The sequence below is a fragment of the Panicum virgatum genome, chromosome 6N (assembly GCF_016808335.1).
Source record: "Panicum virgatum strain AP13 chromosome 6N, P.virgatum_v5, whole genome shotgun sequence".
NCBI classification, from domain to species: Eukaryota; Viridiplantae; Streptophyta; class Magnoliopsida; order Poales; family Poaceae; genus Panicum; species Panicum virgatum.
In genome coordinates, this window is record NC_053150.1 from 30000462 (window position 1) to 30072263 (window position 71802).

Genomic DNA, 71802 nt, shown 5'->3' on the forward strand with positions numbered 1-71802 from the left:
TTTTCTTATCTCTACCTCTACCCCCGCTACCCTTGGAAGGTTATCCTCGTAGACACCTTCCATCCCTTTGGGATGAGTCTTTAGAGCCATCCTCTCTGGACTTAGTTCCTCATCCGGCTACAAGATTCACACTCACGCCTTACCGATCAAATCGAGTGAAATAAATTCACATTCATATCCTCGATTATCGATCGATGCCAATCAAATCAAGTGAATCAAAGTTCACATCTTATTCCTTGATTTTGATTGATGCCCAATAGAAGTGATGTTCACGCTTCATGAACTTCTATTGGAAGCTTAGGATGGATTGCTTTGCCACCACGTTCATCTTTGATGAAATGTGAGGCTTTCCACCTAAGGAGGGGATGAGTTGAAAGAAATTCATTTCCCTCATGACCTGAACTTGGAATTGTTCATTTGGCCCATAGAGTTACACATCCTCTTTCACTATGGGGCCATGAACATTCCTGAGTTTCTCTATCCGGAGATCAAGCTACTCACTCCATGAGCATGAAGTTTCTGCACAAAAGTTATGCTCATCCTTGACATCTCCGAGATCTTTTGTCTTTGCACCAAGTCACTACGAGTCTTACAATCTTCGTAGGGTTTCCAATCATAGACACCCTTTATGATGGTTGTAGATGGTTTTGCTTATCATAATATCTTTGTAGGGCTCGTAGTTGTATTTGTGCACTAACCTTGCAGCTTGAACGACGATAAATCAATAAATGGTGGTGAAGCTGGGAACTGCATCACCAGTGATAGCTGCAGGATGAACCCCCATGGTCGAGCCTGCAACCATAAACAAAGCACTACCAGGAGATAGCCCAGATTATCTTCTCCTAAACAATAAAAGCAAGAACATGTTTTTAAGCATAGTATGCACCTTCGGGTATTCTTGGTCCTAACCATTTCAGGGGACATACGATGTCTGAGAACATAAGGACTGCATCAGCTGAACACTTTGATGCTCTTTCGAGTGGAAATACACTCAAAAGGAGACCCTGACATTGCACACTTGACTTTCACACAAAAGTCCAGGTGTGGGGGAAATCGCATAGCGTCACGCTTCAAATTCCAGCCATCCAAAGGAGTATCCTTGTTTTAAGAAGGTGTCAGCCCTGGCTTGCTTGAAAAAAAGAGAGGTGAAAAAAAGGGAGAGATATAAAAAAATAAAAAAATAAAAAAGAAAAAAAATAAAGAGAGAGAAAACGAAAGAGAGAAAGGAAGAAGGAAAGAGTGGGAGAGAGCCGGCAACCTTCACATAAAACTCCATCCGGTCCTGGCTCCACACACTCAAGCAGCTCACGCACGCATACAATCAAGAAAATGCCTCGCTTCCTTTCCAGGCCTTTGCTGCCCCACTCAACACGCCATAACCGCAGCAATTCCCAGACATCCATCGTATATGCTGACGGTAAGTATACTCGGGTAAGCAAAGGTAAGATTCACCAATCCCTTACTCATATTTATCTCCATAGAGCTTGATCATGCAAAAGTCTTGCTTCCTTGCCTACGTTCGTATGCTCTAGTTTGGATGCATTGGCGCAATACATCCATAAGCTTTTTAAATTAAGCATGGTGCTTAGGTTAAAAATCCTTCTTTAATCAAATTCGGCATGGTGTTGAATTTTCGTTAATGAACTTTGGAGTAATACTACCATAAACTTTGGATGCATATTTTTTGTGGACTAACCCCTGCAAGAAAACTTTTCAAATTTGTTGGGTAAAGTCCTCAAGTTCATGCTGAAGATAAGGCAAGGCCCGCTCCGCGCTTCGAATAATTAAATTTGCATAACAAGCAAGGGAGGCATAAATCACATTTCATTGTACACCATGTCAAATGCCCCTTTGTTTTGTTCATGCAATTTTTTATCCTAGCCTTGCTTGAGTCTAGATGAAAAGGTAAAATTGATGAATCAAAGGGACAAAAAAAATTCTGATAAAGGAATCTCTCTCTCTCTCTCAAAAAAAAGGAGAAATTTGATGAAATAAATTTATGGCAAGCATTTTGGGATCCATACTAGCTTAATCTTTTGAACCTCATTTTCCTTGAAGCATGGATGTGTACAACAAATCTAAAAAAATCATTTCATAATTCTTTATACATTCCTAGAATATTTGTTGTCCACTAACATTTTGCAGGAAGGCAAATGAACAACCAAGGAGCAACGTACAGTAACTCCATCATCCATACAACGCTCCTTTATCCCATGGAAAGATAGATGCATGAGAAACCAAGCTGAACAAATGCAAAGCTTTGATTCATGTATATGAAGCTTAACTCTTGCATTTTTGTTCCACGCTAGGTGAGTTCTTAAGTTTAGTATCCTGCACACCTCATGTATCCTCATTCATGTCTCCATCCTGCTAAGTTACCCATCATGTCCACTTTGCCATCCCAAGAATACAAAAAAATATAAATAAATAAATAATAATAATAATAATAATAATAAATATAAAAAAATTGGTGCTTTAAGCAGTTCTCTTTTTTTCATTAAATAAAGTGTAGACTCCCTGGTGTTCGAAACCGGTAGAGTCGTTGTTTGTTTCCACTTTTTGATGATTAAAATAGGTACAAGAATAAGTGTGGGGGAGAACTATCAAGCTCAACAACCACTCGTTCGAGATCTCCCCCAACATGTTACACAAATTCAAATGGCACAAAGCACTAAAGAACAGGATGGATGAGATTCAGGGAGGGATGATTGAACCTCAGGTTCAGCCAAACCACCTCCGAATCACATCCCTCTTCTTCCTCTACAAACGAAGGTTTGTGTAACACTACCCTCAAACTCCCTCTTTCTTGAGTTTAAACAAATTGCATGTTGATCACTAAAATTAAACTCAATGAATCTTGCCAATCCACTTGTGCACTCCATGCGCTTCCATGAATAAACTTGCATACTCTTTATTCCTCGCATTCTTACCAGTTCTTGTGAACATATATATCTTCATAAGGACCCCATGCTATCTAAGTAATTGACTAATGTGATATGATTGGATGAATGGAACCATGCTCTTCCTTGCAAAGTACTTGGGATTTCTTTTCAAAAAATAATCAATAGCTTGTCTCCTCAAATTAATGAAATCCTACCAAAGCCAAAGTTAGATGTTCATGCTCAAACCTTCTTATGCAGTTTGACTTTGCTTTGAGTTTTGTCAAATACTTTGACCCTTGTTAGAGACTTGTCATACTCTCATGATCAAGTTCACGTACACGTCCAGTCACATGCTATTCTTCTACAATAGAAGATAGCAAATATTATCATCCACCCACATAATAAAACTCCATGACATACCATGAATCTTTCTCTCTAAAGTGACTATCAAGGATGTGGGCTATGCAAAAAGAAATAAAAGATGCATACCCAAAGAAGGTATGCCACATGCTCAAAAGGCATGTTAGAAAAAAAGATAAAAAAGAAGATGCATACCCAAAGAAGGTATGCCGCATACCCACAAGGCATGTAAAAAAGAAAAAAAAGAGAAAGATAGTCCACATCCATGGAAAATAAAGAAGAGAGAGGGATCATGCAAAGGAGTTCATCCACCCTTGACCAAAAAAATTCCCACACACTTGCACATCTTGATCAGATTGTATGACTCATTTCTGCTTGGATCTTGTTTTTGACTTAACAATATAAGCAAAGCAAACATGTCTCTTTACTCCTACCCTGAGCTCCACATAAGCCTGATTAGATGATAGGAGAAAAGAAGGCAACAACTTTGCCTTGGTGAGGATCCAAAACAAAAGGAGTGATTCGAGAGAATAATTTGAGGAGCAAGTCTATTCTTTTATTTCAAAAATATAAAACCCAAGTTTCCATGCAGGAAGAGTTAGGAACCTGAATTCTGCAGCGTTCCATTCTTCAATTACCCAAGAAAGCATAGTAGCCACTCAAAAGTTCACAGAATTTGGAAGAAGCTTGTAATAACTTGTATGCAGGTTTCATAAATAGGAGTTGCATCCACATTAGTCCTTCAACCTTTACTCGAGGATGAGCAAAGGACTAAGTGTGGGGGTGTTGTTGACGGTCCTTAAGTGTCATATCTGACCATCAACTCTGGCAAAGAACAATACCAAAACAAACACCAAACTAGAGATAGGAGTTTAATACTAATCATTTCCACAAGTTTTGGTGAATCATTGTTTTCAGGAGACCGTGTCTGCATACGGAGGGAAACCATGCTCAAATGAAGCCAAAAATACATTTCAGAGCATGCTACACGAGCATGAGAATTAGAGGGCCCACATCCAGAAGCAAATCAGCTCAAGCCCAAGAGAAAACACACTTCCGACAAAACCAGAAGTAGACACAAGGATCCAAGGGCCAAATGACAAGCTTAACTCACTTAACTTTCGGGGAACACCCACAAGCCAACACAGGGAGCCCATAGGGAGTCCACATGTCGAAGATGGGGCCTGGCAGCCTCAGAAAGGGGTCGGCCGAACAAATGGGTCGCCCGACCCCTTACTGGGCTCAATCAGGCCCAAGTTTCTCCTGTAGTTCCCTTGCGCATCCCCTACGCCGATGCCGGATGGTACCACCCCAAAAGCTGATGCGAAGACCCACCCTTAGAGGGCTATATAAGGAGGAGGAGAGCCCCCCATTCAACACACAACAAGAGAGGAGGAAGAGCTCCACTCCAAGGCTTAGGCCTAGTACTTAGAAAATAGGGAGAGAGTGAGGGGTAGTTCAGAGGGGCGCCGGCCTGTCGGCGCTCTTCTCTGGCCTTGTACCTCGACGGATGCTTCCTTCCTTAAGTAAGTATTTGTGATCTTCTATGGTAGTTAGTCTTTAGTAAAGTTAGTTTTATTCTTTATTTTCTTGCGAGATCATCGTCTGTCCTCGTGGCGGGTGCTCTAGTCTGATGGCTCGAGTCGTGGATGGAGTCGGGGCTAGAGTAGTAATCGGTAGCGTAGACGTGGTGTCTAGGCTAGAGGTTACCGTTGTTTGCATACCTTCTCCACGGTCTGTCGGGGTAGGCAGCAGGTGGTGACAGCCCTGTCCGTCCCTTGTAGTGCCCCACGTGAGGGTTGAGTGTAGAGCTAATAGCCGGATACTCTTGGCAGACCAGGAGTAAGCCGTTGCCCGAAGTAAGCAAGTGGGGGTAGAACCTATCTTACTAGAACTCTAAGCCATAGGAATCCTCTCTATCCTCGCCTACCTACCTCTTGTTTGTCCTTGGACGAACCTATTAGAAGGTCAGTACCTCCGTTCCCCGTGGAAATACGATACCCTGAATACTCACGGGTGAAGTGCTACAACGGTATTTCCGTGCACTTGTGGATTCCTCTGTAAGAGTTAAGAAATACCAACAATTGTGTGCTGGCACATGAGTCTTCTTACCAAAGAATTGGCAGCTAGGACATCATCTGACAAGATCTTCTGCATCTGATATAGCCGTTGGCCAGAAGAATCCTGTCCTGTAGGCCTTGCCGACAAGTGTCCTTGATGTAGCATGGTTGCCGCAGACTCCTTCATGTGTTTCTCTGAGGATGTCTTTGCCTTCTTCAAGGGTAACACATTTCATGAGGATGCCAGAAGCAGAGCGTTCGTACAGATTGTCGCCAACTAGAACAAAACCCTTGCTTCGCTTGATAAAGCGGGCAGCTTCGGTGCTCTTGGCATCAACGTGTGGTGGAAGCTTGAACTCCTTGATGAAGTCGATAATCTGAATCTGCTAGTCTTCTTTGATCATCATCACTTCTCTGACTATGGCCGGGGCCTCCGCGTCAGTAACTTGTTGACTATGTACCTTGACTGATGGATGATGTAGTTCATGGATGAAGACTCCAGGTGGGACAGCTGCTCGAGTAGATCCAAGTTTGGACAGGACATCGGCTCCCACGTTGTTGTCACGGTCTATGTGGTGGATTTCCAATCCTGAGAACTTGTTCTCGAGTTTTCTGATTTCTTCGACGTATGCATCCATTGTGTCCTTGTTGATGTCCCATTCTTTGTTTACTTGCGGGACGACCAGTAGAGAATCGTCGTAGACAAGTAGTCTCTTGATGCCGAGAGAAACTGCTAGGCGAACCCCATGTAGCAGTGCCTCGTATTCTGCTTCATTGTTGGAGACTTTAAATAGGATTTGGAACACATATTTCAACTGCTCTCCTTTGGGGGAAATAAATAGAACTCCCGCGCCACCTCCATCGAGTTTGAGTGAACCATCAAAATACATTACCCAGTGCTATGGGACGTTGTGAGGTGCTGGGATTTGATTTTCCTGCCATTCAGCTAAGAAGTCGACTAGTGCTTGCGACTTGATTGTTGTTCTTGGCTTGAAGTTGATTTTCAAGGCTCCCAGTTTCACTGATGTAACACCCGGTTTATAAAAGAACATAAACCGAGCAATCATATACGTGCCAGGATCAAGTCACACGTATATACAACAGAATGAACAGTATATCATAGCACATATCATGTAAAAAGATATAATAAAGCGAATACGAATGTTATTTATTACATTAATGACAAAAATGTCTGATACAGCGGAAGCGAAGTACAAATACGAATAAAACTCTCCGAAGCTGAGCAGGGCGCCACAGGGACGTCGACTGGGAGACGAACACCTAGAAGTCCTCGTAGTCCTGGTAGCGCTGGACGAACTCCCTCGTGTCGGCAGGAACTGAGCAGCAGTAGCGTAGCCAAGAGGAAAAAGTAGAGAAGAGGCAAGAGTGAGTACACAACTTGTACTCAACAAGTATAACACAAACTATGAGGCTCTAAGGTTGGCTGACTCAACTGCATTAGCTTTTAAGTGTTAGCAAGATTTTATTAAAGCTATTTACTACGAGTTGATGAATTACCATTAACCCAGTTACATAGTAAATAATCAAGTTTAATCATGAAACTACTGAGAACCAAACCAAAACCACCAAGGAAACCCCGAGAAGCACCTCCCTCGTCGGAAGGAGATAACTCCACTAATCAAAAGGAGGATCTGGGCCGCTCATAACCGTGAGCACGGCTAGTATACCAGTTTTACACTCTGCAGAGGTTGCACATCTTTACCCACAAGCCGTGAGCTACGCCAGTTGTTCATCACACTTCCTTAGGTGAGATGACTAGCGACTCACTACGAGGCCGTTACAAAGAATCTCGTTGGTAAGGCGTAACCGCGAGAGATAGGTCAGCGACGATGGGGCCCAGCGCTGGCAGGTGGGCCAGGCGGAGTGGAGGGCGACGCGGACTACGGCGCGAAGCAGGCCGAGGCGCGGCGCTGGCTGGCGAGCGGGAGGGTGAGGGCAGGCCGGGCCGTGCGGAGGAAAGGGCTGCGGCGTGGGCTGCTGGCGCGGGAAGAAAGGAACTGGGCCAGGAGGGAAAGATGTGGGCCGCAGGGGAGAGAGGGGGAGACCTGGGCCGCGCTGGGCCGGCTTGGGCTGGGCCGCGGGGAAAGGAGAGGGAGATGTGGGCCGGTGCTGGGTTGACTTGGGCCGGGTTTTGGGTTTTGGCTGGTTTTCCTTTTCCAAAACTTCTTTTCTTCTATTTCTAATTCAAACAAGTTTGAATTCAAATGCAAATTTGAATTCAAACCACACTCAAATAAAAGTATGCACCAGCATGAATGCACAACAAAATTTAAACCTATGATAAAATTTTAATTACTTACGAAACAAAATTAAATTAAATGCAAGGCTAAACACAATAAACCTTAGAAATTTAAATAAAGCCAGTTAAATTTATTGATAAATGCTGGAATTTAAATTAGGGTGTTACAACTGCCCACTTTGAAATTCTTCCGGTGGCATCCTGATTGTGGAATATATCCGCCAATGGGAAGTCAGTGATAATGCCGGAGCTTCCTAGTGGTGACTCGAATTCCATACAGAACTTTCTGAATTGATGGATATCTAACCTTAGATTCAGAGACTACTTCACTGATGAAGTAGACTGGTCTCTGGACGCCATAAGCGTGGCCTTCCTCTGGGCGTTCAACTACTATTGTCGTGCTGACTACATGAGTAGTCGCAGCAATGTAGAGGAGTAGTTCCTCGCCGGGTAGTAGAGCTGTAAGAATTAGCGATGATTGGAGGTGATGCTTGAGATTCTCGAGTGCTTCCGCGGCTTCTGTAGTCTACTCAAATTTGTCTTGTCGCTTGAGGAGCTTAAAGGAGGGTAAACCCCGTTCGCCAAGCCTGGACAAGAACTGATTCAAAGCTGCCATGCAGCCTATAAGCTTATGGACGTCCTTGATGGTAGCTGGAGCATCCATGGCCATGATGGCCTTTATCTTCTCTAGATTAACCTCGATTCCTCAGTTGCTGACGATGAATCCGAGTAGTTTTCTTGAGGGTACACCGAAGACACACTTGGTTGGGTTGAGTTTCCTGCAAAACTTTCGAAGGTTGTTGAAGGTTTCTTCCAGGTCAGCTATGAACTGATCCTGGGTCTTGGTTTTGACAACGACATCATCAATATAGGCTTCAACATTGCAATGTAGCTGATCAGCAAAGCACAGCTGTATCGCGCGCTGATAGGTGGCACCAACGTTCTTCAACCCAAAGGACATGGTCTTGTAGGCATATGCCCCAAAAGGGGTGATGAATGCCATCTTGATTTGGTCTTCTTTCAGGGTGATCTGATGATAGCTTGAATAGCAGCCGAGGAATGATAGTAGGACGCATCTTGTAGTTGAGTCGATTACTTGATCAATACAGGGTAGCCCGAAAGGATCCTTTGGGCAATGCTTGTTCAGGTCAGTGTAGTCGACACACATCCTCCACTCGTTGTTGTTCTTCTTTTGGACGAGTACAGGGTTGGCCAACCATTCAGGATGATAGACCTCTTTGATGAACCCTGCTGCAAGTAGTTTCGCCAGCTCTTTCGTGATGGCTTCTCGCTTGTCCAGGGAGAAACGTCGTAGCCATTGCTTCTTTGGCGTGGCTTTGGGGTCGACTTTTAGGGCATGCTCGATCAACTCCTTGGGCACCCCTGGCATATCAGCTGGTTTCCACGCGAATAAGTCTCGGTTGTCCCTAAGGAAGTTGACGAGCTCGAGTTCCTATTTGTCGCCCAAGCCGGCTCCGATGATTGCGGTTTTCGAGTCATCTCCCTCTTGTAGCTGAATAGTCTTGGGGCCCACGTCGTCGGCTGGTTTTACCGACGATTAGCTTGGCTTCTTGGAAGGCATCAATTCCTTATTGAGTGAGAGTTCCTTGGCGGCCGCAAGTATTTCGCTGACAGAGCTAGGAACCCGAATAGTGGAAGCATGATCTATTGCTTCCTTGTCGCACTCAAAGGACTTGAGGAGATCCCCTCGCAGGGAAAGGACTCCTGTGTTGCCCGACATCTTGAGGAGCAGGTACACATAGTGTGGCACTGCCATGAACTAGGCTAGCGTCGGTCTTTCGAGTATGGCATGGTAGGATGATTCGAAGTCAGCTACTTCGAACTTGATGTACTTTGTCCGGAAGTTTTGTTCTGTACCAAATATGACTGGGAGGGTGACCGAGCCAATTGGTGTAGAAGAATTTCCGGGAATGATGCCGTAGAAGGGGGCTTTGCTTGGAGTAAGCAAACTCATGTAGTTGAGACCCATCTTCGCCAATGTGCTTGCGAAGATCAAGTTGAGCCCGCTTTCGTCGTCGATGAGTACTCGAGTGAGCTTGGATCCTTGGACAACTGGATCGAGTACCAGTAGAAACTTTCCTGGTTCAGAGAAGCTGGTCCATTGATCCTCCCTAGAGAAGGTGATGGGGACCTCACTGTATTTTAATGGTCTCTGAATTGCTGGCTCAATTGAGAGGATTTCTCTGAGTAGTAGCTTCTAGGCCCGCTTGGAGAAGCTTGGGTCTCCTCCAAATATGACGTTGACGACGTTTTGTTGCTGTTGGAACCCGTCAGGGTCTTTTTTGTCGTCCTCGTCATCCTTGTTCTGCTTCTTCTTAGGAGCATCTGGCGGTGTCGACTGGAAGGATTTGCGCAGGATCGTGCATTCCCACATCGAGTGGTTGCTCTTGGGGTGGATTGGGCACCTTTTGTTGTGAAGGATCTTGTTGAACTGATCCTGCGGCTTTTCATTCTTCTTACCACGCGGGGTTCGATCCATAGTACCGACAATGTCGTCAGGCTTGCGCTTGCGCGCGGGATCCCGCCGGTTGCTGGGCCCTCCACGGTAGTTGTGACGCTTCCCATTGTTGTCATTGTTACGGCGTGCGAAGCGGCTGCGCTCTTGTTCCTCTTCGTCTGCCCAGCGCTGCATCATGTCACGTAGCTCCACTGCCGTTTTGAGGTGGTTACGTCCAAAGTCACGGTAGAGAGATTGGACAGTAATGCCACTCTAGAAGTAGTCGATGACGTCATCGTCCGCGACGTTGGGGATGGTGGCTCTTGTGTCGAAGAAGCACATGACATAGGATCTGATGGATTCGTCTTGCTCCTGCTTGCACAAAAAACAGAGCATGTCGAGTAGCCACTCGATGTAGGGACCACTAGAAGTTGTCGATGAAGGCCTTCTTGAGATCCTCCCACGAGTGTATGGACTCGCGCGCCAAGCTCTCGAGCCACGTGAGAGGTGCTGGCTCCAAGGCCATCAGGAAGTAGAGGACCTTAGTGTTGGTGTCTTCTTCTGCAACACTAACAGCGGTCGAGTATAAACATAACCATTGAGCAGGGTCTTGCTTACCGTCGTATTTCTGGATATTTGTGGGTTTGAAATCCTTCGGGTACTCGATGTTGTCGAAGATGCTGCTGAGGACTGGGAAGCGATCGGAATTGTCTGCGAGATGTGCTCTGCGTCTTGCGTTGATGATGTCCCGTGCGTCCATTATGGAATCGGCTACTTCCTCCTGGTTTTGGCCGCGATTGTTGTTGCGGTTCGGTTGAGGCCCAGGAGCTTGGTTTGCTGGTGGTTGACCACCCCTGGGGCGATGACTGCTTGCGACTTCCTGATCCTCTTGGTTTCTTTGGTTTTGCTGTTGACGATTATGGCCCCCGGGGGTACGACTTGCTTGAGATATGACTGTTGCAGTTGCCTTGGACCGGGTGCCATGAAGTGAGGACAAGGGATTTTGTCTCTCGAGTTGCTCGACAGTGTGTTTGGCGAGGTGTATGACGCGCTCTATCTGCGGGTTTTGTGGCATCTGCATGAGTCGAAGAGTTACTTCTGTCATCGCGGCGGTAGGAGTAGTGAAGACTGGATCTGCGACGTTGTTGAATTCATTGTTGAGATTGCGCAGGGGAAGACGAGCGCGCTCAGCAGCTCGGGCCCTACGTTCTCCTTTACATTATTTCTTGCCCTGCGAGCTGTGCGAGTAGTTTCATCCTCATCTTGCGGGGCGTCTTGGGTCAGATTGTCTTCTGAAATCTGATCCGCGGTTTCGTTGGGGTCATGATGACTGGGAGCACCTCCTCCTTGCTGGTTGATCACGGAAATCATGTGTTCGGGGGAGTAACTTTCTAGGTCTGATTAGTAATCAGCTAGCTCGGTTCCCCAGATCCAATTTCCCGCTCAGGAGTGAGGGGAGTGCTGTGTTGAAACAGGAGATCATCAATGCTGGCAACCTCTTTGATGTTGTCGAGTAGTTCTGCGAGTGTGTGATCCTAGCAGGACTTGAATTGGATTTTTACCCATGCATTGGTGATGAAATCCAGGCTGTCATGAGTCGACTCGACTGGATCCGGACATACGTCAAAAACGGGTGCTCCCCGGCTAGTGGTGACTGAGAAATTTTCGACGCAGAGTAGTTGGTCCAAGCTATTTTCATAGATGGATTTGATCATCTGTCGGTAAGTAGATGATGCGTTGCGCAACCTGTAGATGGGTTGGGCAAGAGGAGTCTCAATCTGAGTAGAACTCGTTTCAAGATCAGTTTGAGTCCGAGTGGAACTCGAGTTGTATTCGAGTTTTATCTCGATCTCCTTGGCGAGGTCGGGAAGCAGCATGATGCCATGATTGTTTGATCCGGCCAGTTTATTGGAGCTTTCCGACGAGGTCGCCTTCAGCGTGGGGGGGTTTGGTTAGGTGGCTGTCGAAGCCGCCCGAACCATTGGCGACGCAGACCCACGAGCCGAAGACGAAGGTGGCGCCTTGAGGAGGCGCCATGGTGCTGAAAGCGAAAGTGGCCATCGAACTCGTCGATGAACTCGCCGAGTCCCCTATCCTTAGTAGTAAGGTTTGTAGGTAGGGATCGACTGTTCTAGAACTTGATGGTACAAGGAACACAAAGATTTAGACAGATTCGGGCTGCGAGTTGCGTAATACCCTACGTCATGTGTGATGGTTTGTATTGCCTTAGGTGTTAATGTGTTTCGAGGAGGTCCCTTTCCGCTCTTATATATTCGGGGGTACAGGGTTACATGAAAAGTTCTAGCCGAGTATAATTGGAGTCCTACTACAACATAATTGGATAGTTTCCTTTGTATTGCAGTTAGTTCTACGCCTATTCGAGTAGTTACAAGACATAAAATACATCCACGGGCTATTCCTTCATCTAAAATATTCTATGACTAAACAGTCCCGGTGCCCGGGTCTGATACTCGCCGCACCCCTCCTCCGCTCCAGGCCCGCACCGCCACTGCCGGGGACGAGGGCGCCTCCCTCCGCGTGCGCCTCGCCGATGACGACGCGTCGCCGCGGGAGGCGCCCAATTTCCCCGCGACAGGAGGGGAGGGGCGCGAGCGTCTCTGAGGAACCCGCGCGCTTCACAAGTTCGCCGCCGTGGAAGGAGGCGAATTTGCCCAGGGACGTGAGGGGGAGAGGAAGGCCGTCCCCCTCGCATCACCTTCCCCCTACCCGACGCGGGCTCATCGCGCCTCACTCCCCCACCTGAAGCTCGGACCCCTCGCGCCTCCCGTGCGCCACTCGACGCCGCCTCTGGCGCGAGACCTCACGGCCCGACGCTTCCGAGACCGCGGCGCCTCCATGCTCCTCCACCGCACGACTTGGTGAGAAATCCAGCGACTCCAAGCTCCACCGTCCCCCTCACGTTCGATTTTATATTTGTTGGGATTCGATTCGCAACAGTTCGTTCAGAAGAGTTTGGATCGTCGGCCTCGACGGCTTCCAGATCGGCATCAAACCGTCCAGGACCTCTACAACGGCATCCGCGAGGTACGTGTCCGCAAGATGGGTGTGCGTATTTGACACTGATTCCGATTTTCTGGTTTGCTCTCTAATCTGTATGGGAATTCCTCATTGCTCGATCTGCAGCCTGTATAGACGAGTTTTGTACTTCATAGTCAAGCTAATTGCACGTTCTGATGCTAGTTTACTTGAATGGAGCAGATAATCTTGTCGTGAAAAAAAATAGAACAGATTTAGTTAGCTTATGGTATGGTATGCAGTTGGAAATTGATTTGTTTAGAGTTAAGGTGCGAACATGGTCATTGTTCATTTGTCTTATTTAGAGCAGATAATCTTATTTAGAGTTTAGAGCAGATAATCTTATTTATTGAGGGCTTATACAGGCTTCCAAGTGATAAAAACAGGACTTGCTTTCTGTTTGGTTCCTGTTTTTGTTTGATCACAATTTGGGTAGTGGTGTGTGGGAGGATAGCCTATTTAGGATCTGACTAATCTATTACTCTTGAACATCTCTTGCATCTTCCAGTATCCTTCTTGGAGTATCCTTCTTAAAGATAATTGAGCATCTCCTTTCATTTCTCTTATGTGTTACATGGTTATTAAGTTGAGTGCTTCCATGCTGATCAAATTTAGTTCATCTGAAATTCTATCACTAAAATTGGAGATCATACCAATGCCACAATTGTCAACTCAATAAAAATTATTTCTATGCACTTGGCAATGTAACCATTGCAATTGAGAAACAAAGTTCCAGTATCCTACAGGCAATTGAGTTTATTTGCAGCGACTTTTCTCCTGCACTTCTTAGGCCTTTGAATATATGATCTGAGGGTGGAAGATGAATTAAGAACCTGCATTGCATATGTTTACTGTGTTTGTTTCCTTCCCTGCATCACTCAAATGTCAAGAGATTTTCTAAAGTTCCAAAGATCTGAGTTCGTGTTATATCACTCAACTTGGTACAGCTGAACGAATACAAAATATTAAAATAATCTACTGAATCAGCGGCTCATACAGATTGAAATGGTTCTTATCTGCACTGAACTATTAGATCAGGTTCTTGGCTATAATACTGCACCTTTAGTTTATATGGTGAATTTATCATTAATGTGAAAACTTAGCATGAGAAAAAGTAGACAGTGGTGTCAGGTTACAGAGGAGCAGATGATATTGGCGTCCAAGGAACCGAAGGTACTTTCAGGAGTCGCATCTGGTGCAACATAAGCGAACAGTGCCACAGGACTTTCGTGCTTCTGAGGTGAACACCCAGTGTGCAAAGTGAATTCAGGTTGCAGAAATTTACATGGCGTCTGATTTCCCATATGACTATATAAATTGGGGCTAATTTACGAGATGAACATATTAAATTAATTAAAGCATCATTAATATATATTTATTGTGGTGCAATTAGAACTAAATATGAGCAAATTATGAACTAATTAGATTTAATGAATTTGTCTTGCGTCTTGCGAGCTCGTCTACATTTATGCATTTGATTTTATAATTTAGTTTATATTTAATATTTCTAATTGATATCCAAACATCTAATGTCACGGGAGTACGGGACTAAAACTTTAGTGCGGGGATCCAAACGGTGCTGACACAACCAGCTGATGTAGACTGTTGGAGATGCTTGTTAAGCCAATCTTTTTCTTTTTGAAAAGAACTTTGACCAATATAGTTCCATTCTATTTAATATATTGGCATGTCATAAGTGTCGTGAATTATGAGAGAGAAGATAAGCTTTATCTAGTTGAAACCCGTGCTCACCGTCTCCTATGCGTTGGAAACCGAGTGAAACTCAACGCAAAGCATTTCGTTTTATTCGCAACGTTGGAAAACCGAGTGGAGTCAATGAGAGCTCGTTTTATCCCTATGATCCTGTTTGGAAAAGTATCCTAGGGTTATTTTTTAGGCTATTATTTAGCCCATAGAAATAACCATCCACTAAAATAACCTTTGAGTTATTTGGATCTAAGGATTATTTGGCATAATGCACTTTCTCAATTATTGGAGCCACACTAGTGGAGATTCACGTGTGTGGCACGTGTTTAAAGAAAATATATATTTAATAAAATTACATATTTAAAAAATAATTGTATTTAAAAATAATAAGAAATTTAAGATTGATATAACAAAGCAAACATATTGTGATACACTTTGTAATGTTGATATTTGTACTCTCTTCAAATAAGATTAAAATTCCACTAGCACCTGCCTAACCTCGTTCTTCATCCATTCCCGATCTCATTTGAGCCGTTCTTCGGCCAAAATCATTTCCTCACCGATGTGGCCTCTTGGAGATTCGCCTCACGCGTCGACCTCCAGTCTCCGGCCTTTCTCCACGCAAACTGAGCATGGGGTAATGTAAGGATCGCCGGGGTGTCCGACCCTAGAGGGGGAGGGGGTGAATAGGGTCGCTAATTCGATTTCTAACATAGGGCTCAATCTATTGCATAAGATAAACCTAACATGTCCTACACATGCTAGTTATGACTAAGGTTTATCTATGCTACTCTCTATTTACCCCAAAAGACTTGCAACCTATAGCAATACTAATCAAACTAACTAGGAAAGTAAAGGCACGCAAGAAAGAATAAATGTGGAAACGTAATATGGTAAGTAAAGAGGTAAGGGAGAGAATATGCAAACTCCCGTGAAGACACCAAGACACACGATTTAATGTGGTTCGGTTAGGACACCAAGTCCCTCCCTATGTCCACGGCCACTTGTCCAACAAGAACAAGTGTGATACCGAGTCTCTTCGCTTGATCACCGTCTTGCGTTAGCCACAAAGGCTTCCGGCAAGCAAAGGCTAAGTGGCGCCAAATCACCAAGACAAGGCCACCGCCACCATTTCTCTCGAAGCGTCACCAACAGCACCGTCTTCACATCGGATCTTCTCACCAAGAGGGGTCTACTTCCCCGCACAAAGTGTCGATGCCGCTCCACACCAAGTCGGAGGGTCACACGACGATTACAACGATTGCTTGCCGCAGCAAGGCTTCTCTCAAGCTTACTCTCTCAAGAGCTAAGCCTAATCAAGCACTAAGCACTTTCACAAGTGTGCTTAAGCTTATATGATGTACAATGAAGCTCTATGGTGGTTGGCGTTGTTCTTCAAGTGTAGTAGACTTCTATATCTCTTCAGCAACTCCAGCACCCCCAAAAGAGGCGTGGGGTGGCATATATATAGCCCAACCCCTCAAACTAGCCGTTGGAGGAAAGCTGACAGAAAAAGCTCGTAACGCCGGTTAATCCGACGCTCCTCCAATAGCCATCATTGATTCAACCGGTGAATGTAATCTGCCCACTTGAAAAACTAGCCGTTAGTTGTACGGGCAATTAACCGACGTATCGTCAGTTTAACCAGTGAATGTAACTGTCCCATGATTCCTGAAAAACTAACTCTTTGGACAATTACACCGACGTTCACTTTGCCTTCATCGCCGGTTTAACCGGTGCCTGTAAAACTCCTGCTGCTTCTTCGGCCTCCAAGTCCATTACACCGGTGAGTGTAAAACACCCAACGCCGGTTAATCCGGTGCCAAACCCTAGCTCGCAGCTTCTGTGTTCATTGCACCGATGAGTGCAATTTGCTCATCATCGGTTTAACCGGTGATAGAAAATTGTCTTTGTTTTGATCTTTTCGACTTGGATTTCTTCACGGTCTCTTTAATTCTTGTCCTTTGGACCGAAGAGGTTTCAGGGCGCTGCCCTGAGACCCGCGAGGGGCGGAACCCTATCTTCTCCTTTTTATCATCACTTGAACCTAAAAGCCTGAGAATGATCATCTTAACAATCATATTAGTCCAAGTGTTGTGTTGTCTATATCAATTACCATAACATTATATTGAAATATGGCATGAGAGGCCATTTTCTCTACAGGTAAGCATCACGGCATTCCCCTCAACCTCACCGAGCCCTTCCTTCTTCTGTTCCGGGCGTTGCACGCCAAGTTGTGCATCGCCAGCCGAAATCGGTACCACCGGTTTTAGCTTGACCATGTGCCGAAACCGGTACCACCGGTTTTAGAAATCCGGTGCCACCGGTTTTTGTCCAAAGACTCCAGCCATGCATCCGAATACTCCGGGTGTTGTGGTCCGGATACTTCGGGTATCTGCCCAGATAATCCGAGTTTTTGGGTAATTTTTAGGGTATAAATGCAGTTTGTATAGATCATTAGTAGCATACTCGATCAATAGCTATTTTAAAGTTACAAATTATGTTTGCATTTTTTTATGTCATATGCATACATGTAGAAACCGTAGCTGAAGAGATCATATTCGAGGCGATCGCGGAACCGCAGGAGGAGCCGGAGCAAGCCTAGCAGGAGGATCGCGAGAGTCCGGCCCAAGGCCCAGTTGATCCTAGTGCGGAGCAGCAGCCCGAAGGCAAGCCCCGGAGCACCACCTACTATTTTAAATTAAGAATCACCATATGTTTATTACTTGTGCATTACATTTTTAGGAATTGTTTGAAACCCTAGTTGCATAATTTCCTAGGTTCCCTCGGTTTAATACTAGTATGAGTAAATCGATAGTACTGCTATGCTTAATAGATTTTAGTAGAAGTCGAGTGATTTTCTGTCACTCGCGAGATATAGGATGTATTCATATTTCAATACAGTAGTATTACGTGTAAGATGGAAGAAATGAAAGTGGAGACCGGGCGGGGAGTGTTTAGCCCTGTCTGTGTCGGTTAAGGACCGTTCGTTGTTGGCCCTGTTGATCGAGTTTGAACAGTACTAACCACATGCCGAGAGTAGGAGGTAGTCGAAACCGGTAAGTCGAGTACTGCTCACTTCAAAAGTACAAAACTTCTACCCACCCCTTAGGGTAGTCGAGTGGTCACGGAGAATTGGGATGTATTATTTACTTTTGGTGGTCTCTCGTGGGGCTCGGCTGACTATATGCAGGTGGGACGGCTCTGTAGTTCGAGGCGGGGAAAGGAATGGTTGGCTCGTATAGTCCGACGGGACAAATACGTGCCGTGTTGGTTGGGTCCACCTTGCAAGGTTATATTTGATCGATTCGCCGTCATCGCTCTTGGACATGAGCACCTCGGTCACCGCGTCGCATCGTAGTAAAGAATTGAAAGTAAATGAGAGGATAGAGGTTGATGTTATATAATCAATTGTTTTTCCACACTGATTGCTATAGAATTGCAAACCTTAGAAAGATGGTTACTCGATCCTAATTTTGAGGTAAAATATTGAAAATAAGGATCCACTAATAGTCACTTTTTGGCAAAACAAACCCACTAGCCAAAAGCCTTGTATGTCTAGATAAAGACTAAGTATACCCATCGGGTAAGTCTTGCTGTGTATTAGTTGCTCAGGGCATTTTTGAAACATGATTTCAGGACCCATACATGTAGACTTCTGTCTATGCTGTGCCAAGTTCGTTCGTCGGAACGCAGATGGGTGGAACATTGAAGACCCAGACGAGTAGACTTGTAGATTTCTGGATTGCACATTCGAAGACTGAGTGTGTAATTCATCTTCATACTTAAGTATTGTAGTTGTTAGGTTTTATGTTTACCAAACTTAGGTTTAATGGCAGTCAGACGTGTATATCATTTGTATATTTGAATATGGTTTGTAAACTTTAATGTATTATATTATGTATTGTAAAAGTAGTTTCAAGTACTATCATACTATACCATCTGTGCTCATCTTCGTGTGAGACTACCGTTGTTATTTCAATCGGCCGTGGGTTGAGAAAGAGCTGTCAAGTTATTTTAATTAAGCTAATGTGCCTGATGTGTCCAAATGATGACCGTTACGCTTAATTAAGCCGTTTTCACTTGGCGGTTCTGTTACAGAGTCCACACATTGTGGGCGAACGGGGGTCTCGTTCATCACTGTACCCAGAAGCATTCCAAATGCCATCATATCTGCACAATACAAATACAATTATATATATTTATAATAAATTAACCACAATACAAAGTGAAACGCCTAACTCATAAAGCACGAGCCCACTTGAGCTTCAGGCAGCTCACAAGAGCTTCACAACACATATATTCAAAATTGCATAGGATGTTTTAACACCATTGGCCGTCACAGAAATAACACAAATGAAATTCTTTCAAAACTGCTAATCACGCAAGGAAACATGATTCACAACCAAGAAATGAAATTTATCGCTCGTGGCAGCAGCTGGACAAGCATCACGTGCTTCATCCTTATATTTTGCAATGTCATCCCAGGACTTAAATAACTGACTCAATAATCTTATTTTTGTGATCGGCTTGATTTAGTTTAATCTATTAACCACAACCGTGTCAAACCTCTTAATTATTTTTCCAAATAGTGGAGGTGCACGTGCCACAAACACATGTTTTAAAAAACCTAATAAATAAGAATTTTATTAATAGAATATAACATAAACCACAATCATTTAACTGAAATCATTTAATTTCAAAATCATAATCCAACTGGGCAAACACAAACAAACAATCATTTAATTGAAATCTAGCGAGATAATTTGATGGTTTGCATCTTAATAGAAATAAGAAATTTAGAAGGAAGCAAATCGGTCATGGTGCAGGCTGAATGTGAAAGATACTATAGCCGCGGGCCCGCGGCAATGCGATGCGAGCGAACCAGAGCCCTGACCACCTTGCCTCGGCCTGCAGGTGTCCTCCAGACTCAGCAAGGTTCAGATGTTATGAATTATGCTGCAATACTCATACTCAGTTACATATTCTGTGATGCTAACATGTTTCTTAAAGATCGCCCTTGACTCCAATGTTCAAGAGTTTGGCCAACTTTCCACTTTCGTAAGCCTCAACAGTATCTGCAAAAAAAATTAAACAAAGGTAAAACTGCAGGTGTCAAGATTGGGAGTGTGCAAATCTTCATTGTTAACTGACTCGAGTACAGAAAAGGTACTACCCTCAGAGCCCCCCAGATGCTTCCATGGACAAAAACTTGAGGAACAGTACGCCTGCCAACTATCTCAGATAAGGCACCCTGAATCTCCGAACCATCCTCTGCATAACAACCAGAACAGATTGCTCCATCAAGGCATAATCACAATAATGTCCTAGGATATGCTCAAGGGGGCCAATGCTAACAAAAAGGATTGACAGTGGAAATGATTGTTCAGTCTGATACAACCATTTCCCTTGTGTAAAAAGGGAATAAATAGGTAGGAAGCCTCTACATGTATGCATCAGATATTTTGGGTTATCTTGCTGATGTACTCTGTCCAGTTTCCTCACGTCTGCAGGAGCACCACCTCCATCATACCGCCCACTGGTCATCCATCCAACCAGCCAATGAAGGCAACAGGTTAGGATGAGAGTAGTATAAAATCACAGGTTAGGATGATAGTAGTATAAAATCACATGTTAGGATAAGGTTCATCATGGGATTATTGTATAGACCTTTAGTAAAATCTATCCATGAACAAGTGCAATAGCCTGACAGATATCAACTCTTGGGTGACTGCAAATAGATTATATACTTAGTTTAGTTCTCACACCAGCACCTAGAGTTTTATTTGTCTATAAAAGAATTGGCATTTATATTTTTGGTGTTCTTACATATACAATCAAATAATATTTTTAATGAAATTGCGATCTCGCCCCTAGCTACTGATCATGCCAATTTAACTTCAGACTGATGTGGTGTTATGTATATTTCAACCATACATCTTAGCTTTTTTATGCTCGGAAACTTACAACGCTTTTCTTCAGAATCTTGCCACAAATATCATCTCTTTATATTGTAGAAGGTACTGGATTTTAGAAGCCTGTATATATCAAGCATCTTTTATTCACATTATCCGATCCAACTTCATGCAGAGAATTCTAATACCAAAAAAAATCAACACATGAGAAATTCAGTGAGTTAATAGTTAGACATGTGCGAAACCTGAAATCAGGCTAACCTCTAGGTTCTCCACTTCTCCCATGCTTTAGATGAGACACAGAGAACCCAATACAATGAGCCTGATATAGCACGAGCTTCAAAAATACAGCAATGTGGTGTTGTAGATCCATCTATTTGGGAAAACCATAGCAGCATAACATATCTGCACTGAGCACAAAGATATAATGGAGTTTCCATCATATGGCATAGTCCACGTTTCTGCATTCAAAACTATAAATCAATCAACGAAAACTATATATATAGAGAAGGGGGGAAATATAGTTGAAAGCTGATATATATGGGATTCCAAGACAAGCAGTAGAGCAGACAAATAAATTCTCTCCATGACCACCAATTTTCATCGTATGAATATTTATCGCAACATGTAACAATAAATGTATATGAACTTCTGAGACCTGCTACTATAGATATTGAGTCAATTCTAATACACATATAAAATGATTCCTCAACAGTGGCTCTGCCTCAGCCCATTTTATACTTGAGCAAATGATCACTACCACAGAAGAAGAAAATACCTGCCAAAGCAAAAGAAAAATGTATGCAACCTGAATCAAAACAAAAGAAATCAGTACTGGGTTGTGTGACTATCCAGGCACAACTCACTATATGAAACTGCTTGAGCTTTTAGCAAGGAGCTTGCTCAAAATCCCAGTGACTATGCCTATCGGTTAAAAAACTGATGCTCATGCTGACACCAAATAAGAGTTTGGTAAAGGATAGATGCTGAACATGTGAGGCCGAACACGAACCTGACCAGCACCAGCAGCACTCTAGGAGGACGTGGCCAAATACGTTCACAAAACTTCACCACTTTTGTGCATCATCAACAAACTTTGTTAGAATATCTTCCAAAAAATGTAATATAATGCTACTGCAGGAATTGACCCTTCAGGTAGTAATGGAGCTTCATTTAGAAAATAATCATTCACAATAACTTGCTGCATTTGAGCAATCTATGGGATGATCCAGGCATCATGTAGATGGCTAAAATTGTGCAATGGACAACCCAATCCTCAGTAAAACAATATGGTTAAACTGAGCATCAAGCTAAAATAAAACAACTGAGTGTCAATTTGAAGTCAAATAACTGAGCATCTAAATATTTATGTAGTACATTAGTGCATACAGTTGCTACCACTGATTGATCAAATTGATAGGGCGCCATGGCACAACCATCAATTGGCCACGTTGAAATATTTGCATAGGCCATACAGTACGTGGCTAGCACGATTTGTCATGGTGCTATTGTAGGGACAGGCATTGAAGTATGCAGCTTCTGCAGACTGCAGGTTGATCAAGAAAAAGAAAGACGAACTGATATAAAGAGGAAGACATCAAGATTCTGGCCAGTTGAAAATGAAACATTGTGTAAAAGTAGTAGTCATGAGATCAGGATGCTGGCCGATTGAAAACAACAAATGCTATATTAAAATGGATGCTGAATTGCTGATCAAGGTAGTACAATTTCAATCAAACAAAGAGGAGGGCGGGGGGCGGGGGGGTTGACAATGCAGGAACAAATAGAGATGATAATGCAGCATAGGCTCTTACTCAAGTAATCAACATGGGCAAAGAAACAAAATAGCTGTAGGTTGTACACAATAAATCTGGCTTCCCATCTTCCAATAGATACTTCCATGTTGTTGCTGGCTCTCTAAGATGGGCAGAGGGCCACAACCTTACTGAAGTTTATGTTTTGTTCTAGCTTATCGAGCAGCAGCTCCAAACCTTAACCACATAATAGTTTGTAAAAATATGTGGCCATTGTCAGTGAAATCTCTGTACACCCACTTGTTTTGTAGTGTGGCGATTCAGACTTCAAGTTCAAATTAACAACTTCTGAAGCCACTATAGTCAACTCATTGTTTTAGTGACCAGTAATAGGAGAATATTAGATTCAAGCCAGACAGTAACCACACAATTTAGCATGACAATAAAAGGAGTGCAGATGCTCATGTAGGCAATGACATCCTTGACAGATGGTAGATGAATAAATTTGTCCGGTCCTAACTCCTAAATGTCTATCTAGCTAAATATTTTTGCGGACAGCCACACTAATAAACTTATTTGTTCCTGAGCATATGCACATTCACCCATATTTAATGATAATAACTAAAGTATCACTCAATCTAAGTTTTGTAACCATTCTAGTCTCAACCTGTGTTTTGTGGCATAGACAATGTAGATCATTAGACAAATGCTTAAGGTACCGTTTGGAAGTAGACATTGGGAGCCTCGATTTGGCTTTGGTATTTGCTGCCCTCAAATTCCATTGTTTGGATGATCCTGGAATTGGTCCGAGGCATTGGTGCCCAATATCGCGGCCGCTTCCTGCACGAAGGAAAGAGCCCGCCCATGATTCTGAGGTCTCCCGCTCTGTATTCGCCCGAAATCGCTTCCCCTCCCTCCCCCGACCCCCTGCACGTACTCCTCTTCGTCGTTCTTCCTCCCCCTCCGTCGTTCTTCCCCTGCCTCCCTCCGCGGTGAGCCCTGCGCCGCCCCTTCGCCGGTGAGCTGCGCGGTGCCCCTCCCCTACCTCCCTCCGCGGCGAGCCCCGCACCGCCCCTTCGCCGGCGAGCTGCACGGCGCCCCTCCCCTGCCCCCCTCCGCGGTGAGCCCCGCGCCGCCCCTTCACCGGCGAGCTGCGCGGCGCCCCTCCCCTGCCCCCCTCTGCGGCGAGCCCCGCGCCGCCCCTTCGCCGGCGAGCTGCGCGGCGCCCCTCCCCTGCCCCCCTCCGCGGCGAGCCCCACGCCGCTCCTCCGCCAGCGAGCCGTGCGGCTCCTCCCCTGCCTCCCTCGGCGTGGACAAAATCAGATGCCACAGTGTGGACATCCAAACATGAATCGGTATTTCCCAGCTGCCAGCTGCTTTGATTCCATCTTGCAATTTTATCTACATCCAAACAATGACTTTGGTATTGTAACCTAATACCAATACTAGGTTGATTTGGCATTGAACTCAATTCAATGCCAAGACCTCCAATATCGACATCCAAACGGAGCCTAAGTGTAATTAAAAATCAACTAAGGTTGAACTGTGATTGAGTGCACACCTAGATTCAGGACAATCTGGTTTGGTCCCCTCGAGACTGCCTCATGGATTTCTAAGAATCAAACATGCTGCCAGGAACCAAATGTATGCGCAGGTAGCCTGGTATCAACATTGTAATCCGCAATACTTAATCAAACAAATGGTTAATCAGCATAGTTCTTTTTCTAAGGAGAAGCGTACCTGGGAGAAACCCATCAGTCCATCAAAGGTGCTATCTTTGATTGTGAGCTCCTCGGTGTAGGTGAGGCACTGGTCGAAAAGCAGATCGGTGAGTACAGAGAAAGCCGACTAAACTCTGATCCACACCGTAACGGGCACACGCAGGAAAAGGGGTCACAAAATGCAAGGAAATTAGAAATTTATTTCATAACGAAATAAGCGAGAGGAGCCGAGGGGGCTGGCCGGGCGCGCCTCGATCGGAGTAACTGTATTTAGATCGATACGAGCAATCCTTCCAGTCCTCAGGAACACATGCGAGCTCATAACCACAAGGGAGTTGGGGTACCTTCTTCACAAGAGCATGTCCCTTTGTACACAACCAGCCGAGCTTGATGCGGTGAATGAGCTAATTGCTGTTACCTGCATACCATATATTGCTTTCATTAGTGCTGCTCAAAGCATCAGCATGGTTAGCTGAGCATAGCCCAAATGGACACCAGATTTGACTAAATCATATGTGAGTATCAGATCTTGCTCATGTGCAATGCATCATTATGGATATTTCAGAACAGCTCGTCATGTGACACAAACACTGTCTTTACATAACAAAAAAAAAAGACATCATCTGGAATTAAACAAATTCCATTCTGCGCAGACTTACAATCATTTAAGTTTGAATCATGGCATGGACTATGTAAGCATGGGGAAACTTTCGACAAAACAGATAACACCCAAACACTAATCCATTATTTTATTTCCATATCTCAACCCTGACAGAAGGACTAATAGTATCTACTTATCTACTACTGATCTAATAGCCAGGGATGAAAATTCCCTGTTGCAATGCAAAATTGCAGATTGTACCAATCAGACAAATGAATTTCTGAGAACAATCAACAAAATAGCTAAGCACAAAGTATAGCCAACAAGCAGCAACAAAAATTATCACTAAATAATTCCCCACATCTGAAAAATAGATGTTGAACCGAAGGAGGAAGAGCAGCGCAACAGCAAGCGAGCAAACAAGCAAGGAGAGGAAAAACATCAGCCTGCTGATTCGAGAGAGAAATGAATTTGAAGGCACAACAAGGAGAGGAAGAGGGAACAGAGATACCCAGCCTAAACCCCTTTTCCCTTGCTAGGTTATAGGAAGAGGAAGAGGGAACAGAGAAATGAATCAGATGATGCGAGTAATTAGCTGTACCAGCCAGGCGGAAACTTGGACTGTGCGGAAGAGACGCCTTCTTACAGTGCGGTGCCGGTGTGGCTGTTGCCGCTTGGACTGCCGCCGCGTCGCGTCTGTTGGGTGGTGGGAGATTTGTCGCCGCGGCGATGTTGGCGGGCGGAGCCAGCACGGCGAGGTCCCTTCCCTCCACGCGCAGTCGCGCACTACGGTGGCGTCGGAGGCAAGTGCCACGTCGGGGGGGGGGGGGGGGGGGGGGGGGCGTGGTGCGGCGGGGGAGGCGCGAGGCAGGTGTCGGTGGTGCGGCGGCCTCGGAGCACGTCGGAGGCCCCGATGGGGGTGGCGGTGCCGCAACGGAGAGGCGGCGTCGGAGGCCCGGTCACGAAGAGCCCCGGCGGAGGTGCGGCAGCGTCAGAGCACGCCGGAGCGACGGTGGTGTCGAAGGCCCCGGCGAAGTGGCGGTGCTGCGACGGAGAGTCGGCGTCACGGGGTGCGGCGGCGTCGGAGTCGGAGGCAGGTATGCAGCGGGGGAGGAGGAAAGAAAATTACAAAATATGGAAAGACAAATATTGATTGGCTGCGCCTCCTGATTTGCCGCGCCAATCACCAAAATTTCACTGTGGGTACAGGGGCGGGTAGAAGGCGCCGTGGTAAAAAAAAACAATGGATTTGGACAGGAACATTTTTCTTGATGTTGTTTTTGCCTTCTACTAAATCTTGTCAAACACCCAATTTATTCATGTGGATCTTAAAGAGTTGTATGTGAGAGGGATAGCTGAGTTAATATTGGTGAGAATTGTTTCCAATTCTTTCATATAGAGTATCTCTCTCTACTGCAGTGGACTCTACTTAAAATAACTCAAATAACACCTCTTGGGGGGATAATTTTTAGGGGTGGGTTATTTCTAAATAGCCACAAAATAACACATCTGTTTGGCTCTTTATAGGATTATTTGGGCTATTTTAGAGAGGGGTAAAAGATAACTCATGGAACCAAATAGGGCCTATGTTGGAAAACCATGTAAAACACCACTAAGAATGTTTTGTTTCAAAACGTCTTGAAATACTTAAATGCAATATTAACCTCGAAAAGAACCTAAGTACAAGGGGCTCTTTTTTATCACCTGCACCCTTTAGCTGATGTGCTATCATTGTAAACAGTGAAATGAAACTAGACACTATTAGTAAAATGAAACTGGCTATTATCTTAAGGACACAGCTAACTTATGCCCGGTCGTAAATTAGATCGGTCGTACAGCCGGCCATCTGTGCATGTACGTGAGGGCAACCAGATAAAATAAATGCACATCCGTGGGAATGATTTCAAAATAAAAAAGATCATAGTTTCAAAATCGAGCATCGAAATCAAAATCCGATTGCACCGGTGTGTTTGGTTCAATAAAAGCTTCAAAACAAGATCTCACACCACTATATTTTAATGATATAATTTTTTTGAGATAAAATACTTTTTCGCATATTCTAATTTGCTTATGTTGTTTGCAAAAATTGCTTATGGGTTTACATCATGTTGCTTTTGCATGCCCGAGTTCAGTTAAGTGGATATTGGTGTTCATATTGTGAAGATAGAATGTTTAGTGTCAACAGTGGATGAGGGTAAACAACTTTATTAGGTAGGTGAATGTTGATGCATGATCAATAATATGCCACTTTAGCAGATCGATTGAGCATTTTGACTAATTGATTTTGGTATTTTTTTTCATTGCACATAAAGCAATTTATGTGTTTTGAAAAGTATCGTCGAAATATATTCAAGTGGGGTTTTATTTTGAAGATCTCCTCGAGAGAGATAGAGTTGTGCAATCGGAATTTGAATTTGATATATGGTTTAAGAACTATAATTTTTTTAAGTTTTGAGGTCATTTGCACGTGTCACTGCTATCGCGGTGGTGGAGGACCAATTTAGGCTGCGATACCGCAAATGTACGACATGCCGTAATAAAGTCATTACCTTATTTTTTTTTTGAGAAAGGGTTGGATTTTATTAATACAGCAGTCTTACAACCAGCCCCCCTAACTGGCCACCCCTGAACAAACAAGAAATTACATAGAAGTCCTCTACAGGAGCAACCAGTGCTCGTCGCCGCCATCAACCATCGTTGCCGCAGCCTGGTCCTCCACCTCCCGCAATGAAGAAGGTAACCCAGGATGAAGCTCACGGCCGAACTCCGAGTCGACGAAAAGTCTTCAAGTTTGAAGCCCATCAGTAGCACGCATGGAACGTACTGTTTTTTTGTTGAACGCCCCGGGCAGTCCCCAATTTCACCGGAGAAATACGCCAATGGCCTCACCAGCGAACTCCAGTCAACAAGCAGCAAACCCGCACGGGGGATCAAAGAACACCAACCCAAACAAGCAAGCTGATGGAGAGGTAACCTCACAAGGTGACCATAACCGGAAACACCTTGGAGGGATGAAACAACCCTCCAATCTCCGGTAGTCGTGTCGATAGTTGGAAGACCGATGATGAAGCTGGTGTCATGGATACATCCGGCGAAATGGAAACCGCAGGGGAATCGATAACCGGCGCATAAAAAAGCTGGTGTCATTACCTTATCTTAAACGGTGAAATGCGCCACTGTGAATGACCTTATGCAATTCAATATGGGTCTGATTGGATGGGTGGGCTAGTTTTAGCCTGGGTAACATGTATGCATGGCCAGCCCAAGTCAGGCTATTTTGGGCGCATATTTGAATGGGTGCATTGTTATTTTGGGCTGGGTAAGTTTCTGTTTGGTTGGGTGCACCGTGGCCTATATTGGAGTGTGCAATACAAGATGGGCTTGATTGATTGCCCGAACTGGACCTGTTGTGGTAACCATTTATCATCAATGGGTATTGTTACGCTGCAGCAATATTAAAGGTCACCTTTCAACGTCTCCCAAATCAAACCGATCATTCTCACCGCTTGCTCGCCCCCTCTTTTCGTCTGTGAGGCCGGCCGTCCGTGCGAGGGATGCTTGGAGTACCACGAGAGGAAATGCAAGGCGGAGCTGGAGGCGAACTCCAAGAACAACATCAGCAGCTCGCCTATGAGATCTCGCAGCCATTCAAGGGGGCCCCTTTCGTCTGGATCTGAGGACGATGATGCCGAAGATGAGGATGAGGAGAAAGATGGAGAAGAGGAGGACTCCGAGAACAACACAGAGCGAGAGCACGACGGAGCCGAGCGCGGAGGGCGAGCGCACGACGGAGGTGAGCGACGACGCCAACGAGAGATGGAGACCAAAGCCTCGGTGACGGCGCAACTGCGGGGAGAGTGGAGGCAGCAGTAACCATAGCGCTCTGGGAGGGTTTTGTTGGCTGCACTGTAGGAGTGCGGGGGACAGATGTGGGGCCCACTCAAATGGCTTCCGCGGGCACAAGCAATGCTTCTTCAAGCTTGTTTGGTAGGGGTTCGATTGTGCCTCAAATAGTTTTGGCCGTGGCTTTTTTTATAGAGTCTCTTTGATGGAGCTGCTTTTGTTTAGAAAAATATTTAACAGAAATAACTTTTTTTAGTTATTTAAAAATATTTGACATAACTTCTTCTAGTTGTTTAAAATACATGGACAAAAAGTAAATGACTGTATAAGCTGGAAACGCTGGAATTGGCCGTTCCCCGCAATGCAGTCCGGAGGGGGCCTTTTGCACAACCGGAGCCAGGCTTAGGGGTTACTCCAGGCATCCAAACACCTGCAAGCTGCATTGTGGAAGCCTGGATAAGGGAATATCCACCCATCCAATCAGGCCCTATAAGCATCGAGAATAGATTAGAAACTTCAGTCCAGAATAGATCAAAACATTGCTTTGTGTACGACAGCATATGCAATTCAATATAAGCATCGAGATTAGATTAGAATGTCTTCAATGGTACGACGATTGAAGACATTCATATATAATTGTTACGTGAAGAATTATCTGATACAAAGAAATAGTCTGTTATTGTTTATAGGAAGATAAAACGGGCATTGCTACGGACACTATACACGCGTCCATCAAGCGGCACGGCACGAGAGCTCGACATCGAGCACGGTTGCGTAATAGATCAACACCCACCCAAGACTAGGAGAGGTGTGGTCCCAGGAAGCGTGGGACCAATGAGCGCCACTGCTTCTTCAAGCTTGTTTGGTAGGGGTTCGATTGTGCCTCAAATAGTTTTGGCCGTGGCTTTTTTTATAGAGTCTCTTTGATGGAGCTGCTTTTGTTTAGAAAAATATTTAACAGAAATAACTTTTTTTAGTTATTTAAAAATATTTGACATAACTTCTTCTAGTTGTTTAAAATACATGGACAAAAGTAAATGACTGTAATAGCCTTATATTTTGTATTTTTTTTTACTTTTTTTCTTCCTATTTGATTTTCTTTTTTTTTCCTTCCTTCACCTCTCAATCTCTCCACCTTATCCTTCCTCCACCGCCATCATCTCCTAATACACGTCGACGCCCGTCCCCAGCCTCAACGCAAGCCTCCGCGTCAACGCATGCCTCCACGCTTGTCGCCGCGCTACTCCGCGTCTGCCTTTGCGCGGCGCACACCTCTCCGCCGGTCGCCGCCCGCCGGCTGCCTAGCTCCGCGTTCGCCCCGCAAGCCGCCTCTGCGCTCACCACCTCCATCCGCCTCCTTTATAGCTCGTGCGAGGATAGCGGTGAAAAACGGCGAGGAGCCGCAGCTATGCGCACCCACCGCCCAGCTTATGTTGCTTGTGTTTTCTAGAAGAGTTTGATCGACACAAGGTTTATGATGAGCCTCTCGGTGCTCTAGTCGAGTCGCTGCAGATTTGCATAATGGATCATGTTAAAGCATCTAGAGCAATAGCTCCTACTTTCAGCCTCTACTTTATTGGGCAGAGTTGTCCCTATTTTCTGAGGTTATACTTTTTTACATCAACTCAAACAATAGCCTCTATTACTAAACCCCTGCTCCTATTATGACACGTGGGAGCCACCTCCAATCTCTCATCCACCCTTTTTTTAATTATAATATATGTGGCCGTTAGCGAAGTTTATCTCCTCTTTGTCCTCTTTATCCTTCCTCTCCACCGCTTACTCCAAGGCCTCTCTCTCCAGTCTCCACTGCAGACTCCATAGGTGGATTAAGAGGGCCGCCATGGCTCTGCCATGCCTACTGCCGTAGAAGCTCGAGCGCCAAGAGGAGCTGCCGGCCTGGTCCGTGGTGGCGGCGGCTTGTAGAAGCAAGGGAGCGCTACCGGCCCGGTCCATGATGGCGGTGCGCGGGAGCGGGGGTGCTATGGTCTGAGCTCCGCCACGTGTATGCAGCTCCAACCGTCCGCGCAGGTGGGAGCTCTGCGTGCGTGCGGGCAGTCGGGTGGTCGGAGCTCCGCCGTGTGCGTGCGGGTGGTTCGGGGCGGGCACGCAGGGCCACTCGCGGGAACCAGCAGCTCGGCGGGGTCGAGCTCGGCGGCGGCCAGAGGGAGGGAGGGGGCAGGGGGCAGGGTGCTCGAGCTCGAACTCCGTGAGGGAGAGAAACGGTAAAAAAAACATATATAGGAGCCTCCTAGGGACCCGTAGGAGATGGGGCTAAGAGGGGGAATTTGGGTGCCTCTCTACTCTAGCAACTCAAGTAGGGATACTGTTGGAGTTTGATTTTTTTACTCTAAATCCTTGAAAATAGAGATTCAAATAGAAACCTTGCTGGAGTTGCTCTTGGAGAAATTTATAAGTCATGTAAAAAAGATCATACAATTTATCGGTGGCGGACCCAAAATCTTTCCTGAGCCTGGGCCAACTCCGCCTGATTTATGTATTGGGTTAGACCGTGGAGTGTTTTGAATTGTGCTGGTAACGGCCCATGATATTATTTCACTAGGCTGGAAGTTAAGGAGCTCAAGTGGGGTGCCCAGGGTCGCCGGGCCTTGGGACCACCCTACTGCTTGTAATATGGAGTTTGTTTATTTTTTTTTTGATTTTATAAAAATATATAATGCAATTTTTTTTTGCAGATCTGGCCTCCTGTCGCCAGTTGAACTGGCGGTAAGGGCATACCGCCGGATGAACCGGCGATAGGGGTACTGTAGCGTTGTTATCGCCAGTTCATCCGGCGAAATGTCTTTTGACCTGGACAGCTCATTTTCAAAAAATCATAACTAATTTATATAAACTCGGATGGAGTTAAACTTTATATGAAAATTGTAGATCTCAATGAGATCTACAACTTTGTAGTTCAAATTTTTTTCATTTAGAGCCATCTTGGTGCTCAAATAATCGACACAAATTTCAGATCTAAAATTTAAATTTTGGTCTGAACACTGGACAACACACCTTCAAAAAATTATAATTAATTTATATGAACTCGTATGGAGATAAACTTTATATAGAAATTATAGAACTCAACAAGATCTACAACTTTGTAGTTCAAAATTATTTCATTCGAAGCTATCTTGGTGCTCAAATAATTGTCACAAGCTTCAAATCCAAAAATAAATTTTATATCTGGAGCATTTATCGATTATTTGAGCATCAAGATGGCTCCAAATGAAAAAAGATTGAACTACACAGTTGTAGATCTCGTTGAGATCTATAATTTTTATATAAAGTTTATCTCCATCCGATTTCATATAAATTAGTTATAATTTTTTGAATGTGAGCTGTCCAGGTCAAAACAAATTCCACCGGATGAATCGGCGATAACATCGCTACAGTACCCCCTATCGCTGGTTTCCGGCGGTATGCCCTTACCGCCAGTTGAACTGGCGACAGGAGGCCAGATTTGCAAAAAAAAATTGTGGTATATATTTTTAAAAAATAAAAAAATAAATAATATAAAAATAAAAAAACTCTGTAATATGAGCGTGGCCTAATGAACGGAGAGAATTTGGCTCAGATTTCGTAACGAGGAGATACGGATGAGCGGAACAGATGCACTGTGTTTTGCTCTGAACACAGTAATGTTACAGACACTCAGACAGCACAAGTAGACTACAGTAAAATGTTAGAACAATTACAACTACAGCTCTGTGCATTGAATCAGCCTAAGCACCATGAAAGTTCCTTTCAACAATGGCACGTGTCATCCAGCGGTAGAGCTACTTGCGCGGGATAACCGGGAGATAGACCCCCTCAGCTGCAAGCCAGAGGTTGTCCGGGCGCTTGTCGTCAACTCCGCATACCTGCAGAAGCAGAAAAAGATTACCCAGTTGGTTCACATAATTCTAACAAAACAGTTCCAGTTGGCTTGAATAGTTCTGGTAGCATAACAGAGTTCTCAATCACAAATGGATGGAAGAAAAAATGAGAACTCAGAAGAACCCACCTCTTGCTGCCCACCGGCAATTCGTGTGTACTTCCTGTCAAGGCTGTGCAGATAACCACCAGTATCAACATGTCTTAACCGAATTCTCTGGTCTTGCCGCCACGTTTTCCCGCTGCCCTCAATCTCGAGCCTAATAAATTATTTGGTAACAACAGACATGAATTCAGCTAGGTGAAGGGAAAAGATATGACAATAGCTTGCCACACTACATTTCTAACAGAACCACTAACCTCCAGTAGTCTCCAGTATCTGATTCATTCTCTCCACCAAAGCAGCTAACCTGAGAGTGAACGGTTTTGAACATGATGTCTTGAACATATAAAGAACAAATCTCAGACAATGACACAATTTTACTCAGAGAAACGGTTTTGTTGGCAAAAGTAGCCATGAATTCTGAATAATTTCTCATATGAGACAAGAAGTTATTACAACGTATCGTATTAATCAGAAAGCTTCAAAATTTTGTGTGTGTGTGGTGGTGTTTTTTGGGGTGGGCGCCAGGGGGGCGTAGGTGGGTGTACTCCAACAGTTTCTATAACCTGAGAACTATAGTTAGCTAAAACCACCTTTTCTATAAAAGGTTCTCTGTGAAGAACACAGGCAAGCATAGCCCAAAAGTACAAGAAAGTAATTTGTTGCTGACCTCCAAATTTCCGGTTATGGGGGAAGCATGCAGGTGGCTGTGTAACCACTTTCGAGTTCTCATATGTTGAAGCCTTATTATAGTTCCATGTATAATGGGATCACCTTGTTTTGCTGAAGAATCTGGCTGAGGTCTCACTATCTGCATAAGAAGATGTACCATAAAAGTAAGTCTTCAAGATCAGAACTTCCACCATGAAACTACTGAAGAAATGTAACAGTGTAAGACCAACATCAGAACCATGTCACTAAATGTTCTATTAATATTTAATAGGCATATTTTCTTTAAGTTACCATTAAGAGAAGACCAGGAAGGTGATGACACTACTTTCAATGTTCTCCAAATGTCCACTTTTCAAAATGCAGAACTCAAGGCACAATAATTTTTCACAAAAAAGGCACGGCGAATAAAACAGTCCACACATAATTATGCAAGATGCCCCACCCCAGCTAGCGTCACAAAGTAAGAGCCTCTCTGGGATGCTGGTCTACTAGTTGACATAAGATGTAGTGGGTTGAAATTGTCTCATGGTTGCCAGTAAACAGATAATAGAATGATACAATTCGACTGATTTATTGCTTGTGTTAGTTTCAAAAAAAAGAAAAAAGATTTATTGCTTGTCAAACCATGGATCAACAAGCCTCTTTTTATATGGGAATTGCGTAACATGGTGGCTGGCTGAATATACCAGATTTTCAACTGTCAACTTCATGTTAGGACGCTCCCTAAGAGAACTGACTTCTTATTTCTCTACTAAAGCAACTGTAAAAGCATTCCTTCAATTTCTCTGATAATAGTCTCCCACACAGCCCCACATGATAGTTAGTTTAAGCTTTACCTTGTTAGTTTTAAGCCCTGAAATACATGTTTTCCTGCACGGGGTTTAAATCATTGAGTTTGAAATTATAGTAACATACTACCGTCACTGCAGAATTCTGGCCATTGACTGGCTGAAAACTGGACCCAAATTACTGGAAGTTAGACTGTGTTTTCAGAAAGCTTGCTTAATGTTTTGGAAACAGAAATAGTTATGGTTTCTACACAGGATCTCCTCAATCATTTTTCTAGTGCAAGTCACCGTTTGCTGAAACATACTGTAGGCTGGTTGCACTTCCTGGTGACTCTTAGCCAATAGCATACATTCTCTCTGATCTTTTTTTTGGAAACTAGTATTTTTCTAGATATTTAAATTCACAAAGAAAATAATCAACTAAACTTTGACTGTAGTCAGACAGGTATATAACGTACTCAATGGAAGCTTATGTCTAAATTTCAAATAAAATCTGAAAAGGGTACAAATATGTAGCGGTTTGAGAGAATCAGGCAACTTATTCAGCAACTCAATCAAATCCCAAATGTTTGTCCATCAAATAATGCCAGAAATGAATTTAAGAATGGTTTGGCAGATTCAGAGTGGCCTATTTTCTTATGATTAGTAACTTTATTAGTAAGGCCATTGGATTGTACTTTTCATTGAACTAAGTGTGGGGGAAACAAACTGGAGAGACACATACCAGTAGCTATTGGCACATGATCAGATTGATTTAGTGAAATAAACTGGAGAGACACATACCCAGTAGCTATTGGCATCGTCGACGTTGGGGAAGCTGGTGACCGACTGCTGGCCGCTGCCAGATCCATAAGGCACGTCGTGAGAATGCAGCCGAAACTTGGTCCTCTCATGCATCAACTTGATCACTGACCCGTAGGTAATCTGCCAACAGATAGGAGAAACAATCGTATCAGCTCCAGTCGACCAAGCACGCCTATGGTGAGGAAAATAATTAAGTACCGATCCCCACAAGTTCGAAACTTGGAACACTAATCCAACAATCCAAAACCCACACCATTACGAATAGAAGAACGCAGGACAGGAAATGCGAAGGGCGTCGCACCTCAACGACGGTATCCGGGTCGGCAGCGTAGGACTGCGCCGGCGCGGCCACGTGGAGGTCGAGGCCGAGGTACAGCAGGAGAGCGAGCGCGAACGACGCGGCGGCCATCGCTAGCAGCAGCGCGAGGAACCAGGTCCTCTGCCAGAAGGGCAGGGCCTCCCGCTCCTCCGGGCCCGAGTCCGCCTCGCCGCGGCGCCTGATACGCTCGCGCGCGAGGCTGGCGGTCGCGGCCCCCGACGGACTCGGCTGGTGGTCGGCGGAGGCGGTGCGGCGGCGGGAGAGACCCTGGGGTGGCTGGGGCGTGGACGGCGCCACCGCGGCGGGGTCGGAGCCTCGAGGAGGCTGCGGCGGGGGGGGGGGGGGGGGGGGGGGGGCTCTTCTGGAAGGTACGCTTCGGGGCTCTCTGCTTAACGCGTATTGAGTCTTGACCGCTCTGAGCTCGCGAGGGGAAACGCTCCGAGTTTGAAAGGTTCGTGTGGGGAGGAAGACTCCGGCCGCGACCACGAGAGACGCGTGAGGCACACAGAGGTAATGACATGTAGAGTCCAACATGGAGTCGGGATTGTGGGACCCAATGGTCATTGGATGTGAATGTTAGCCGTTGAAAGGAGTAGGCGCGTCTGGGAGCAGCGGTTTTCGTGGCTACGTCACGCGAGGGGGTGCCCGGCAAATGAGGAGGTGACAGCGTGGCTGCCGTGGTGATCTGGCGCGAGGTTACTGGTTGGGGAGCCTGAGCCCTCGTGGCATCGGCTTTGACGGGTTTGAGACTTTGGGGCTGTTTGGTTTTGTTCTAAGGGCATGGCTAACGGGTCGTTATATTGTGTGGATAATAGTCCACGTCGGAGAGAGTATAAGAGAGAGAAAGAAACGTAGCTTGAGCTAGCGAGAGCCCCCAGACTTCCATGCTGAGCGGGTCCCACTCACATGCTCGTCACTGCTCCTAGCCTCCTAGCTTCTCTCTTTCCTCCGTTCCATCTCCCTCGAGTTTTGTGGAGGATGCCGAAGCCGGCGAGGCGCGCCGAGGAGAAGCGAGGTCGCCGGAGCATGCGGAGGAGGGGCGGCCGGAGGGCGGGGTCTGAGGCGTGGGAGGAAGGACGACCGGCCGGAACTCGCAGGTCGCACGGACGAGGAGGGGAGGTAGAGCTCATGGCTGCCGGTGCCGGACCCAGGGAGGGGCGACGGCGGAGCTCACGACCGTTCCGTTACGCGAGCGATGCAGCAACGGCGCTCGAGGCGCCGGCGGCATGGCGCAACGTGGCCAAGGCCGCGGGCTACCTGCCGGGTCGCACGGCTCTGCCCGCCCGGCTGCCGCACCACGACGGTTCTGGCACGCGAGCTTCGCCATGGAGCCTCGCTTCGCCGCCAAGCCCGTGGGAAGGAAGGGCGAGGTCACCGGCGCCCGTGCGGAGAGGAACGGCGCGACCGTCACTGCCGGGCCAGTGCGGGCGGAAGCGGTGGCCAGGGCGGCCGATGCGGGCGAAAGCAGTGGAAAGGGGCGTGGACTCAATAAAATATGTGTACATGTGGATCCCAGTAAATCATGTTAAAAGATAGATTGTTGAGTGGGTGATCTACTATAGTATCTATAGATGACGTGGATATTTTTATAGAGAGCAAACTTACTTGACCTTTGCGGGTGTCCTAAGATTCTTGAACATGCAAGCTGATAAAGAAATCTTGCATCCATGGAGAAGTAAATGAAATTTATTTGCAAAAACTTTTCACAAATGAGTGTAACTTTTCGTGATAAATCTAATAACGGTAATTAATCGATGATTGCCTACAGTGATCTACACCATCCATCCTCAAATGACGTGGTCAAATGCCTCGTTAGATTCATCAGGGTTCCTAGCGCAGAGGTTTTGGAGTTAGTTTTGTAAACTGACTTTATTTAATACATAATTAGCAGTCAAAGTGACTTCTAGGACCACTTCTAGGAAATCAAACAGGGTCTTTGAGTGGGTCTGCTCTATGTGCAAATGCCGGTCCAACATGCCAATTTGCATTTTTGCCGAGCAAAATGTCGTGTGTTTCAGTTCGCCGAGACCTAGAGCATCTGCGATAGTTTCTCCAAATCACACTGGATTATTTAGCTAGTCATTTAGCTATCAAAAAGATAGGAAATCCAATAGTTTTTCCATCCATCCCTTTTCCGCTAACCCGTTGACTAGTGGGACCCTCAACCAATCACCATGCGCCCGTCACCATGCAGAGGTTCTGGAGGCCTGCCCTCACCAGTACCGTGGGCGCAGCGCCAGCGATGGGAATGAAGAGAGGCAACTGAGAGAGAAGGGAGAGGTCTCCTTAGCAAGATTACCTGAGAGTAAGTGCCGTTGTGTGTTGAGAATTCTGGACATTCTGATGACCTTGATGAAAGTCAATTACTGTCATAAATCACCGGTCCTTGAATAGAGTTATGGCCATGATTCCCCGATAACACCATTTAGTGTCTCATAATAATTGCATTAATGCATTAAGCATCAAAACATTTTCTCATCTCAGCATATCACGTCGCTTCGCACTGCCCCGCCCGGCTTACGCCCATGGCCTTGGCCCGGCTCGGCTACGCGAGCAAGCACGTGTGGCTCGCTAATCTCCTCTTACCGGCTTCACAAATGATGTTCACTAGGTCCACCATTTAAGTCGGTTGATATCCTCCTCAAATACCCATACAGAATTAAGCACTTGATTCTCTAACATTTATTAGTGATCTTTTAATTGTTTAATTACAATTGAATTGAATGGGCCGAGCCCATAAATTCCAACAATCCTCAACAAGAACATAGAAATGCTCTAGTTTCCTTTTTGATATACCGATATTTGATAGAGACTGTTAAGTTAAATTTTCATCTAGAACTGAGGCTACACTTGTTCACAATTGTGCAATAGAATATGCCTTGAATTGATAGTCTTATGCAAACAAGTTTGACCACAGCCCTACACTAGTGCTAGGATGCATAAGCATCCCCGCAGTTTGGAGCTTATAAGTCTACTCCACGCCTCTCATGAGTTTCATGAGATTACCCACTTCTCATAGACTACGACCAATAGTCAGACTCATATAAGTGAGTTCCTTACAGATGTTCTGTAGAACAACATCTTTATTTTACAAAAACAACTCATTTGTTTTAAAAAAACCCACCTAAACACATTAAGGTATACAGCAACCTGCCATACAAATTAGAAGAGAAATGCACCTTACACATGCAACGAGCCTTTTACGAAGGTTCTCTTCTCTGTCAAACTATAGTTTGTTTCACCATACTACTTCGCTGGATCTCCGATCACGTAGAACAGGTTACCACTATAAAGGGTCTTGTGGCAGAACTGCCCAACGTAATCTGGCCTTAAGTTTGCTAACCATCATCGCATAGGTAATTAGGTTCAACTCGCACCTCAGACGGAACACATCGGCAGCCCGTTGAGTAAAGTCCCGATAAAACCACCAAAAATCCACGATTGAACAAAACAACATAACTCACATGAAGGCGAGCCTAGAGATTACAACAATTCAACATTTCTTACATCACAGAGTCTTAAACTGAAATATTATAGACCAAGTTCAAAATGCAATAAAGTAGATCAGAGTTTAAGTTCTAAAGTTCAGAAAGTACATCAAAGTTCAAGTGCAGCAGAAAATAAACGATAGTTCTACTCGACGATGCAGGATATCATGATGAAGCCCATACATGACATCACTCGTTATTATCATCATTGGCCGAAGTCGTGTCCCACCCAACCGACCAACCAGAAGGCAGAGTACATGGCCAAGTCAAACTAGCGACCATATCCTCAAAAGTTTCACCTAAAACAAAGTAGAGCCACAAGCAAGGCTAAATATACTAATACTCAGCAAGACTTGCCCGACTAAGGGTATACTTAGCCCGTTATCTAGACATGCAAGGCTTTTGGCTTGAGGGGTTTGTTTTGCTGAAAAGCAACAAAGAGTATGTCCTTACTTTCAAATTTTAGCTTTAAGATTCTAGTTCGATTAATCATTCTAAGTGAGCATCTATCCAATAGCATACATGGAGGAAAACAATTATCTTTCATGGTTCAACCATATTCATCATCATCCTTGTTTCTTTTGTTACTCTATGTGGCAGAAGTATTAAGCAGTCTCAATATCTGCGAGAGACGGACGATTCGAATCGAATTTCTTAACCTTGCAAGGCAGACCTAACACACACGCATGGGAACCGAGAGTCACCACGCGACTTTCCCCTTTCTTTCCGGCTTGTGGATCAGGGTCACCCCTCTCAACCACAAGAGCTCCACACCATGGTCAACGCCAGGTCATGACCACTCTTGCGCCCGCATGTGGCCGCATGAGAACAAAATTCAAAGAGGGTGAGGGAAAAGTCCACTCCCCGGGTCAATCAAATAATTAAGCTTACTGATTACCATATTTCTTGGCATGTGGTTAGTACGTTCAAACGCTTAACCACCACCACCACACACTGCGGCCTTATAAATTTTCACTAAACAGATAGGGGCATCACAAGTACCACAGCCCCTCCCGTGAGTCTTATAGTTGCAATATGTAGTAAACATTTAACTCCTATAATACTTGCGAGTGACAGGAAATCACTCGACTTCTACCGAAGCATTAGCATAGCCAACTAGCGACCTACGCATACTAGTATTCAAGCATAGGTACCTAGAATCATGCAACTAAAGTTCCAATCAACTCCTGTAAACTTAAATGCACAAGTAGATAGGAATTATAATAAGTTGCATAATTTAAAATAGATAAGACATGCTCCGGGAATTGCCTTCCTAAGCAAAGTTAGCCTTGGGCTCTTCCGAACTTTGGTCCGAGTCTTCAACAACTTAAGTTAGATTTGCTTGAGCTTCACGCTGCTCACTCTCGGACTCGGGCACCGGCTTGTAAATATCGTCGGCTAGAGTAGTAGTATCTATATGAAATGCACATGCATGAGTTGTATGATGATAACAATTTATTATTTACTTCACTATAAAGTTGTAATCCAACAATTTCATTTTCAATCTCATTATACTGGTCAATCATTTATAGAGTAGTATTTTATCTTATACTAACTCATAAAAGAGCTGGGTGCGCTGTTTTTCTTTTATGAAAGTGTTGACACAAAAATCGCGCCAAACACACTCGAATGCGCTAGAACACGCGATCGATCATCAAAACGATCAACACCAGCAAAGCTCTGGGCGGACCAGTCGGACCGGTTCCACCGACCGGTCTGACCGGTGTGGAGCAGAACGCCGCGTAGACCTAGGAACACGAGCTCGGGAGGGACCCCATCGGAGCTCGCGCAGCTAGGGTTGCCCTGAGGTTGGTAAGGCCACTCAGAACACTTTTAAACATCGCCGAGACGCAGGAGGAACAACAAATTAAGGTTTGGAAAAGCTAGAGTTTGATAGAACAAAAAGTAGATGTAAATTGTATTGATTCAATTGGGAATAAACTCAATCGGCCTTAGCCTTTATATTTATAGGTCGGGGAAGTCGTACCCCTTCTGAGTCGGTTTATATAACGAGTCTAAAAATAAAACAAAGCCTACTCAGATTAGAACTGGGCAGACTGGTCTGACCTGTCGGCCGCTGACCCTGCCAATTTTGGCTGTCAACAAATGCCCCCCTGCTTTTTGGTGAGTTTCGCAAGCCAAAAAGCACGTACTAAAATCTAGCCTGATATACATGCTTCACACAGATTACACAGGCCTAAAAACAAACTAAGGGTGATATCCAATATCGGCCGTCTTCGTCTTCATGCACTTTGCCACACGTTGGGATAATATTTCTTCAAGTATCTCCCATTGATAGCTCTCGGTAGACGCTCACCTTGCACTGTCTCCATCATATATGAAATCCCGGAGATAACCTTGATTATCTTGTACGGTCCTTCCCAACTTGGCGACCATTTGCCAAACTTATTGCTTTTCATCCCAAGAGGCAAAATTGTCTTCCAAACCAGATCTCCAACCTGAAAAAATTTAATTTTTACCTTCTTGTTGTAAGCTCTGGCCACCCAAAGCTTGTCTTTCTCAATCTCCTTTAGAGCCCTCAAAGGCTTGTCGGTTACTTCATCAATATTATCCATCATCAAGTCATAGTAATCAACAGCAGAGAGATTATTTTGTTTAGCCAATCTATAAGCGTCCAGATTTACCTCAATGGGCAAAATGGCCTCTTGACAAGCTCAAAAGGAGTAACTTTAGTAGCACCATGTCGAGATATACGATGAGCCCATAATGCTTCGGATAACAATTCATGCCACCTTCTAGAATTTTCTTCTATCTTTTTCTTGATAAGTTTGATCAAAATCTTATTACTTGACTCGGCCTGTCCATTGGCCTGAGCATAGTAGGGAGATGAATTGAGCAACTTGATTTTATAAGATTCGGTAAAAGCACGCACCTCCTTTGATATAAATGAAGAATCTTGATCTGTTGTCAAAGTATGTGGAATACCGAATCTATGAATAATATGCTCCATAATAAACTCAATCACCTCTCTTTTTTTTGAAAAAGGGAAACTTTATTAATTTCATGTTTGATACATCGAGGTGATACATCGCCTTAAAAAGTTCCCAGCCTCTGCCCTAATGACACACAACCCTACAAAAAGTTTTGGATAGAAACCAAGCACACTAATAGCTATCAATCCTAAGACTAGACTGCCACCCATGCATCAGGCAAAAAAGTCCTTAGCCACCTAGGCAAAAAAATGCGACGCTGCCACAAGGGTGTCCTGTGAAGAAGGCCGTTGTAGGATAGCCCGTGTTCCTAGCCAATGTGTAGTCGCGAAGATAACCTGCAAGAAAGAATGTTTTTTTGTTATAAAAAACATCGCATTTCTGCAGCGCCAAATAGACCAGCAGAGGGCTGCAGCACCTACAAGGGCAAGTGGTTTGTAATCTTTTGGTATACCATTCAACCAGTTTCCAAACATATTAGATACACTGCTTGGTTTAGGCAAACCCCAATCCGCGTAGACCGAGGCCCATACCAACTGTGTAAAGCGGCAATCAAGGAAGAGATGTTGTATTGTCTCATCTTCTTGACAAAAGCAGCACTGTTGGCTCCCTTGCCAATTACGTCTTGCTAGGTTTTCTTTTGTAAGTATGACTCCCCGTTTTAGGTACCATAGAAAGATCTTGATCTTGAGTGGGATTTTAAGTTTCCATATCCTTTTGTTTGTATTTGGGATATTCTGATGTATTAGTCCGAGGTAATGTGATTTTACTGTAAAAACACCTGCCTGGTCTAGATTCCATTTGAACTCATCCTGTTCATGGTTAAGTGTAATGTTAGTTAGACGTGCAGCAAGATTATTCCACATTACTAATTTGCTGCCAATTAGATCTCTTCGCCAAGATAGATTGGGGGTACCTGAACTCAGTACCTCAGCCATCGTATCCTATTTTTTGCAAACTATGTTATAAAGTTGCGGGTATTGTTTGTGAAGGGATCTATTACCTAACCATGCATCTTCCTAAAATCTTATCTGAGACCCATCCTTAATGATGAAAGTGCCGAATTTTAAGAAGTTTGCTTTGACCTTCATTAGGATTGTCCAGAAATGTGAATCCCCACTCTTCCATTGGACTTGTACTAAATGTTTATTTCCTAAGTACTTATTACGTAGGATTTGCTGCCAAGTACCGTCTGTCGTTAGAAGATGGTATAGCCACTTACTGAGCAGAGCAATGTTTTTAAGCTCTAGGTTTTGTATTCCTAGTCCTCCCTGATCCTTAGGTTGGCACAGAATACTCCACTTTGTCAAACGGTATTTTCTTTTGTGCTCATCGCTTTGCCAAAAGAATCTAGACCGAAAGTAATCCAGCTTTTTACGAACCCTTTTCGGGATTTCAAAGAAGGACATCATGTATATGGGAAGGCTGCTAAGGACCGAATTGATAAGTGTCAATCTGCCTCCAGTTGAAAGGTTTTACCCTTTCCAACTACTGAGACGTTGCTCAAATCTTTCTTTGATCCTAACCCAATCATTATTAGACAGTTTCCTATAATGGATCAGAATGCCTAAGTATCTGATTGGGAAGTTACCTGAGTTGCAACCAAATAGTTCCATGTAATGGTTTTCGTATTTCTTAGCTTCGCCAAAGCAGAAAATTTTACTTTTGTGAAAATTGATTTTAAGACCAGATAACTGCTCAAAAGCACAAAGGATGTTCTTCATGTTTTGAGCTTGTTCCAAATTATGGTCCATGAAAAGTATTGTGTCGTCAGCATACTGTAGGATAGAAAGCCCACCATCGATTAGGTGTGGCACCACTCCCTATACCTGATCATTGGCTTTGGCTCTGTTAATGAGGAATGTGAGCATATCTGCTACTATATTGAATAGGATGGGTGAAAGTGGATCTCCCTGTCTAAGCCCTTTCTTCGTTTGAAAGTAAGGACCAATCTCATCATTGACATTGATCGCCACACTGCCACCTGAGATGAACGACTTAATCCACTCAATCCATTTGGGTGAAAAGCCTTTCAGCTGAAGTGTTTGCAATAAGAAGTTCCACTTTATTTTATCGTAAGCCTTTTTGAAATCTATTGAAGATAACCCCACTCAGATTCTTTCGATGTAACTCATGTATGGTTTCGTGTAGAACCACGACTCCCTCTAAAATATTCCGACCACACATAAAAGCTGTTTGTGTAGGGCTGATAAGATGGTCTGGCACTGAATTAATACGGCCAGTGGCCACTTTTGTAAAGATCTTAAAGCTGACATTCAGTAGGCAGATGGGTATGTATTGTTGGATTTTATTTGCTTCTCGGGTTTTGGGTAATAAGGTTATGACACCAAAATTGAGACTGAATAAAGGCAGGTCACCAGAGTGCAGATCATGGAACATGTTCATTAGGTCTCCTTTGATGAACTCCCAAAAATACTAGTAGAACTCAACAGGGAAGCCATTCGGGCCTGGTGCTTTGTTGTGTTCCATGTCAAAAATTGCTTCCCGAATCTCCTTTTCAGTGAATTAAGCCGTGAGAAACTCGTTTTCTGGTTGACTGACTTGAGGGATATCATCCATCCTAATATTCAGGCTGAAGTGATTGTCCTCCGGTGGTCCAAATAGGTCTTTTTAGAACTTGGTGATATACTCTTTGAGGTTTTGTTGACCTTCTATTTTCCCCCCTCATGTTCTTGAGAGAAGATGTGCTTCTTTCGATGTTTGCCATTAGCAATCATCTGGAAGTATCTAGTATTGTTATCTCCCAGAAGAACATAAGTTTTATTTGGCTCGTTGATAAAACCTAAGTTCTTCTTTTCGTAGAAGTTTTATTAGGTCATCACGAGCAATCCCCAACTGGTCTCTGTCCCCTTGAGATAAATTTCTTATCTCAGCTTGAGTATCTAGGTTAGTCACAACCTTTTGTAGGTTTTCCTTTTGGGCTTTATACACCCCATGGTGATGGCGTGCTCATCCCCGCAGGTGTTTTCTTAGTGTCATCTCTCAAGTAATCATTAATCGGCAGATCCGATCCTTGTACTTGCATCCTTGAGAGATGGTCTACCACACAATTATCTGCTCCCTTCTTATCTCTTATTTCCAGATCAAACTCTTGTAGGAGCAGAATCCAACGGATGAGTGGCTTGACATCCTTCTTGGTTAGGAGGTACTTCAGTGCTGCGTGGTCCGTATACACAATCACCTTTGCACCAACCAAGTAGGATCTGAACTTATCCATGGCGAATACTACCGCCAGGAGTTCCTTCTCCGTTGTGGCATAGTTGAGTTGTGGTCCGGTCAATGTCTTACTTGCGTAGGATATAGCATAATGTTGCTTATATCTACATTGACCAAGCACCGCGCCTACGGCATAGTCACTTGCAACGCACATGATCTCGAAAGGAAGTTTCCAATCGGGAGGCTGAATGATGAGTGCGGACACGAGTGCCTTCTTTAGGGTATATGTTGGGGACGCCACCTTCGTCCATCGCCGAAGGCAATCAACTGCGAGCAAGGAAGCAGAGCGGAATGGCGAAGCGAGCTGCGAAGGTGAAGAGGGTGTGCCCGAAGGTCCTGAACCGAATGGAAGAGAACGCGATCGAGTCCCGCCCGAAGAGAAGCGAAGAGACTGCGCACCATGGCGAAGGGGCGATCAGCGAAGAGGCTTCGGGAGCCCCAACGGCGGGGCAGCGAAGATCTTGATCGCGAAGGGGCGCGAAGTGAGGCTGGTCCACTGTCAGAAATCTTTACGGAGTGTCGTGTCCAGCTGTAATTCCTCTACTTTGTGTCGATTCATGTAACATTACGATATTCCTCCTGGAATATTCCCAGATGCTGGCAGTTAGGGGGTAGTTTGGGGAATTTGGCCAGAGAGAAGGTGAACCGTTAGGCTATAAATATCCCCCATGTAACTGAAAGACATAATTGAATACCAGGCAATTACGCTGTTGTGTTAATTTTCGTGCTGTTATTGTGGCTGTTACTTGTCTCTCGAGGCTTCGCCCTCAACGAACCGGGCTGTTGTGATCTTTTCGTCCCGAAGGGTATCTTACACCAACAGTTTTGGCGCCCACCCGCAGTTCGTCCTCGACACGACCACATGGCAGCAAAGAAGAAACCAAACCCCAGAGCTTCGGAGGCCAACGCCTCGACCGAAGCCCCGCCTTCTACAGACAACGCCGTAGTCACGACGGGCAATGACAACAAAGACCATGGTGAAGACCTCGAGGTCGAAGACCTTGCTGACGGGGACTTTGAGGTTGAGCTCCACGACCTCAGCATATCCGCCGAGGACATTCAAGTCATGAAGAGAATAGACGCGCGCCTTATCGAGCGTCTCCGTCACACGCAACAAGCTCAGGCCAGCACATCGAATGCGCCAGTGGCAGCAAGGGCGAAGGGAAAAGGTCACGAGCTCACTGCGCAAGAGCTCGAAGAGCAGTTTAACAAGCTAAGAGAAGAAGAGCTTCGATGTAAAGCGATGCAGCAATCCATCTGTGATCGTCTGATGATGTTGAAACCCCCTCGCCAAGCCCCGAAGCCCGCGCAGTAGGTGCATCAGCCTCGTAGGCTTCTCCAACAACCCATCCTCATCGAAGAAGACCAATACTCGTATGAAGAGGAAGGAGAGTACATAGTGCAACATCAACTTTGACCGCAATAAGGCCTCGCCACGCCTCTCTCAGCAGAGTTCGAAGTGGCCTCCACACTTCAACCCCACTATTCTCCCGTAATTCGATGGAGACTCCGATCCAAAAGATTTCCTCTTCAAGTACGAAGCGGCCATCGAAGCATCCGGAGGCGGCCTGGCATGCAAAGTCAAGGCGATTGTTCTTTCACTCAAGGGCCTCGCTCAGCATTGGTACTCCAACATCCTAGGTGGCCACATCCACACCTGGGACCAGCTCCGAAGAGAACTCACTGCTGCCTTCAGAGCGCTGAAGCCTGAAGAAGTCAACTCATGTGACTTCCACAACTTGAAGCAAGAAGGTCCACCTTGCAAGAATACTTGCATCACCTCGTCAGGCTTCACGCAAGGGCTCCAGATGCAACAGAGAAGACTGTCATCAAAGCCGCCATCGCTGGCTTAAGCCTTGGCCCATGCGGGGAGTACCTCGAGTGCCGCAAGACGAAGACCCTGAACAAACTCTTCGAGATCATGCAAGAATACTGCATACCAGACAAAGGAAAGCGCCGGAGAATTGAAGAGATGAAAGAAAAGAGATCGCGCAATCGCGACCGAATGAAGCCACATCAGGCTGAACAAGCGAAGACTCCAAAGGCCATGAACATGGTCTCTGGTGACAAAGCTCACGACTCCCGGCCTCAGAACAACAGAGGAGGGAGGAGTGAACTAGGCAATCGGGGTCAGAGAGAAAATTTCGGCCGAAGGCAGAAAGTACCCTACTGCTGCATTCATGGCAGAGACAAGGGTCATTGGACATGTGAGTGCCCCCTCATCAAGGAAAAGAAAGAAGAGTTGGACCGAGCAACAAACACCCAACAACCGCCGAAGCCCGTCAACTACACCCACAATAACCAGCCGCGAGGCCCGCCACCACAAATTCAGTGGCAACCTCCGCAATAACCTCACTGGACTTCAGCATATCCCACTTTATCACCATCTTTCCCAACCTTCCACTACAACCCCACATACTGAGAGGCAGTGGAGGCCTGCTCCTTGGTGTGATGAGTGATTGCCAACACGTGGAGTGGACTAACTGTGTGTAGTCGCGACTCTGTGGAGATTGCACTAGTTCTTGATCTATGGTGTGCTGGTACACGGATGGCGTGGTGGCAGCGAGATGGTTTGGACAAGAGCGAGGCGCGTGCCGATGCACCATGTGGCGGCGTTGCGGTGGCAGGGAGCTCGACGACCATGCGGAGGCGGGAGACCTTGCGGTGGCATTGGAAGCCCGACCGGACGACCGTGCGGTGGAGAAGGGCGGCCCAGATGCTTGGGCCACTGCTGGGCCGTGTTGCGATCCACTCCTGGCGCCAAGGCGGGATGGCGTGGAGTTTGTTGGTAGCTCGGGAAAAACCAACGGTTGGGATGCATCGACGTCGGCCAAGTCGGAGAAAGATGACGATGGCGTCTAGATGACGAAGGTGCTAGGGCTCCAGTAGGAGGTCGGACATGTGGCGACATCGGGCTTGGCGGGTGTGCCAGAAACATCGTGTGGGAAGGTTTGGCGGTTCCTCCAAAACCGCCCCCGAACTCGGTTTCGGCAGTTTTCCCAAAACTGCCCCCGTGAAGATTCCAGAAGGGCGCGTGGCGACATCGGGGCGATTGCGTTGGGTCGAAGCAAACTTATCCAAGTCGTCGTAGCCGCCGGATGGTCTTCAATGTATCTTTTCCGGTTTTGCCCCTAAGGGCCTTCTAGTTTAATTTTAGCACTTAGGGGTATTCTAGTCTTTAGAGGAAGACTTGGAGGGAAAGAAAGGGGAGCCAACAGGGAGTGGGTGCGCTGGCTCCTAGGAAACAAAAAGGCCAGCGCTCCTCCTCTCCCCCTGGTTGCCTGGAGACAGCGCTCAGAGACAGAAAAGCCCAGGCGCCCGCTCCTTCTCTCCCCCTCATGTTCTTCCTCCCTTCTCTTCTCTAGGGGTAGGATCTAGCCATGGATTCTTGAGTTTTTGTACTAAGATTGTGTGGGAAAGGAGGCCCTTCCCTCCTTGTGCCCTCTGGGATTTGAAATCGAATTCAGTTTCGTGTCTTTTGAAGCTTTTGGTGCTTGATTCCTTCAAGTTCTTGAGTTCGTTGTTCTCGAGGTTCTTCCACTTGTTGCTGTGATGCTTGATGCTCTTTTGTGCAACTTGAATTGTCCTAACCAAGTGCTAAAACCCATATAGGTCGTGAGCCTTCAAGAACTCAGTTTTTAGAAAACCCCAAAAACCCCGTTCTTGGTCACTAAACCTGCGATTCCTCCCAAACCATGGAGTGATTCGTCAATTCCTTTTGTGGACGTGTTCACAAGTCCTTTGTGATCATGCCTACCAAGTTTTGGTGAGATTTGGACTTGATTTAATCGTTTGATCGTCGAATTTTTCCCGGGTCGCAGGCTGGAAAACGCATCTGGACTCTGCTTTTTGACAGCACCGGTTGAACCGATGCTTGAGTTCAAGGTCGTCAGATCAACCGATGACTACAAGGTTCGGCTTCTAGGGTTTTTGGCATCTCTGTTAGTTGCACCGGTGCATTAGCATCTACGTGCATCGGTTCATCTGAAGTTTCTACAGGATTCGCAGTTTTGGCTGTTCAACCGACGAGTTCATTTTGCTTCACACCGGTTTAACTGGTGCTTACTGGTCGGTTTTGGGCTCCCTCTGGACAACTACACCGGCGATCCAATTCGATTTTGTCGAATTATCTGGTGTAGCACCACCGGTTGAACCGACGCTTTGTTGAGATCCACGTCGGATCAACCGGTGCTAGTGTTGTCGTGCTGCAGGCTCTGTACCATCGGTTAAACCGACGCACTCAATTCTGTGAGCGTTGGATCAACCGGTGATATATACCTTGCTAGTTATTGTGCTACTTTCTTGTGTTTTGCTTCCGCGCTTGATCACTCTTGTTCCTAGGGTTGTTTTGTGTTGGTGTAGCTCCTCTATAGCTACTCTGCACTTCATCTAGGACTCTTGGGTTGGGTGTGTACTTGGGATTAAGGCCAAACTTTCGTTTGTGAGAATTTTGATCGGCTCCCATTCACCCCCCTCTGGTCGCCTTTCTCGGTCCTACACAGACCCCGCACCAGCCCTTCCAGCCCCTTCGGCACCACACATCCCACAAATCCGAACCCCTTCGGCGCCACATAAAGGGTGGCACCCACAACCCCAGCCACAAGCACCCACCTAGCTACCCCCACCGCCAAAGCTAGAACCTGGCATGATCCCAGAAAGAGCCAATGATCCGGTTGGAGGCACAGTGAATGTTATCAATGCCATCTCCGGCGGATCAAATGAGCCAGTGCACGAGACGAAGCGTCAGAGGAAAGAATACCTCCGCACTGTCTCGCATGTCTGCGAAGGCAAGCATTTCCGCACTCCCTGGTCTCACGTCCCAATCACCTTTTCCGAAGCTGACCTCAGGCTTCAACACTACCCACACAACGATCCTCTTGTTATTTGTGCAAACATTGGCAGAAACTCTGTACACTTCACGGGAAACGACATTGGTCGGATTCTAGTCGACAATGGCAGCTCCACATATGTTCTCACCTGGCAATGCTTCGTGAAAATGGGGTTCACAGAGAAGAACCTACACAAGTCTCAATACCCGCTTATTGGTTTCAGGGGCAAAAGAATCGAAGCCCTCGGTAAGATAGAGCTGAACGTGACCTTCGGCGAAGGCAATACCCAGAAAACTGTTGGCGGTCGATTTCAATGATTTTTACCACCAACATTCCTTTGGATTGCATACTTTTAGAACTATATTGCTATAATTTTCACTAACATTAACAAGTTCCACAAGTTTTGGTGATTATTTGAATCCAGGAGCAACATATACAAAAATGAGCCAAAACGGGGTGAACCCAGGCCGGCCGGCCTACCCCTGCAACACTTCATCGTGAAATTTTGTGGAACATGTCTTGAGGCCAAGATCAAGTCACTCCAATGTGGTTTAGGCAAATTTCACAAGTCAAGGCCGAAAGGCTTGAACCAAGTGGAGTTAAGCCCAAATCCAACGACAACACGAAGAATCAGAACCCAACTCGACTTGAGAAGCAATGTGGGCCATGAGAGCAATGTGCCGGAGAAAGAGAAGCCCGAGCCAAGCCAGAGCCAGGCCGGCCGGCCTAGGAGAGGCTGGCCGGCCTCTAACTATCACCATTGGGGCTACGCAACTTCCACCGACTCCAAGAGAAGATCCAGAGCGTCCACACAAAGGCGGTGGCCAGGTGGCCACATCCCCAGGCCGGCCGGCGTAGGGGAGGCTGGCCGGCCCCATCTGGCGGCCTCTAAAGCTCTCCCTTGGCGTGAAAGACAAGCACAACCACCTTACCTGCGTGCAACTGACGCTCAGCTCAGTACCGATCTTTGAGTAGTATAAATAGGGTCCAAACCCCCTCTTGTAACACACACACACACACACCATCCATAGAGAAGAGAGTCTCTTGTTACACTCTTGTGTTGAGTAGGAAGAGAGTGAGGTGAGTACTCTGGTGAAAGTTGAGCTGAAAGGAGCAGACTCGAGTTCTCTCGGTCTTACTCCACTTTTGTATCCACCTTGGAGGAATATACTTGAGTAAGTTCCTTGTCCCAACTTCAGTTTCTCGCTAGCTTTACTTTCTGTCTTAGTTACTTGTTCAATTACTTACTTTGATCTGCGAGATACTGAGTCTGCATAAGTAGCAAGTTCTTCTTATTTGAGGTTGCTTTCTATCTAAGTACACGGTAGGAGCAAGTAGCTTGAGAGCTGTGGGCATGGTGCCTAGGCTTGGTAGTTATCTTAGGTTGTGTTCCACCCCATGGAACCATTGTGGTAGTCGGTAGGTGGTGACAGCCCTATCCGTCCTTTGTAGTCCACCACGTTCGGGTGTTTTCATAGTAGTAGTGCAGGTTGCCGTTGGACTCCCCTCTCATCCCTTTTTGAAGTCCTTCCTCTTCCAGCCGCCGAAGCAAATCGAGGCAGTAGTTAGCTTGCTAACTAGTCAGAGTAGTAGGTTATCAGGAGTTAGACCCTCTTCCCTTATCTTCTCCTCGCTGGTTATGTCTGGTTGAAGATCTCTAAGTTTGGTCGAAGCTTTACCATTCCTTGGATTCGATATCCCAGGTATACTCCCTGGTGAAAGCTACAATCGGTCTCTGTGCGCTTGCGGAGTAATTCGTTAGGCTAAGGACTGCCAACAAGCTTTCTGGCGCCGTTGCTGGGGAATGGTAGAAACACTAGATTTAGAGCTAATCAGCTGTACGACTTTCCATCCATCCACATGGAGTTTTCTCCTAGTTATCCGGCAGTTCCATCTCGCAAGTATTTGGAACCGCCACCATCCTGCCACCCCATTCTATCCGATGGTTACGAGATCCATCCCAGTCTCGTAGCCATGGTTTGCGCATAGTTATTTTCTGGTGAAAAGGACGAGTGTCCCTATGCTCACTTGCAAATCTTCGAAGAGAATAGCTCTCTTCTGATTATACCTGGTATGACCCAAAACACCTTACGGTGGAAGCTATTTCCGTTCTCTCTGATGGGAGAAGCTAAGATTTGGTACAACCGGACGGCAAGGAGAGTCGGAGGAGATTGGATACAGCTGAAGGATGAATTTTGCTTGTTCTTCTATCCTATCTCCAAGGTGATTCCCCATCGGAAAAAACTGCTATCATTCGAGCAAGGCGATGAATCACTTGGAGTAGCCTGGGCTAGATTCATGCATTTAGTAGACTCTGGGCCACCACATCAGATGCTGGAGAAATACTTATGCAACACTTCTTCTATGGCCTTAAACTGGAAAGTGCACATTTCATGAATGTGGCTTCCGAGGGATCTGTCATGTACAAGATAGTGGCTGAAGTCAGAACTCTCCTAGAGAAGGATCTGAATAGCACTGACTACACCGGTATCTATGACGATGCACCAGAGCCGATAGAGCAGCCCAGCGAGACACAACAGCTCCAAATCCTTTTAGCCACATCCTCTCCACCTCGACCCTACATAGAGGAAATAACTAAACACCCAAAGTCCCCAGATCATGAGCCCCTCATTGAAGACATGCCTATGTTCATACCCGATCTCTTCATAGAGGAAGAGTACTTGGAACTCGGTAATGCTGCAAGCATGCCGAAGGAACACAAATGTATTTGCTCAAGATCTGAGGCGTTTATTCCCGAAGTTTCATCGCAGATTGAGGGTCTTTCTGCGATCAGGAGTAAGGAATGGACAGAGGAAGCCGAGGCCAGCAGTAGCGTCATTCAGATCTACTGCAATCCTAGAGTGCTCCTCTGCACTATTGGGGACGCTGAACCGCAAGAAACTTTTTACGACCCGAAGGTTGGGGTGAACGTGATGTCCAAAACCTTGGCAGATCACGTTTCATCTGAGCCCCTGACCTTCTCGTGCAAGCACCTGAAGTGGATCGACGGCCAGATCGTGGAAAGTAAGGGAATTCTCCATGCTATGTCCCTAAAAATGAGACGTAACAAGGTTTTTCTGGCTTCCACATCTTCGATGTCCCGAAAGGTGAAGAGTTTGTCTTGATTGGTCAGCCAATAGAGCCCCTTGTCAACCTTAAGGGAGACCGAGCAACTCTCAATATCAAGGTTGGCAAAGAGAAAGTGTCAGACCTAGGACAGCGGGACTGCTCACAGGCATAGAATGTTCTAGAGTAAGGGATAGCTCATGGATGTGCCTTACCTCTTTTATAACTACCCGAATAGGCGTAGGACTTGCTGCAGTACAAAGGAAACTACCCGATCGTGTTGTAGTAGGACTCCAACTGTACTCGGCTAGGACTTTCCATGTTACCCTGTTCCCCCGGATATATAAGGGCGGGCAGGGACCCCCCTCAAAAAATCATCAACGCCTAAGGCAATACAAACCATCACACAGGACGAAGGGTATTACGCAACTCGCGGCCCGAACCTATCTAAATCTTTGTGTTCCTTGTACCATCGAGTTCCAGAACAGTCGATCCCTACCTACAAACCTTACTGCTAAGGGTATCCCTGAGCAGGCTTGGCAGTCACCGACAGCTAGCGTGCCAGGTAGGGGATTCGACGAGTTCATCGGCGAGTTTGATGGCCACTTTCGCTTTCAGCACCATGGCACCTCCTCAAGGCGCCACCTTCATCTTTGGCTCATGGGTCTGCGTCCCAATGGTTCAGGCGGCTTTGACAGGCACCTAACCAACTCTCCCACACTGAAGATCATCACGTCGGAAGATTCCAACAAACTCACCGGATCAAGCGATCACGGCATCATGTTGCTTCCCGACCTCGCCAAGGAGATCGAGGCGAAACTCGAAAACAACTCGAGTTCTACTCGGACTCAGATTAACCCCAAACCGAAACCTACTCGGGTTGGGATTCCTCTTGCTCAACCCATCTTCGGTTTGCGCAATTCATCATCTACTTACAGACAGATGATCAGATCCATCTATGAAAATAGCTTGGATAATCTACTCTACGTCGAAAACCACTCAGTCACCTCTAGCCAGGAGGCACCCGTTTTCGACGTATACCCAGATCCAGTCGAGTCATCCCAAGACAGCCTGGATTTCATCACCAATGCACTAGCAAAGATTCAACTTAAATCTTGCCAAAGCCATACTCTCGCAGAACTACTCGACAACCTTCGGGAAGTTGCTAGCATTGATGATCTTCCGTTTCAACATGGTACTCCCCTCGCAACCGAGAAGGAAACTGGATCCGGAGAAACTGTCCTAGCTGATTACGACTCAGACCTGGAAAGCTTCTCTCCCGAACGTTTGGTTCCAGTAATCATCCAACAACCTGAAGCTAGTCAGTATGATCCAAATGAAACCTTGGATCAGATTTCAGCAGATAATCTGACCCAAGACGCTCCACAAGATGAAGATGAAGCTACTCGCATAGCCCGCAGAGCAAGAAATCAACGTAAAGGGAGCGCAGGGTTCATGCGGACGAACATGCTCGTCTTCCTCCGCGTAACCTCAACAACAAATTTAATAACATCGCGGACCCTGCCTTCAGAACACCTATCGCCGCGATGACAGAAGCAACCCTGTGACTCATGCAAATGCCTCGAAATCCGGAGATGGAGCGAGTCATAAATCTTACCAAGAATGCTATTGAACAACTCGAGAGACAAAACCCGTTGTCCTCGCTTCATGGTACACGGTCAAGGGCTACCGCAACAGTCATACCTCAGGCAAGCCGTACTCCTGGAGGCCACCATCGTCAACAACAGCTGGAGCAGCAAATTCAAAGAAATCAAGAAGATCAAGAAGTTGCAAGCAACCATCGCCCCAGGGGTGGCCAACAGCCGGCAAACCTAGCTCCTGGACCTCAGCCAAATCGCAACAACAATCGCGGGCACCACAGGGAAGAGGTAGCTGACTCCATAATGGATGCACGAGACATCATCAATGCAAGACGCAGATCGCAGCTTGCAGACAACTCCGATCGCTTCCAAGCTCTCAGCAGAGTCTTTGACAACGTCGAGTACCCAAAGGATTTCAAGCCTACGAACATCCAAAAGTACAACGGTAAGCAAGACCCTGCTCAATGGTTACGTTTATACTCGACTGCTGTTAGTGTTGCAGGGGGAGACACCAACACCAAGGTCCTCTACTTCCCGATGGCCCTGGAGCCCGCACCCCTCACGTGGCTCAGAAGCTTGGCGCGCGAGTCCATACACTCATGGGATGACCTCAAGAAGGCCTTCATCGACAACTTCCAAGGGTCGCTACACCGAGTAGCTACTCGACACGCCCTGTCCATGTGCAAGCTGGAGCAAGGCAAGTCGATCAGATCATACGTCAAGCACTTCTTCGACACCAGAGCCACCATCCCCAACGTCGCCGACGACGACATCATCGACTACTTCTAGAGCGGCATCAACGTCCAGTCTCTATTCCGTGACTTCGGGCGCAACTGCCCCAAAATAGTAGTGGATTTACGAGACCTGATGCAGCACTGGGCAGACGAAGAAGAGCAAGAACGCAGTCGCTTCCCGTGCCGCAACGACGACAACAATGGGAAGCGCCACAACGACCATGGAGGGCCCAGCTACTAGCGGGATCCTGCGCGTAAGCACAAGCCTGACGACACAGTCAGCACTATGGATCGCACGCCGCGTGGTAAGAAGGGTGACAAGCCGTAGGACCAGTTCGACAAGATTCTTCACAACAAGAGATGTCCAATCCACCCCAAGAGTAACCACTCGATGTGGGAATGCACGATCCTGCGCAAATCCTTCCAGTCGGCACCTGCAGACGCTCCTAAGAAAAAAAAGGACAAAGATGACGAAGACGACAAGAAAGACCATGATGGTTTCCAACAGCAACAAAATGTCGTCAACGTCATATTTGGCGGAGATCCCAGCTTCTCCAAACGAGCCCAGAAGCTCCTACTCAGAGAGATACTCTCAGTCGATCCAGCAATTCAGAGGCCACTAAAATACAGCGAGGTCCCCATTACCTTCTCTAGGGAAGATCAATGGACTAGCTTCTCTGAACCTGGAAAGTTTCCACTAGTACTCGACCCAGTCGTCCAAGGCTCCAAGCTCACTTGAGTACTCATCGACGGCGGAAGTGGGCTCAACCTGATCTTTGCAAGTACATTAACAAAGATGGGCCTCAACTATATGAGTCTACTCACCCCAAGTAAGGCTCCATTCTATGGCATCGTCCCCAGGAATTCCTCTACACCAATTGGATCAGTCACTCTCCCAGTCACATTTGGTACAGAACAGAACTTCCGAACAGAGTACATCAAGTTCGAAGTGGCTGATTTTGAATCTTCCTACCATACTATCTTGGGAAGACCAGCGCTAGCCATGTTCATGGCAGTACCACATTACATGTACCTGCTCCTCAAGATGCCAGGCAACACAGGAGTACTTTCTTTACGTGGAGACCTCCTCAAGTCCTTCGAGTACGACAAGGAAGCAATAGATCATGCTGCCACAATCCGGGTCCCCAACTCTGTCAGCGAAATACTTGCTGCTACTAAGGAACTCTCACTTAAGGAATCGATGCCTTCCAAGAAGCCAAGCCAGTCATCGCTTAAACCAATTGGTGACGTGGGCACCAAGACTACCAGCTACAAGAGGGAGACGACTCCAAAACCGCAATCATCGGAGTAGGTTTGGGCGACAAATAGGAACTCAAGCTCGTCAACTTCCTTAGGGCCAACCGAGACGTATTCGCGCGGAAACCAACGGATATGCCAGGGATGCCCAAGGAGTTGATCAAGCTTACCTTGAAGGTCGACCCTAAAGCCACACCAAAGAAGCAACGGCTGCGGAGTTTCTCACCGGACAAGCAAGAATCCATCAAGAAAGAGCTGACAAAACTACTCGCAGCGTGGTTTATCAAGGAAGCCTACCATCCTGAGTGGTTGGCTAACCCCGTACTCGTCCAAAAGAAGAATAACAACGAGTGGAGGATGTGTGTCGACTACACCGATCTAAACAAGCATTGCCCAAAGGATCCATTCGGGCTACCACGTATTGATCAAGTAATCGACTCTACAGCAGGATGTGTCATGCTATCCTTCCTCGACTGCTACTCAGGGTATCATCAGATCGCCTTGAAAGAAGAAGACCAGATCAAGATGGCCTTCATCACCCCTTATGGGGCATACGCCTACAAGACCATGTATTTCAGGTTGAAGAATGCTGGTGCCACCTACCAGCGTGCGATACAGCTGTGCTTTGCTGACCAGTTACATCGCAATGTTGAAGCCTATGTCGACGATGTTGTCATCAAAACCAAGACCCAGGATCAATTCATCACTGACCTAGAAGAGACCTTCAACAGCTTCCGAAAATTTCACTGGAAACTCAACTCAACCAAGTGCGTCTTTGGCGTACCCTCTGGAAAACTACTCGGATTCATCATCAGCAACCGAGGAATCGAGGCCAATCCAGAGAAGATCAATGCCATCATGGCCATGGATGCTCTAGCTACTATCAAGGACATCCAGAAGCTTACAGGCTGCATGGCAGCTTTGAATAGGTTCTTGTCCAGGCTTGGCGAATGGGGTTTACCCTTCTTCAAGCTCCTCAAGTGACAGGATAAATTCGAGTGGACTACAGAAGCTGCGGAAGCACTTGAGAACCTCAAACATCATCTCCCGTCACCGCCAATTCTAACAGCTCCACTACCAGGTGAGGAATTACTCCTCTACATCGCTGTGACTACTCATGTAGTCAGTACGGCGATAGTAGTCGAACATCCGAAGGAAGGACACGCTTACGGCGTTCAGAGACCAGTTTACTTCATCAGTGAAGTACTCTTTGGATCAAAGGTTAGATATCGATCAATTCAGAAACTTCTATATGAAATTCTAATCACTTCCAGGAAGCTTCGACACTACTTCAATGAATATAAGATTTCAGTAATAACTGACTTCCTATTGGGAGATATACTTCACAATCGGGATGCCACTAGACGGATTTCAAAGTGGGCAGTTGAACTGGGAGCCATGGAAATCAACTTCAAGCCAAGAACATCAATCAAGTTACAAGCACTAGTCGACTTCTTAGCTGAATGGTGGGAAAATCAAATCCCAGCACCTCACAATGTTCCAAAGCATTGGGTATTGTACTTTGACGGCTCACTCAAGCTCGATAGAGGCGGCACGGGAGTTCTATTCATCTCCCCCAAGGGAGAGCAATTGAAATATGTGTTCCAAATCTTGTTTAAGGTCCCCAACAATGAAGCTGAATATGAGGCACTGCTACATGGCCTTCGACTAGCAGTCTCCCTCGGCATCACGCGACTACTTGTTTACGACGATTCTCTACTCGTCGTTCAGCAAGTCAATAAAGAATGGGACATCAAAAAGGATACAATGGACGCATATGTTGAAGAAATTAGAAAGCTTAAAAACAAGTTCTCAGGATTGGAAATCCACCACGTAGATCGTGACAACAACGTGGGAGCTGACGTCCTTTCCAAACTCGGATCTACTCGAGCAGCTGATCCACCTGGAGTTTTTGTCCTTGAACTGTGACACCCTAGGTGTCTGCACAGTAGAATTACATTTATTTTATGCATCATGTGCTTATTTTGCTTGAAAAAGGATCTTATTGTAAAAATCTAAGGGTAGTTGTGTAAATATGATTTAATGTAGGGTCCTTTCTATAACTTAATTTGAATAGGGAGAGCAAATATTGCTTTTGTGGAGGGTTTATTTGTAAAATTCTGTGTAATCATTGCTTGGCAGAAAATTTTGCTTTTTAGTTTGAAATTAAACTGAATTTGCATTGGAAAAGACAAAAGTCCATTAAATTCAAAATCCTTCCTATGTTTTCAAAATAACTCTTTAACCTTTGGTCAAATCAATTTTTGCACAACATCAAAGTTGTAGATCTTGAAAAATTGAACAACATTCATGTTGGGCACTATTTCATTTGAGCCCTAGTTTAGAAGTTATTTTAGTTTTACAGTGGGACCCTTGAACTTTTCAGATTTTGCAAATCAGTCCAAACTTCATCTTCTACCTCTCTGCCTCTCTGATTCACCGCCGCCGGTTCTGAGCGGCGCCGCCGCCACCGTGGGAGGCCGCAGGCCACCTCCTGCTTCCCCCACCGCCTCACGTGGCACCTCCGCGAACCCCTGGACCCACTTCCCCTCGCGCTGGAGCTCTCTCCCATCGCCACGCTGCCCCGGCTAAGCTATGCGGCCGCCACCTCGCCGCCGCCGTGGCCAGCCCGACACAGTTCCCCGGACCCCCATCTCTCGCGCGCCCCGGCATCCAGAGGACCCCCGCATCATATTCTGCTTGCTCTCTCGCCCGCTCCCTGCCCAGAAACCCCAGAACATCGCCGCCGTCCACCCGAACACCGGCGAGCTCGAAGCTCACTGTCGAGCCGCCATTCCAGACCCACTCCGCTCCGCCTGCCCAGGACCCACCGGAGCACCCTCTCCACCGTTCCCCGAGCTCCGACGGCCGCTGCTCGCCGTCGACGACCCATCTCCGGTCGCTTCCTCCTCGACCCAAACCCTCCCGAAGGTAGCGCTTAGCGCCCTGGAGTTCCCCAGCTTCTCCACCCTCGCCGCCAGCGACCAGAGCCGCCGGATTCGGCCGTTTCCCCTCCCGGTCTTCTTCTCCGACGAGCCAGGGGCATATCTGCTAGGATTCAAAAAGTTCTAAGGGCTTAGCTGCAAGATTCCAGTTCTTTTCCTTTTGTTTTTAGGCTGAACTTTGAAAATGCCTAGAAATTTGTAGAAAAATTAGAAAATACAATTCCAAATGCTTTGGAATCCTTGTTACAAGAACTACAAGTTTTGTTACATACACATTTTCATTTCTGGTCTGTATTGTAATCCAAGAAAAAGAATAGAATAAATAGGTTATATTTGTTTCATGAGTTCTACTTAGTAACTTCCTGTGATTTTTGGCTAGCTTGTGTCTTACAGTGTTACTAGTACCTGGTAAAATTTTGAAACCTTTTTGACATCATTAGCTAGGTCAAAGTTTCAAGATTCCTTGATCTACTAGTTATACTAATATATTTGTGCTGGTAGAAATATTAGAGTTCTGCGTGTGAAACTTTTTCCATGCTTACATGTTACTAAAACATTTCTGTTGCCCAAGGTTTAGAAATTTTCTATCTGTTTGGCTATTTCTTTGATTTAATGCTTATTAAGTAGGCTTTAATTATGGTAAATAGTTTCCTTGCTTATAAAATTCTGAGAATTTTTGTGTAACTCTATTTTGGTCATATATTCATGCCTGTAAAAGTTTAGAACCAGAAACATTATAGAACTCTCTGTACTAATAAGTTGTACCATATGTGGTTTAATTTTGTCAAAATTATTACTTAAGTTTTATGTCTAAATAAATTCTGAAAAATTTATGGAACGTTCTTCAGCACATGAAGCATGTTCTGAAAAATGTTGAGCTTCATAAGTGTTGTCGTTTGTTCTGTAGAATTCAATCTTTTTCTAGGTGTTGTCTGAGTAAATGTTTTATCCTGATTAAATGGCTGCATGAAATGGTATGAATTTTTCAGGAGTAATTACTCTGTATACCCTATGTTTAGAGTAATTTTTCTGAATTTCTTGCTGTTTGAGTACTGAGTTGTTGATTTATTAGCAAACCATGTTTTATTTGCTATAGGAAACAACTACCACTTGCTTTATGAAGATAGTGTAGTTCTTTTGTGAAGTTGATCATATTGTTTTGTGGAGTAAGAGATGTTAATTAACTACTCTATAAATAATTGCCCATGTGTTAAATTTGTTTGCTAATTGTTAGACTGCAGTTTCTTCGTCTCGTGAGTGTGTTTATAATACTGTTCTTGCATCACATATAGATACGACTATTTTATCGGACGGGACGTACGAGTTGATCCCGGAGTCCGAAGAAGGTGATCAAGAAGCCCAGCTAAACACCACCATATTGACTAAAGACCCGGACCAAAGTCCGGAAGAGCCTAAGGCTGTTTTAGCTAGCGACTACCGAGAAGGCAAGCCCCGGACACAACCCAGTATTTCAAATTATTACAATTTATCGTTATTACTTACTTGTGCATTTACAATTCTTAGGATTTGAATTGAAACCCTAGATGCATGATCCTAGGAACCTATGTACTGAACACTAGACCTGAGTTCGAATAATTGCTAAACTTATAGGACCGGTAAAAGTCGAGTGATTGCCTGTCACTCGCGAGCTCTATAGGAATTGCTTGTTTACTTTCTGCTATCAATATAAGGACGACGAACGGGGTCATGTTCGATTTCATGACCTTGGGTGAGACCCCGTCTGTGTTGATAAATTCTGCTAAGGTCGCGGTGTGTGGTAGCGGTGGTTAAGTTTTTGAACGTACTAGCCACATGCCGTAAATATACCTTTCACTCTCTCTTAGAGATAGGTTTTATTTATGTTTATGTTGCGCAACACCACGGGTGCAGGGAGGAAGTTGGTGCCCTGTAGTCGGGGAGAGTGACCCTATCCACAAGCCGGAATGAAAGGTAAAAAGTTGTTTGGGAACGACCCGACGGTGTTCCAAACGTGTGTGTTAGGTCTGCCTAGCCAGGTTAACAAATTCGATTCGAATCGTCCGCTTCTCATGGTTTGGGACTGCTTGATCCCTTTGCCACTCAGAGTAATAAGAGTAACATTATTATGATCAATCTTGATGTTTGCTTAAAAGTTCTACCATGGTTGAATAGGATTAGTTGCTTACATAGAATGGTTAATCAACTAGAATATGGAAAGCCAAAATGTGAAGTAAGGACCTACTCTTTATTGCTTTTCAGCAAAAGGAAAACTAGAGCCTCACAGAACCCTGCATAGTCTAGCTAGGTGGGCTATGTATACCCGTTGATGGTTAAGTCTTGCTGAGTATTAGTATACTCAGCCTTGCTGTTGAAACCTTTTTCAGGTATGAGTTTTGAGGACCAGATCGCTAGTTTGACTTGGCCCTGCTCTTTACCTCCTGGTTGGTCCGTAGAATGGGATCCGTCTTCGGCCAACAATGACCCCGATGAGTGATACCTTGCTTGGGCTAGCTTGGTATGCTTTTGCGACGTGTAGTAGCCGTCGTGTTTTCTTTCCGCTGCTTTCAACTCTGAACTTTAAACTTATGGCTTGTATAACGTTTACTGAGTTTGGATCTGTAATAATGCTTTGAACTGGTTTGTAATAACTACTATGCTTGTGTTGTAAAAATATGTGGTTGTAATATTTCTGGACTCGCCTTCGTGCGGGGTATGCTTGTTCGATCCGAGAACCGGTGGTTGTATCGGGACGTTACTGATAGACCAAGAATTGTTCCATTTGAAGTGCATTTGTGTCGGTGTTGCCTTTATGGTGATGGCCAGCGCACTTGAGCCGGGATAATTCAGGTGATTCAGCCACATGAACTTCATCATCCATCAGTCATGGTACAAAGCCAACAAACCACTGACATGGAGGCCCCGACCACAGTCAGAGAAGTATTGATGATCGAAGAAGATTGGTGGATCTAGTTTATCAACTTCATCAAGGAGTTCAAGCTTTCACCGCATGTCGATCCTAAAAGCGCCGAAGCTGCCCGCATCATCAGGCGTATCAAGGGTTTTGTCTTTGTCGGTAACAACCTATACAAGCGCTCTGCTTCTGGCATCCTCATGAAGTGCGTTTGTAAGGGGGTAGGAATGTGACACCCCGACCTACAGATAGTACGGGAGAATTTGAGGATTTCTCAGACGAGGTAGAAGAGTTATGCATATCTGAGTTGAAGAAGTGCTTGAGAGTGCCAAAAGAACAAGCACTGTTGAAAGGATTGGATGTGCAAGAAGATCTGACTTACAACGAGCACCCGGTGAAAATTTTTGGAGACCTCTGAGAGAGTTACATGGGAGCGAGAAGATGAGCTGAGGAAGACATATCCAGATCTCTTTGCTAGCCAGTCCAGCTGAATCTCGAGGACGAGATTCCTATAAGGGGGTAGGAGTTGTAACACCCCGTTTTTAATTTCCAGACCTATCCTGATCTCTTTGCTAGCCAGCCCAGAATCTCGGGACGAGATTCCTGTAAGGGGGTAGGATTTGTAACACCCTAAGTCAAATTTCAGCAATTAATAATAATTTAATTGGTTTATTTAATTTTATAGGGTTTAATTTGCTTAGCCTTGCATTATAATTTATTTTTGCTTCATAAAGTAATTAAAATTTATTTTAGGGCTAACTTGGTTGTGCATTCATGCTGGTGCATTGTTTTATTTGTTTGAGTGCTAGGGTTGAATTCAAATTCAAATTTGAATTCAAATAGTTTGAGTGGTTTGAATTAGAAAAACAAAAGAAATAGAAAAGGAAAGGAATTAGAAAAGCCCAAAACAACTCAAACCGGCCCATGGCCCACCTTCCCTTTTCCCTGGCCCAACCCTCTTTCACGAGGGCCTAGCTCTCTCCCTCTCCTTTCCCTCTCGCCGGCCCCGTTCCCTTTTTCCTCGGCCCACCCTTTTCCCGCACGGCCCAGCTCAAGCCCAGCCTGCCCTCACCTCCCGCTCGGCCCGCGAAACGCAGCGCACCCAGACCCCCTCGCTAGTGAATGCGCGCACCCTCCTCACGCGACTCCGGGCCCACCTACTAGACTCAGCTCGCCCAATGCACCGCGCCCTCGCTCGCTGACATGCCGGGCCCGCTCGTCAGCTTCCTCCTTCCTCCGCGTGCCCTAGCCGCACAGCAACGACCCGCCGCGATCTCCGCAGTGACTCCGCTCGAGCATGCATCCCCGAGATCCTCGGCTTGCCCTTTATTAGCCCCCGTGACCCTCCCTGCACCCTACCTCTACCTCGCCACCGCCACAAACCCTAGCCACCGCCGCCTTGGATCTCAGAGTAGAGCAGAGCTCTGCGCCGCCGTGCTGCCAGCGCCCCAGACCTCTGCTGCCATCAAGGATCACCGAAGGATCACTGCCTTGGCACCAGGAGCACCACCGGCCATATCCTCAGCCCTCTGGAGCAGCAACATGTGACTGAAGAGCAAGTGCGTCACATCCGTAATCAGCTCCCAGCTTCTAATTGGTTTCTGGAAAAATACCAGTATCAGTACAAGTTGCGCCGCCGATACGAATCAGAAGAGGATGAGTACGAGCACCGCACAGGGAGGACGCTGGGAAGACGCCAGGCTATACGAGACCACTGGCATTGCCCGTTCTTCAGGTACTGTTGGAACTCCGGCATGAGCCGATTGCCTACTATAGATGATTGCTTGGAGTGCAGGCCTCAGGGACGCCAGCAAGGCGAGACATCGGTGTTCCAGCGCTTAGGGCCCAGAACACGTCACGAAAACCGTGTGAGGTGGCCATCCAGGGATGATCTCAAGCTAGAAGAGGAAGACAAGTATCATCGTCCACGATGGTGTCCTGACGGGCTCAGTAGATCACAGAAGCGCAGAGTGCAGCGCCTATGCAATCTCGAAGAGGCGGAAGCAAAGTACCTTGACGTGCTGTGGAAAGCACGTCCAGATCTTGCAGAGCAAGTCAGGCACCCGCAAAGGGTGGAAAAGCGCCCTCCAAGGAGGGAGTGGCGCCCCAAGCAGCCAAGAGCCGATGACAAGCCATCGACTGATGTGAACATAGTGTTCGTGCTGCCGTCGGAGTTTCGGGCGCCCCAACCGGAGGAATTGGCCATTGCGCAGCTGGATCTCGGCCCACAGCCGATCATCTTCGAGAAGCCCAAGGAGAAAAGCTACAAGCACCTGAAGGGATTGTATCTAAAGGGCCTCATCGATGGCAAACCTGTGAACAGAATGTTGGTCGACACTGGCGCCGCAGTCAACCTGATGCCGTACTCAGTGCTGCGCTGGTTGGGTCGTTCCACTGCTGATCTTATCAAGACCAATGTGATGCTCAATGATTTCAACGGTCAGCCGTCGGAGGCACAGGGTGTCCTCAATGTGGAGTTGACAGTTGGCCGCAAGACTATTCCAACATCGTTCTTCATCGTCAACAGTAAGAGCACATACACAGTGCTGCTTGGGAGGGACTGAATTCACGCAAATTGTTTTGTTCCTTCCACGATGCACCAGTGTTTGGTCCAGTGGGATGGCGATGAAGTGGAGGTGGTCCGTGCAGATGATTCTAGCGAGGTTTCGCTTGCGGACATGAACGCCTGGGATGCGGAAGGGCAAGAGCCGATCTCAGGGATCGCGCTGGAAGACTGTGATCGGATTGAAGCGACAAAAAATGGGTTGAGGCTGGTCTTATCCACTAGCCTCACAGAGTAGACACATCCTGGCAAGCTACGGAATCCAGCAAGGTTAGAGAGGCCGGTCCCATCGACCGGCCCCAAAAAATGAGTAATATATACTTGGGGTTACAATTATTACATTATGTACAAACAGTGGCCTTTGCTGAGCATTCAGTTTTGAATAATAACGGAAATGTGGGAATGGCCAGCCCGTGCATTTGGCCGGAAAATTTTTCTTGTTATCTCCCTGTGTTTGCTGTCGATGTCGATCTTACAGATGGCGGCAAGTTAGGGTACGGGTTTACGTCTGCTGACGATTTGGAGGAAGTCGATATCGGTCCCGGGTATAAGCCGCGACCGACATATATCAGCAAAAAGTTAGACCCGATCTTGCGTGAGCAAATGATAGCACTGTTGAAGGAGTACCGGGACTGTTTTGCATGGGGCTATACTGAGATGCCCGGTCTGGATAGAAACATCGTCGAGCATCGGCTCCCGCTTAAGAAAGGATTTCGGCCGTTTCAGTAACCAACACGGCAGATGAAGGCCGAAGTCCTAGAGGAGGTTAAGAAAGAGGTGCAAAAGATGCTGGATACATGATTCATCAGGCCATGTCGGTATGCGGAGTGGATCTCCAGCGTGGTCCCTGTACAAAAGAAAGATGGCCGATGGCGAGTCTGCGTGGATTTCAGAGACCTCAACAGAGCAACGCCAAAAGATGAGTATCCGATGCCTGTTGCAGAAACATTGATCAACGCAGCAGCTGGTCATAAGATGATGAGTTTTATGGATGGTAATGCCGGCTACAACCAGATTTTTATGGCCCCAGAGGATGTACACAAGACTGCGTTCAGAGTACCAGGAGCGGTTGGGTTGTTCGAGTACTTGGTCATGACCTTTGGATTGAAAAATGCCGGTGCAACGTATCAACGTGCCATGAATTACATTTTTCATGATCTCATCGGCAAGTTGGTCGAGATCTACATTGATGATGTCGTGGTCAAGTCCAAATCGGCCGGGGGACATCTGGAAGATTTGCGACAGGTCTTGGAGCGGACTCGAAGGTTTGGGCTCAGAATGAACCCAAAGAAGTGCGCCTTTGGTGTATCGGCCGGTCAGTTCTTAGGGTTCCTGGTGCATGAGTGGGAATCAAGATCGGCTTGAAGAGTCAGGAAGCTGTAAGGACAATGAGACCGCCTACTACGAAGAAAGATTTGTAGAAGCTCATCGGCCAAATCAACTTTGTCAGACGATTTATCTCCAATCTGTCTGGGCGCATCGAGCCATTCATGGGTTTGGTGAAAATCAAGTCTGATGCTGAGTTTCGCTGGGGAATATCTATCGAGGCCTCCAGTGTTGGTTCCACCCCAGCAAGATAGGCCTTTCTACGTCTACATGTCTGTGGGTGATACTTCCATTGCTTCGGTATTGGTTCAGAAGCACGACGGCCAGGAGAGGGTGGTTTTCTACCTCAGCAGGCGCTTGTTAGACGCCGAGACTAGGTACCTTGAGATCGAGAAGCTTTGCCTCTGTTTATTCTTTACATGCACAAATCTTTGTCATATTTTGCTCTCGGCGAAAACGATTGTCATCTGCAAATCGGATGTCATAAAGTATATGCTGTCGGCTCCAGTTCTGAAAGGCCGGCTCGGAAAGTGGATGTTTGCATTATCGGAGTTTGATATCTGATATCAGCCTGCGAAGGCAGTCAAAGGACAGGCACTGGCGGATCTCGTGGCAGACAGGGTCAGCACCGATATAGCTGCACTGTTTATACGTGCCTGGGCCATGTTTTTTGATGGATCGGCATGCGATGATGGATGCGGCGTGGGAATTCTGTTGGTGTCACCTCGATGGGTGACTTACTCTTTTTCCATTTGGATGACTGCTCCATGCACCAATAATTTAGTAGAATATGAAGCCGTGCGCAAAGGGATGGAATTACACCTGGAAGCTGGTGTAGAAGCAGTGTAAGTATTTGGGGATTCGAAACTGGTGATTTCTCAGTTCACGGAAGAATATAAATGTGAGAGCGAGGCTCTTTTTCCAATATGGATGCAATGCCGTGAGTTGATGTCACAATTCAGGTACATTGATTTCCACTGGATACGCAGAACTCTGAACAATGAAGCCAACGATTTGGCACATATGGCTTCCGGATACAAGGAAACAACCGATGGAGTTGATGTGGAGGTTCAGTTTCTAGAACCTGGAGACTGGAGAGCCGATATCTTCAATTATTTGAAGGATTTGGCTCGGGGGGCACCCAGAAGGATAAGACTCAAAGCCATGAAGTATGTTCTGATTGGGGACGACATGGTCTACAGGACTTCGGAAGGGCTGCTGCTTAAATGTCTGGGACCTGCAGAGTCAAATCGGCTCTTGCATGAGATTCATGAAGGAGCCTGCGGCACTCATCAATTGGCTCATAAGATGAAATGGTTGATTAGGCGATCGGGATATTACTGGCCTACCATGCTTGAAGATTGCTTCAAATATTACAAGGGATGTCAGGCATGTCCGAGATTCGGCAAGATTCAGATAGTGCCGGCATCAGTAATGAATCCTATTATTAAGCCGTGGCCATTCAGGGGTTGGGCCATGGATATGATCGGCCAGATTAACCCGCCGTCTAGTAAAGGTCACCAATGGGTGTCAGCTGTTATAGATTATTTCACAAAATGGGTAGAGGCGGTACCCATGAGGTCGGTGGCATCAAAAGATGTGATCAGTTTCGTTAAAGAGCACATTATTCATAGGTTTGGGATCCCTCAGACCATCACGACCGATGGAGGATCGGTCTTTATATCGGAGGAATTTAGAAAGTTTGCCGATGATACGGGGTTCTAGCTGATCAGATCATCCCCATATTATGCCCAGGCTAATGGACAAGCTGAAGCATCCAACCAGAGCCTGATCGAGCTGATCAAAAGAAAGATCGATGAATATCCTAGGCACTGGCATGAGGTGTTGTCAGAGGCTTTGTGGCCATATCGTATTTCGTGTCATGGAACCATCAAGACGTCACCATACCATTTGGTCTACGACCAAGATGCTGTGTTACCATGGGAGATTACGGCCGGATCGAGACGTGTTGAGTTTCAGAATGATCTATCGGCTGAACAGTATGCAGCCTTGATGAGCGATAATGTGGAGGATCTTACATAGCTAAGACTTTGGTCACTGGAGAAGATTAAGGAAAATAAGGCTAAAGTTGCTCGTGCATATAACAAAACGGTCAGGCCGAAAGAATTCCAGGTTGGAGACTTAGTTTTGGAGGCAGTGTTACCATTGGGAACTAAAGATAGAAAATATGGCAAGTGGTCTCCAACTTGTCATGGGCCGTACAAGGTTGATCAGGTTTTGCCTGGAAATGCCTACATGCTTAAAGAGTTGGATGGTGTCAAGTTTCCTGTGGCGGTGATGTGGGAAGGCGACTAACAAGAGCCGATGAGATCCATCTGGCCGCATTGTAATAGGCCAACACGTTGAGTTGGCCAGTAAAAAAAAATCATGAGAGGCCAACACGTTGAGTTGGCCAGTAAAAAAATCATGAGAGGCCAACACGTTGAGTTGGCCAGTAAAAAAAATCATGAGAGGCCAACACGTTGAGTTGGCCAATAAAAAAAAGGAGAGAATATATGAGTAGCGAGACAGCCGATGTGTGACCATCGACTTAAGATGTTTTAAACAGTTACAAGTTTCAGGTTAACAGGCAATACTAAAAGTTTCTTGAGCCTATCTATTGGTTTAGGAATTCTTCTATGGCATGGATGGCTTCTGTGCGAACGGCGTCTGCTCGTGCTATGATTGCTTCGTCATCTTTGTTATCGCCTGTTACTATCTACCGACTCAAGGTGCTTATCTCTGCAAACTCTGCTTGTATCTGCTTGGTCATTTCTTGGGTTTCTTGCTTGGAGTTTACAATAGAAGCTTCCTCGGCCTGGATGAGTTTCTTGGTGGTGCGGACCTTTTCTTCGAGCTCTGCCAACTCTTTCTTCAGGAGGTCGAGTTGGTTCATGTTGGCAGACACGTCAGCTTTGATATCTGGAGCTGCCTTCTTCTGGTTGAGGGCCTTGCACTTTTGAGCAATGTCAGCTTTCAGAGAGACTTGAGAACGACGTGCTTCTATTCTTTGCTGTGCTCTATTCACTTACCCGGAAGAATGAAAGATTGCTGGCTGGCCAAAGCTTGATTTGCAGTGGCTCCGGGAGTTGGGATTCTATTTGCTCGAAGATGTTCTTTATTTCACTGGAATCACCAACTAGAGTAGTAATTGGAGTAGAGAGCAGACGCTTGATATTCTGAAGCTGATTTGTAATTGTAATCGGCTGCTGTGGTGATTGCATTTCTGCATCCGGTGCATTCAGACCCATTGACGCTGGGTCGATGGAGAGCAGGTCTGAAATATTGAAGCCCTGCTGATATGATGAAGATTAGTTGGGAGCGAAGCGCATTAATGGAGTGATCAGCTGATTTAAATCGGCTCATAAAGTTACCTGTTCTGAACAAGGAGTGATGATCGGTTCAGGTGCGGCCGATCCAGTTGGTTTGGAGGTGACAACAGGGGCTTCGACTATGTCAGCCTGTTCGTCATGCACATCCGTCAGAGCATTGGAAGTTTCAGTTGCTCCAGTGTCAGCTTCATGAACGATGACTTCGTGTTGTACCGGGCTACGAGTATTAAGGTCGTCTTCAGCTGCGTCCTGGAAATAGAATTACATACAACCAGAACACATATTTATGCAATAAAACCCAGGGGCTCTTTAGCAAAAGGAGCAGCGCGAAGGGGTAAGTTTGGATCTGATCCATTGGATCGAGATCTGAGGGCTCAAGGTTGTCTAGATCGGGATCTAATCTCGAGCGTCGGTCTCAGATCAAACGGCTTGGACCTAACTGGGCGCAGGGGCGGCGGCGATTTGTCGCCGGCGAGTTATTTCGTGGCGGCGTGCGGTGGGGAGTCGCCAGAGTACGCCGTTTCCGGCCCTCCGGGGGTCGTTTCGACCCGTGCTTGGTTCGGGCATGGTCAGCGCGTTACGCGTGACCCACCTGGGGCCTGGGTTGGGCTCGAGAAGGTCCGTGGCGGAGTGTGCACCGGCGACGGCGGGTCAGCGCGGCGGCACTCGCCGGAGCGCGAGTGTTCTGGCCACTGGAACAGCCTACGTGACCAGATTCTAGCGCAAAACGTAGAGGGGACCAGGGTTGTGCTCACCTAGCACCGAATCGGGCAGGCGGGTGGCGTAGAAGGGTTGACGGCGTCGGTCCGGCGGTGGCGCACGGGCGGAGCTCGGGGACCGGGTGGTGCTGGGATCCTCCGGGCTCCTGGGCCGCACGGATCGACGAGTGGTGGCGCTGCGAAGCCGAGCAAGGGGTTAGGAAGTGCCGAGGACCACTGGTGGCGAGAAATTTCAACGGCGGCCCAAAACTCACCGGAGTTGAAGTCCAACTCGATCCCGGCGATGGCGGGGTCCGGAATTGGGGCAACAAGTTCGGAGAGTATCCTAGGCTAGGGGCGAAGCTCTTGCGCGGCTCCAATGGAGCTTGTGCTCGGCAGAGTGTCGTGTCCGTGGCGGCGCAGGGTTCTGGCGCGGCGGAGCAGAGCGGGGCGGTGTGCTAGAGTTGGTGACGGCGCGCTGCTGGAGGGAAGGAGGCACAGGGGGTCGGGGTGGTTTAAAGGAGCAAGGGCCGAGATTCTTGGCGAGGAAGGAGGGATGGGAGGGCCGCGGGGATCACGGCCGGTGATCGCGGGGAGGCGAGGCCGTTGCGCGGAGGAAGGGGACGACCCTGACGCATGGGCCCGGGCTGTCAGCGGCTGGGCGAGCGCGTGCGGTGCGGCTGGCAAGTGGGTCCAGGGGCGCGGCCGAGTGAAGGGTGCGACGCGGGGTGTCTGGCTGGCGTGTGCGGGCTAGGCCAGCGCGGAGGGAGTTGGGCCGAGCGCTGAGCGGGGAAGGCTGGGCCGCGAGGAGGCGTTCTGGGCCGCGCAGGTGGCTGGGAAAGGAAGTGAGCTAGGCCCACGTGGTTGGGCCAACTGGGCTGCTTGATGGGCCGTCAGGGGAAAAAGGAAAAAGGAAGCGGGCTGGGCTGGGTTGAGTTAGGAGAGGGGTTGGGCTGGGTCTGGTTTTCCTTTTCTATTCTATTTCTTTCCTCTTTTCTATTTCTAATTCAAACAAAGTTTGAATTCAAATACAAATTTGAATTCAAACCACACTCAAGTAATTAAAACTATGCACCAGCATGAATGCAACACCAAAATTTAAACCTATGATAAAATTTTAATTACTTAAGGAACAAAATTTTAGATTAAATGCAAGTCTAACACAATAAACCTTAGAAAATTAAATAAAGCCAATTAAATTTATTATTAAATGCTGGAATTTAAATTAGGGTGTTACAACAACGATCTCAAGGGTACTTTCCATAGGGTAATCTTCTCCTTCACCAGCGCGCCATTGGATCACGCCCTGAGTTTGGAGTAGACCCATATTCTCCAATTCTTGCACCAATGATTCAGACATTTTACTTTTACGCCAGCCCGTGGACATATAGGCAACTGCTCCATCTTCAGCTTTGGATTTATCCTTCTTGGGAGCAATCTCAATGTCATGAGTTTAGGCTCGGGGGCTACGAGAGGGGCTATGGATGACAACGGGAGTTGGCAAGTGTGGATTTGAAATTGACGGCGGCCAGGAGTTCAACAGGTAAAACCCTCACAAGTTACCGGACATATTTATATGGTCTCTGGTGGCAATTGTGTGAATATTTGGGAGATCAACGAATTCTTTACTTTTCAGGAAAGTTTTCATTACTTATTCTGCCACGAGTTTTCTTTGATTCTTAAATCTAAATGGAGAGATTTAAATTCAAGACTCGGGGGCTGCGGG

At 46.3% G+C, this 71802-nt stretch overlaps 1 protein-coding gene and 2 long non-coding RNA genes across 15 annotated transcripts; 1 reads left to right on the forward strand and 2 right to left on the reverse strand.

Annotated features, from left to right (window-relative positions):
- Nucleotides 1-12469: 12469 nt before the first annotated feature.
- LOC120678473 lies at nucleotides 12470-18745 on the forward strand. 4 transcript variants are annotated; one of them, XR_005676600.1, is made up of 3 exons: nucleotides 12470-12899; nucleotides 12979-14326; nucleotides 18403-18745. It is a non-coding gene; the product is annotated as an uncharacterized LOC120678473 (long non-coding RNA). The 4 variants fall into 4 exon arrangements; XR_005676599.1 differs by having other exon boundaries at nucleotides 12979-14296; XR_005676601.1 differs by lacking the exon at nucleotides 18403-18745 and adding an exon at nucleotides 17301-17432.
- A 683-nt stretch (nucleotides 18746-19428) lies between these two features.
- On the reverse strand, nucleotides 19429-25576 carry LOC120678472. 10 transcript variants are annotated; one of them, XR_005676594.1, is made up of 11 exons: nucleotides 25356-25573; nucleotides 24498-24571; nucleotides 24173-24241; nucleotides 23994-24091; nucleotides 23152-23272; nucleotides 21691-22224; nucleotides 20940-21139; nucleotides 20731-20859; nucleotides 20211-20302; nucleotides 19940-20037; nucleotides 19429-19841 (listed from the first exon to the last, which is right to left on the reverse strand). It is a non-coding gene; the product is annotated as an uncharacterized LOC120678472 (long non-coding RNA). The 10 variants fall into 10 exon arrangements; XR_005676596.1 differs by adding an exon at nucleotides 20434-20494 and having other exon boundaries at nucleotides 19442-19841; nucleotides 21691-23272; nucleotides 25356-25575; XR_005676597.1 differs by having other exon boundaries at nucleotides 20940-21083; nucleotides 21691-23272; nucleotides 25356-25576.
- Nucleotides 25577-32151: 6575 nt separating this feature from the next.
- Nucleotides 32152-35502, reverse strand: LOC120679979 (stromal cell-derived factor 2-like protein). Its single transcript, XM_039961629.1, has 6 exons — nucleotides 35142-35502; nucleotides 34820-34960; nucleotides 33247-33387; nucleotides 32834-32883; nucleotides 32604-32733; nucleotides 32152-32460 (listed from the first exon to the last, which is right to left on the reverse strand). Exons 1-6 carry the CDS (start codon nucleotides 35247-35249, stop codon nucleotides 32377-32379), a joined length of 654 nt encoding a protein of 217 aa, XP_039817563.1. The 5' UTR covers nucleotides 35250-35502; the 3' UTR covers nucleotides 32152-32376.
- Between the last annotated feature and the right edge of the window lie 36300 nt (nucleotides 35503-71802).

Bases quoted from the DNA above. Each gene is read 5' to 3' on its own strand.
- LOC120679979 (XM_039961629.1), bottom strand. From the start codon at position 35,249: ATGGCCGCCGCGTCGTTCGCGCTCGCTCTCCTGCTGTACCTCGGCCTC. The intron at 32,734-32,833 runs GTTAGTGGTTCT...ATAATTTATTAG, and splicing joins GATACTGGAGACTACTGGAG to GCTCGAGATTGAGGGCAGCG. The intron at 32,461-32,603 runs GTGGGTTCTTCT...CTGCTTCTGCAG, and splicing joins TTGCCGGTGGGCAGCAAGAG to GTATGCGGAGTTGACGACAA.